Below are 72,089 nucleotides of genomic sequence, written 5' to 3'. Positions count from 1 at the left end.
ATCTCATCAATGACTTGAAGAATTTTAATAGACTTTTTCATGTAACTAATTAGTCGGTCTTAGGCGAGTATGGTATGGTATGGTTTTCTCTCCCAGATTTTCCCCTAGCAAACAGGCAAACAGACCACAGAACACACCACCACATTAACGAACATAACATATACAGTACAGTATGGTCTGAGTCGCACATGCGTCTACCCAGGGGTTCACATCTGGTGAGTATGGGCTTGGCACGCCCAGGGTCCTCAGCTGGATATCGTCATTCTTCTCTTTTTGGTAATTTCCTTCTACTTCTGACTCTGTAAATTGCGTGTATTCTGAGATCGATTTTCTGCTTTGCTGGAAACCCAAGTTTTCGGGAGAAAAAACCATACTGCCCTCGACTTATGGCAGTATGGTTTTTTCATCACCAGATGGCAGAAGAGATTTGTGCAACGTATACGTATATCATCCAGTTCAAGCAATAGTACATGAACGAATGCATTGCTTGGAGCCAACCAACCTAATGTATTATTAATACGTACGAAAACTGGAAATAACAATAATTTTGGTCTATCTTGTCTGTTGTGGAGACTGAAATTTTTATGACTTATTTTTAGTACTGTAAATCAAAGAACCGAGTTTTATTTACTTCCTCAATGTGACATCTGTGCTGCGTGTTCTTCAGGTAGCTTGTTCCGGTCTGGCTCACATTGTGATCATGCTACACGCATGTTAGGCACTCTACGACACGTTGATAATGTTAAGTGCGCTGTCTATCCTCTTCCTTCTTTTTTAAACGAGAGGGTTGGTTGGTTGGTGTAGGTTTTTAGACGCATCAGCAACTTGGGCCATGTTGCACTTATATAATATGTCTGTAAAGAAGTCAAAATTGTAGGAGATGGAAACAGTGGCCACGCAAAAATATCCTTGTACCTAGCCCAAAATACATTGAAAGATAAAGTCTGGAGAACAAAATGAAATTCGTATACTTGAGTTTCATATTTAAATTAAGTTAATTTAATTTAATGTAATCGGTAAAAGAATAAAGAAAGTCAACTTCAGATGAGCAGTTTCAAGGATCAGTTGATTAAGAAGCATTGGCTTCCAAAATGTTTAACTTCATAGAGAACAAAAAAAAAAAAACACCAGTTATGAAAAATATCTTTGAAAACATGCTCGAGAATTATGTGAACATAAAGGTTCATTTCTTAGAACATCTTGGACAGCGAAGATTACAATGAGCGCAATTGAGTGTAAGTTGTTGTTGTTGGGTTTTAGGGACATCAGCAACTTAGGCCATATTACGTATGTAATAATTTGCTGTTTGCTGGACATTGCTGTTTTCTGGGCGAAAGACCTGAGTTTCCGGGAATGAAAATCATGCTACCTTCGCCTCAGACCGACTAACTCGGCCATGTTGTGAAAAAAACCCATAAAAATTTCTGGCGTGACTGACAGGATTCGAACTCCAGTCTTTTCTACCAGATGTGGGGGAGGACGGTGATTCTACGAACTCTGCTATCCACGAGAGTACAAAAGGGAGATTCTGGATTAATGTATAAAAGAAACGTCACAAAATGTTCTTCTGAGAAGAAAATATCTAATATTCATTCTAAGAAATCTGAAGATTGCATTCGCTTTTGTAGTAATGAACTATGTATTCTTAACTTTAAAAGAGTTTTGTCAACTTCATTACAAAAAAGTACGCAAATTTTTATTTGGATAAATGAAATAAAATTTACAAGGAACTGCATGTTTTCCTCTCTTCCAATCTGGCGGAAAACCTTTACATGACACCTAAAAACAAAAATGGAATAACGAAAGGATGTTGATTTACAAATCAAGGAAGGTACGAGTAACACAGAACCAGGAAATTTAGAAATCCATTCTATCAGTTTGTGTAATGAAGTTGACAAATCTTGTGATCTATCAGATGACCAAGATTAAATATTCTATTTATTTGGTACATCGGTTAGCTGATTTTCTTCCTTAATCTAGACTGCTTTTTAAGAGCTTGTTGTCTTTACCAAGTCCGTCCGTCCACATGTAACAACTCGATTCCTAAGGGATGGATTTTCATAAAATTGTACGTTTGGATCCATCCCAAATTACATTAAAATCGGACGAACGGCCTGGGGACCACAGAGGTAGAAAAATGACCAAATGTGACTGATGGGAATAAAGGCGGGCTGGTACTGCCCCCCCCCCCCCATCATAGCAGATTTCTAACCATAATAGACTGAATTCCCTAACTTAACAACGCCCACGGCGAGGACTTTAAAGAGACTGGTAGGGACTGGTATAGGTATGCGAGGGTTACCTGTCAGCTGGAAAACACTAATTAGCTACAGGTTTCTGAAGTGTGCTAGTGAGTGTGAATGAATGAGAACTGGAGTGAAGGGGTGAGTGAATGTAAAGGTGTGAGTATGAAAGGAAATGCTAGGAAGGGTGAGTGAATAATAATGTATGACACTGGGGATGAATGTATGAGAGAGGTTGAGAGCTGAAAGAGTAAATATGGAGAGTGTTGTTGAGCGAATGACTGTGGAGTCTGAGCGAAGTGGGCTATGCGAATGAAAGGGTGTGTCTGGATGAGTGATTGCGAGAAATAGTGTATCAACTGTGAGTGCTTTTTTTTTATTGTTCAATTAGATATGTAGATGAATATTCTCCTAATTATAATTATTTTCATTTTATTTAAATCAGTGTGAGTTATTTTAAATTATTTATTTGTTTAATTGCTTAATTATTACTTTGGTTTAAACTGACTGCACACCCCCTGATGTCAATGAGAATGACGAATGAATGGAACAAAAAAAAGTATACAAAAATTTGTAAAATGTAAAAACTATAAAACATAGAATGCAAGAAAAAAGTATAAAACATATAAATTGTAAGAAAAAAATCAATTCGGTAGATAAGTAGCGGGCTCACGCCCGCTACTTATCTACCGAACCAACGTTAGTCAAATGGCAGCTGCAGGAATTATGATTGTGACGTCACAATCATACTTTCTGCAGTTACTACTGCAGGAATTGCAAAAATACAAGTTACAATAATTAGCCTCTGGAGGAAGCTGCTGATGACGTCACTTCTGTGTCACATTTTTCTTGACCGATCAGATTTACTCGGTTGAGATGCCCCCAAGGATGTTTCACATTAAAAAGTATAAAAATAAAATGCAAGAAAAAATATATAAAAAAAAAATAGTGTACGTGAATGAATGATGAGCGATTGATATTAATTGCATTATTTTTTGTTTCTTTCTTTAGCTGATATGCTATTTGCTTTTCCTAGTCGACATGGTGTGAGATGCTGACTCTGGCCACTTGGGCTAGTCCAGGCCAGTGTGGGACTACGGCGTCTGACGCGGACTCCATACCACAGGGATCCCTTCCCATATGTTCTTTCATTCCTACCACTTGGGTGGTTGTGTCTCCTCTCCCATCCTGGGCCAGGATGGTCTTCGTGTTTCAAGAAGCCCATCTTACTGTTACCCTTACTGTCACCCCTTTCCTAGCAGGCGGGCTCCTTTGCTCTAGCACCCTCTCTCTTCCTCTCCCTCCTTTATCCCACTTTTAACTACCCAACTCTTTGCCTGGTGGCTAAACCCCCCCCCCCCCCTTTCTACTCCCCCTGTAGCAGGATGGGCTTCCTGTTCCGGAGGGTCCCCTACTGTCACCCCCTTCTCAACCAGATGGGCTCCTTTGCCACAGCTCCCTCTTTTTATCTTCCCCTTTATCCAACTTCTATTTCACGCTATTTCCTTTCCTATTTATTTTATTTTATTTTATTAATTAATTAATTTTTTTGGCTCTCCCTGGACGTCTAGGCTACCCCAGGGTTCGCCCCGCCAGAGTTATTCTCTCCTATGGCCTGGCCCGCCTCCTCAAGGTGGTGACGGAAATTAGAGATTGGTGGCTCTCCACAGACCCCCCCACAAGCTAAGTGGTCAGAAAAACGACAGAACTAATACCTCACAAAACACACCCACACACCCTGGCCCAGACAAAAACACTATGTCACTTTTGTAGTAATGATCTATTTTTTCTTCACTTTAAAAGAGTTTTGTCAACTTTATTACAAAAAAGTATGCAATTTTATTTGGATAAATTAAATAAAATTTACAAGGAAAAGCATGTTTCTCTCTCTTCTAATCTGGCGGAAAAACTTTACATGACACCAAAAAAAAAAAAAAAGAAAAAAAAGAGGAGTAACAAAAGGATATTAATTTTAATATCGATGAAGGTAACACAGAACGAGGAAACTTAAAAATCCATTCTATCAGTTTGTGTAATGAATAAACCTTGTGATTTTTCCAAATGACTAGGATTAAATATTCCATTTATTTAGTACATCGCTTATTTGATTTTCTTCCTTAACGGCTTTTTATGCGCTTATTGTCTTTACCACGTCCGTCCATCCGTCCACATGTAACAACTCGACTTTTAAGGGATGGATTTTTATAAAATTGTACATTTGGATCTTTTAGCAAGAATTGCAGAGCCATCCAAAATTACATTAAAATCAGACCAATAGAAAAACGGCGATTATTATTTCTCTGTCTGTCCGTCCGCATGTAATAACTCGATTCCGAGTAGATGTATTTCGTCAAATTTTATACTTGGCTTTTCGTGAACGATTCGTTGAACCTTTTTTGCTTGTATTTTGAATCCAAACCAGAAACACAATATTGTGGTTTTTACCTTTTTTTTTTTTTTTCCCTAGAAAGGAATATTGCCACAATATTCCTTTCTAGTGTGTTCATATATATATATATTTATTTTTTATATTTATTTATTTCATTACCTTACTCCTACGTTATTATTTTTCTGTTTATTCGCTCCTCTGTTTCTCTTTCTCTCCATTACTTTTATCATTGATAAAACTCAACAGACTCTCCATTACTTTTATCATTGATAAAAGTAATGGAGAGTCTGTTGTTGTTGTGTGTATCTGTCAGTGGTCCCAGTGGTTCCCACAAAACCGCATAAAAGTGTCACTGTGAAGAAGCAAAATCTGCCAAGGCCAGATGAGGGTGAGAGCAGTGTAGGTATCGTGAGGCGACCTGACTTCACAATCTTTCCTCCTTTCCTGAGGATGAGTGGGCTCTCCTATCTCAGGAACCCAGTATCTATCCCCTATCTATCTTCCTTTATCTGTAGGATACCTTCTTTCCTCATACTCCCCCCCTCCACTTTTCACTCCATCTATCCCTCTCACCTCCCCACCTCTTTTGTCAGAGGATGCCTTCCTTCTGCATGCTTTTTTTCCCTTACCGTAACTCCAACTCTTCAGGCTGCCTTTTAATTTTCCAGCCTTTTATTTATTTTTTTAAATTGATTATTTATTTTTTATTTTATTTGGTTTATTTTTATTTTATGTGTGTTTTTAATTTATTTTTTATTTTATTATGTATTTATTTTAATTTTTATTTTACCGGAAGGCCCCACCAGGAAGTGGCATTACAGCATTCGTCCACGGCACGAGGAGCCCGGCCAGGTTACTAAAGGCACGCCTGTCCGGTTGAATACCTCCTTCCTAGAAAGGAGGAAAAGAACCCAGGAAAAGAAGTTGGGGAGAGTGGGAAGGGAGGAGAAAGCGTTGAAATTAAGCGGGACCACATGGAAGAGGTCCCTCAGGTGAGTAGAAAATCAGAGGCCAATAGTGAGAGAACACCCAAAGAGAGGTGAGTGAACCCAGAAAGAGTGCATGATAGAGACAAAGAGACAGGCATGAATGCAGGAAGATGACAGAGGATGGCACCCCTACCCAAAGGAGGAGAGTGCAGGCACAAGGAGAGGCCTGCGTGGAGAAATCCCTTGCCAACAGAGTGGCGTCAGCAAGAGATCCAACCCCAAAGGGTTAGCACGAAGTTAAGTAGGCCACCTTTGCTTGAGCAAAGGTGGTCTACTCTACAGCTGGTGGTGCTGCAGAAGTGGGAGCAGCGGCCAGAAGATTTCTTCTACGCTTGAAGAGATCGGTACAAAATTGTTTGAAGGTATTGAACGCTTCATTGCGAAGCATTCAATGCAATGCAAATGCAGTCAATTCAAAACGGGCTGGAAAGTTGGTCAAGAGGAGAAGCTGATGTTTGAGGTCAAAGTAAACTGTGCAGTCTTTCAGAAGGTGGATTCAATCTTACTTGTTGGAAGGTGGTTCACTTGTTGGAAGCATTCAATGCAATGCAAATGCATTCGATTTAAAACGGGCTGGAAGGTTGGTCAGGAGGAGGAGGTGCTGTTTGAGGTCATGGTGAACTGTGTAGTCTTTCAAGAGGCAGGTCCACTCTTACCTCTCACCACAGAGGCAGATGTCGTCTTCAGCACGGCCAATCTATTTCAGATGGACTTTAATAGAGCGGTGACCGGTTAACATAAAAGTGGTTTCCAGGTTTTTAATAACCGTGTCTGTTGTTGTGACAGATAAGTACAGTTTTTGATCTAAGTCGAAGTGGTGGTTCCCGTCATGAACACTGCTCCCAGATGTTTGGCACCGAGATGACACCAGCAAAACATTTTCATTGCGAAGATGATTCTTCTATGCTCTCACTGTGTCATTGTGAAGATGATTCTTCTTTGCTTATCACTCTGATACAAAAACCTTTACATTTGCAAGTTTGCTTTCGCAAAAGGATGGTGAAGACGATTTTTAAAAACGAACAATTCAAAATAAATAAAATTATTTTAAATTATTTAGAAATTTGCCTTAGGAAAAACTAAGGCAAATTTTAAGGCAAACTAAAGCAAAAACTACTACTCAACTTACAAAACCGGCCTCTCATCAGGTGCCAACGGCTGGAACTGCAAGCAGAATGGCAAAATCGTGTATTTGTTTCTAACATAAACCACAAGCCAATGAGTAAAAAGCACAAATGAAAATGAAAAATTTTGTTACCAAAATAATTGAAAATAAGAATAATATCTTTTAGTTACCAAATTAAAGGAAGATGTAAAATAACTAGAATTAAAATGGAGGGTATTTTAGAAAATGGCTTGTGAAAGTCACAGTTCACACAATGAAGATAATATCGTATATAGAAATAGCATAGAAAAACTATAAAGAATACATAAATAATCATAAACCAGAGTACATATTGCATACTGGTGAAATACACTACTCGACAAAATTAACAGAACATGTAGAAAGGGTGGTTCAACTCATGGTGTAGTTCTGTTCTCTGATGAGTCCCGTTTTAGTCTACAAACAGATTATAGATGTTATTTCAACTGAAGAAAACGAAGAATGCGATACCCTCTCCTCTCCAACGTCAGAAAAAGGGACACTTACAGTGGAGGCGGTGTTCTCGTGTGGGGAGGAATAATGATCAACGGCCGCATCCCCTTTTCATGTTTTTGATAGTGGTACCGAAAGTGCGCAGACGTACTGAGAACAGATCCTCCAACCCTATATGTGACTTTTTAGGGGTACAGTTAACCCCGATTTTCTTTTCATGCACAACGCCACTGCACATAGAGCTCAAGTGATGGAGGAATACCTTGAAACTGGAGATATCCAATGACTGCCATGGCCAGCACGATCACAGATTTCAATCCGATCGAACATGCGTGGGACATTCTTGGGAGTGTAATTGGTCGCCAACAGCCAACTCCTCGGTCACTTGGTGAGCTAAGGTCTGCACTGTTGGAAGAATGGGATTTGTTGCCATAGAGCATGGTTCACAGCTGTCAAGCATATTTAGCAGTTGGAGGGGATCATACGCCGTACTGATGTCAGGTGACCTTATTTTAAAGCATCTTATATCGACTTCCCTAATGTGACCTTTTTCGTAATTCATACTTTATATTTGGTTATTCCATGGTACACTACCATACCAAATTTTGTCCCGTTTCATCTCAAGTTGCACGAGTTACACCACGTTTTCTACGTGCTCTGTTAATTTTTTCGAGCAGTGTAGTATGTCTATATAAATTGATAAAGTGATTAATACGTATAGGGCGTACCATATTATTTGTACATGACTGATCGTTTGTAATAAGAATGATATTGATGTAACATGAAGGTCGGGAGGATTAAATTTCCTGTACATTAATACACATCTTTCGAAATCCCCAATTTGAATTTTTGTTTTATTATTCAATTATCTTTTCTAATATTCGTGTGTTTAGTGGATTTTCGTGGTAACCAAATGAATTCTGCTATGTGTCAAATGTTTGCTGACCGGAAATACTACACAAATTTTTACACGACTGCATATGATTCTTATGCTGTAATTTTCCAAAAAACGTATGCATTGCACGTCTGCTTCCACGATTAACTCGGCACGAACGAGCTACATTACTCCCGTGCATTCTTATCGGTGGGAAGATTGATTACCCCCCTACCCTACCCCACTGACCTGAATGTTAAAAACCAGATTACATACATAGCGTGACGAACTTTCTGCTTTGGAGCCAAGTTAAGGGACGGCTTATGATTCTTATGTAGCCTCGACTCCGGAGTATTGCAATCAGCGCGTGCATCTGACGCCTCTTCGGCAGGCGAGAAAGAAAAAAGAAAAAGAAAATAAATAATAATAAGCAAACAAAGCACGAAAATATCCTCTTCCGCGTGAGTTTTCTCTGCACTAGTAATGTACACTCCAGCCTAAAAGTTTGGAATCACTTTTCTTAATTTTCAAAGGTTTTATTAAAATATGACCAACTTGTCCGCTAATTTTTATTAAAATATTTTCTAAATGTTCAATTATGCATAAAAATAAAAATAGAAAAAGTAAAATAATATTTTAGAAATTTCTAGAATATTTGAGAATACTGTATTGCAAAAAGGTGTAGAAGAATGTGGCAGAATATTGCAGAAGATTCCTTGTAGATGATTCTAGAACATTCTAGAGTAGGAGAATTGTTTCAATATTATAGAAGACTGTAGATGATTCTAGAGTGTTTTTCAATGATATAAACTGAGTAAGAGCTGTAACTTATAAAATCGAACACCCATCAAATCATACAGAAAGAGTGGTGTAAGTTTTATGTTTCGTGATAAAGATGGCAAGAAATATGCAACTGAGTGTTGAAAAAAGAAGTGGTATTATAGCTCTGTGTAAACAAAGTTATTCCATGAGAAGCATTGGCAAAAAACTAGGTGTTTCATTTAAACAAAGTACAAACTACCATTCGACGATTCAAGGAGACTGGTAGGACGAAACCACAATTTTATATTACAACAAGACGAAACACAGATGTAAGCTGTGCAGGGACTTTCTAGCAGCTAAACAGCAGGGGGGGGGGGGTTGGAAATTATGATGTGGCCATCCCAGTCGCCTGATTAAACCCAATACAGCATTTATTGGATCATCTAGACCGTCAAGCCCAAGGTCACCCATCCTCACAAAATTTAGGCCCTCGTGGTAGCACAGTTGGAAGACAGCTGTCTCCCCACACCAGATTGAAAAGACCTGAGTTCGAGTCCCGTCGATGACGTGAAGAATTTTTATGGACCTTTATCACAACGTAGTTGAGTTAGTCGGTCTCAGGCGAAAAGAACATGGTTTTTTCTCCGGGAAATTCGAGTTTTTCGTCCAGCAAAACAGAAAATCGATCTCACAACAGGCGCAAATTACAGACAGTATAATATGGAGCAATATGGCCTTAGTCGCCAATGCTCCTAAAATCCTACTATAACTACAACTCAACAAATTTTAGGGGAACCTTGCAGATCGCTGGGAATTATGTTAGTCAAGACACTATTATAAAATTAATCGCTAGAGTGCCACATCTGTGTAAAGTAGTGAAAAATCTCAAGGAGGATATGTTGATGAAAAATCAATATAGTTGGTAATACGAATCATTTCAATATTTTTTGCTGCAAATTTTTCAATGCTTAATAAAAAAAATCTTAAAGTACATTGTAGAGCGTTGGTTTTTGATTTTTATTTTTTATATTAAACCTTAATATATTAAATCTTTTATATTAAACCTTACATTGCCATAAGTAATTTTAACCTTGACAAATGCAAGGCACTGCATATGGGTAGAAGTAACCCCAGAGAAACGTATCGACTGTGTGGTACTACACTTAAGGTGGTAGAAAATGAAAAAGACCTGGAAGTAATTGTGCAGTTAGATATGAAGTTTTCTGAGCAATGCAGACAGGCAGCCAGGGCAGGTCATGGGGTTTTGTCAATGATATACAGGAATTTTGCTAGCAGTGAAAAGGAGGTGATTGTCCCTCTGTATAAGGCAATGGTCAGGCCACGCCTTGAGTACTGCGTACAGGTCTGGAGGCCTCATTTTAGGAAGGATGTAGATTTGCTTGAGCGTTTACAGAGAAGGGCAACAAGATTGGTGAGGGGAATGAAGGGATCCTCTTACAAAGAGAGGCTTAAGTTCTGCAAATTGCAGTGGCTGGAGACTAGGCACCTGCGCGGTGATCTGATTGAGGTGTATAAGGCCTTGAATGGGTTCAGCACGCTGAATTCTGATGGGATCCTTCCACTTGTTCAGATTACGAACCTAAGGGGCATAAATTCAAATTAAGAAAGGACAGATGTAGAATAGATGTGCGGAAATTTGCCTTTAGCCAGCGGGTGGTTAATTGCTGGAACAAACTTCCATCTGTCGTTGTGGAAGTTGATAGGTTAAATAAATTTAAGGAAGAACTGGACAGGCATTTGGAGGGAATGGTGTGATTTTTTTTTTTTTTGCTGATGCTGCATAAGCTCATACACTTGCTTTCTTGCATCACATGCCACTACTACTACTATTTCAAAAAAAAAAATTAACGAAAACACTTATACGCTATGATTATAAACTTTTACATGGGAGTGTATTTACAGTTCTTTATATTTTACGTTAGGTATTGATATATTTCAAGACGATTTAATAATAATAATGAATATTTTATTTCACACAAAACTTTACGTATCAAAATTGTTTAAAAATTGCCTTTCTTTTCCGCACATCTTAAAAGGAGAGGGAGAAAAAGAAAAAAGGTCGCTGGTCCTTCAGCCTTTCGTCCTGGGTACTACTTTTTGCCCGAGAACGCCATTCGTCCTAGTCGATCCTGATAAAATATAAATATTTAGTATAAACAACAATATGCTTTTTTATATTTTTATGTGGTTGTTGTTTTTGTGCACAGTTAGGGTTATTTAAAGAATTTTAGATCTTCGCAAGTTGTTTGTGACTTCAGGTTTGTATGGAAACCTGCACATAATAAATAAATAAAAACCTAACTAACTGGAACGTCATGCCACAATGCTAACTTACTAGTTATTGTTTTCCGTGAACAAATCATATAGTTTTTCAATTGCTAAGGAAATTAAAGAGGGAATTACTGGATAGTCACTGGATCGAAACAAAACAGCCATATTACCAGCAATTTTCTTTCTTTTAAACTTTTTTGTAGACAGGACACTAAAAATGCAGTAGGGTAGGTAGTAGTAGTAGTAGAAGAACAGAAATTATAAAAGCAGAATTTCTGGTCTTGAGCCAAACATGCAAATCCTTCAGAAAATTTCCGACTTCAGTGTCACGTGAAAGGGCAATACCACCTTCTAGAACAACGTAAGGATAAAATTGCTATAATCTTGGAGTAAAACTGGTTAAAATATTCGAAACCATTTAAGGAACTTATAAATTTTTGATATCAAAGAATTCATGGGAATTTATTATGCAGGTCAAGGTGAACAAGGTTACTTATTAAGAGCTCTTAACCATGGAAAGCTAAAGATAAAAAAATAAATAAATAATAAAAAACATAGTAACGGGCAGCACGAAAATGTCAACTGAAAAGGGTACCCAACCAATTTTACCTTTTCTTATCAGGGAATAAGCATTAAAAATAATTTCATCTGTAAAGCTATTTTTTGAAAGTAATTCATTCTGATTAAGATTAAATCCAGCATGGATATTTTTTATGTAAAATGCAAGGCTTTTCTCTAAAAATAAATTCATCAGTTCTACAGTCTATTCTCTGAATTAAATCTAAAATCATGAGTAGTTACTTTTTATGAAAAGGTGTTTTGTGCATACAAGTACACTATTTACAATTGCTCTCTTCAGCCTGTTTTTAAAGGGAGATTTTTAAGTTTACATTTTTCACGTAATAAGTGCGAATTTAAAGTTAAAAGATTCCACCTCCTGCTGCAGTTTGAATTTACTGGTTCCTTGTATAAATAAAAATAAGACTTCTACTGGAACGCTTATGATATACTAGGAAACACAAACTGCTATTCCAGTCGGATTTTCCGATAGAGGTTTCCCACTGAACCTTTCTGTGACATTTGTGACAACCAGATCCTTTTTCTCGGCCAACCAGATCCTTTGCTAGCATCTGCATTGCACCTTCACTTAGTGGGACTATTACAGATCTGGGTATACTTTCCCATGTACAAGGTCAGAAACGCTGTATCTAGTATAGTGAAGGTGACCACCCAAAAGCAGGTGTGGAGGCATGACTTCCGTATCAAAGAGAGAAATGGCACCCCCCCTCTGTATCATCAGGCAATACTAGGTGGTAAATGACGCTCACCTGGTGAAATACCAACACTCTGCTTATAGAAAGCTTAAAGTGGTAATGCAGATGCTAGCAAAGGATCTGGTTGTCACAGAATGACCGGATTTTCCCGAAATTCGGTTCACTTTACTCGTAAAAGGATCCTGATTAATATTTCACATTCTACATATTCGTCAAGTTTATTTAGTACCCTCCTTATTGTCTGCGCGGTAGCACAGTGGTATCGTCACCGTTCACCCCATACCGGGTGTAAAAGGCTTGGGTTCGAATCCCGTCCATGACGCGAGGAACTTTAATGGGCTTTCTTCACTTCGTGGCTGAGTTATTCGGTCTCAGGCGTAGTAGGCAGGATTTTCCCCCAGAAACTGTAGTTCTTTCTTTCAGCAAAACAGGCAAATCGACCAGAGAACACACGCAATTTACAGACACACAAATGGTATATAGAAGAAACTCTGGGTGACATTGATAAAATAATTTGAGTATGCTCCTCATTCCAGCAAAACATGCCCAATATTAAGCAACCACTGCCACCTGCGTGCATAGTGGTGTGGAATGGTGAATCCGCTAAGGGCAGGATCTTCTGCAGACACTATTCCTAGTGCGGGATTGCTGGCATTGCCTGGAGTGCCAGGAATCCAATCTATAACTCCAACCTGGACCATTGGCGCTCGTATGGGAGCACATGCTCCTGTGACTATCAACCCCTCCCCCCTTTTTTTGCGTTTCAGCTGTCGCACAGTTCCTGTGCGACAGCTGAAACGCAAAATTTCTGTATATTTTTGATAAGACCACATGAGCTACTCTTTCAGCCTGTCTGCACTGCTTAGAAAACTTCATATCTGACTGCGCAATTACCTACAGATCTTTTTCATTCTCCACTACCTTGAGTGTAGTACCACACACTTGGTACATTACTCTAGGGTAACTGCTACCCCTATGCAGTACTTTGAATTTGATAATGTTAAATTTCAGTTGCCACCTCTCAGCCCATCTGCTCAACTTTTCCAGATCCTGTTGCCGTAGTGTACTGTCATTACTTCATTAACATCATCTGCAAACTTGGAAGTTTAGCCTGATATACATTCATCAATATCATTGATAAATATACAAAATAACAATGCAACCCCAAGACCAAACCCTGCGGAACTCCACTAATAACATTAGTACACGAAGAGCAGTATCCATTGATTACCACTCTCTGTCTTCTTCCATTCAACCATCCCTTTCTCTATAGCAGCAACTCGCCCTTACTGCCGTACTGTTCCAATTTGTACAGCAGTTTTCCATGTGCAACAGTATCAATAACTTTCCTTAAATCCAAGTATAATATCAAAATTATTTTTTGCATACAGTTCCTTTGTGACCACATGATAGCATCCAATCAAATTGATCAGACAAGACTTTCCCTTAACAAACCCATGCTGTGTCAGAACTATAACTACGGTCTTGACTACATGATCCTGTAGTGCCTCTTTAACCAGCGACTTCTTATTTTCCCTGGAACAGAAGTTAAACTAACAGGTCTGTAATTACTCGTGTCAACTTTTGACTCCCCTTTGTGAACTGGGGATACATTATCGCATATCCAGTGTGTGGAAACCTCCCCTGAGTCCAAGGATGCTTTCGTAATCAGAGCTAAGGGTTTGCTTACTTCCTTTGCTGCCTCCTTTAATATAACTGGATAGATCCCAACCACAGGTGCCTTTCTTATGTTTAACTTCCACAATTTCTCCTCCACTTTTGCGCTCAGTTATTACAAAATCCTTGTTAGAGCTTGATAAATGTCTGACATCCTCCTTTCTTAATAACTTCTCGTGTGTGGATGTAGATGCAAAATACTCATTCAGTTTGTCAGCTACTTCAGCAGCATCATCAACAGTCGAACCATCGATAATTAAACTCTTAACCTTACCAGTCATCCATTTTGGCAAGTTACTTTCATGGAAATCGGCACTAGTACGAATATGTTTGTGGCTGTGATGAAAAGTCCCTTGAATATTTCTATAATATATTTGTATCCGTCGTCATGCAGTGGTTTATTTAGTTAATTGAGCTCAAGAAATATTTCGTTCCAATTATGGTCCCCTCTCTTGAAATTGAAGATCTCACCTTTACCTTTCACCACATAGGTTTATTTCAATAAATCCCATTTATGGTACTGTGGTCGCTGCTTGCTATTGGTTCCCTCACTCACAATTAGGCTCCTTTAGTGAGAAACAAATCTAGTATACTCACTCTGTAATCTCTATAACAAGTAGGCATCCATACACTTTGTTAAAAACTTTACTATATAATGTATTTCCGGTCCTCGTAGGCCAGTCTAAAAGACGTCCGTTGATCAGATCATGGAGACTTGTCAATGACATATAGGAATTTTGCTAGCAGGGACAAAGAGATGATTATCCCGTTGTAAAAGGCAAAGGTCAGGCCACACCTTGAATACTGTGTACAGGTCTGGAGGCTTCATTTAAGGGCAACAAGATTGGTGAAAGGAACAAAGGGGTGCTGTTACCAAGAACGGCTTAGATTCTGCAAATTGCAGCGCCTGGAAACTAGGCACCTCCGAAAGGATCTTATTAAGGTGTATAAGGCATTGGACGGGTTGGGCAAGCTCAGTGCTGATGTGATTCTTCCTCTTGCTCAGATTACGAACCTGAAGGGGCATCGATTCATATTGAGGAAAGACAGTTGTAGAATAGATTTGTGGAAATTTGCCTTTAGTCAGTGGGCAGTTGATTGCTAGGATAGACTTCCATCTCTTATTGTGGAAGTTGATAGCTTAAATAAATTTAAGGATGAGCTGGATAGGCATTTGGAGTGAATGGATGGGTGAAATGGTACGGTTATTTATTTTATTTTTTTGTAAGCTTGCTGTCTTGCATCGTATGCGCTTACTAATGTTAATGCTAAAAATCAACCGCAATGAGACAATCGTACTTATTAGTCCAATCAATCTGCCTACAGAGATTTTTGTCATCATCTTCAAAGTAATTTGGCCTATAACATAGCCAAACTATCATCTTCTCTTTAGTGCAAGTCATTTCGCATCACAGCCAACCAATATTTATGCTACCTTGATCTGACTCAGGAAATATTCTGGCCACCATCAGGCAGTATTTGATCAGCAGCATCACTTTCATGCCTCTCTGTCTCACCAGAACATACAATATTTACTGAATAAATTTCTTCATCAGGTGTCTCTGAGCGACACCGTGTCTCAATAAATCCAGCTACATCAGCAATAATTCATTTGATCAAAAGCTCTTTAATTCATATTCCTGGCATTGCTATATAGAAAAATTCAGTGTAGTTTTGCACTTGACTGATTTTGATAGCCCTGACTCAGGGCTAGCGCAAGGATTTTTTGCAACCCTATGCAGAAATGTATTTGGCGCCCTTGGAGTGGTTGGAGCCCCTATGCTCTGTTTACTAGGCTTATCGTTTTCCGCTGACCCTGTGGAATTATTAAATATTACTATAATAAGAATTTTGAAATTGGTGGCCCCAGACGTTGGCGCCCTTATGCTCGGTTTACTAGGCTTACCGTGTTCTGCCGGGCCTGGCCCTGAGAGGCAAATCCTCAGCCAATCAGACATGTATATAGACACTCTGCTAAACAATATACTGTATTAGAAGTATATATTATAGTACAGTAGCACCTTCTGTGAACTTATGAGTAAAATGCATTTAATGCAATTTAATTTACTAAATTTAATTTTGGCCAAATCGTAATCCTTTATTAAAGGATTACGATTACTATTACGATTTTGACTGTCCAGTCAAAACATTATGACCTAAGGGTGGTAGATGATCATACTGAAACTCGGGTTGTTTTGTATATTTATCAATGATATTGATGAAGGTATATCAGGCTTAGTGTCGAAGTTTGCAGATGATACAAAGGTTGGCAGGGTTGTTAATGACAGTAATGTCAGTGTGCTACTGCAACAGGATCTAGATAATTTGGGCAGATGGGCTGAGAAACAGCAACTGAAGGTTAACCTTGACAAATGCAAAGTACTGCATATGGGTAGAAGTAACCCCAGAGAAACGTACCAAACTGTGTGGTACTTCACTTAAGGTGGTAGAAAATGAAAAAGACCTGGGAGTAATTGTGCAGTCAGATATAAAGTTTTCTGAGCAATGCAGCCAGGCTGCCAGGGCAGGTCATGGGGTTTTGTCAATATATATATGAATTTTGCTAGCAGGGAAAAGGAGGTAATTGTCCCTCTGTATAAGGCAATGGTCAGGCCAGGCCTTGAGTACTGCGTACAGGTCTAGAGGCCTCATTTTAGGAAAGATGTAGATTTGCTTGAGCGTGTACAGAGAAGGGCAACAAGATTGGTGAGGGGAATGAAGGGATCCTCTTACCAAGAGAGGCTTAAGTTCTGCAAATTGCAATGACTGGAGACTAGGCACCTGCGCGGTGATCTGATTGAGGTGTATAAGGCCTTGAATGGGTTGAGCACGCTGAAGTCTGATGGGATCCTTCCACTTGTTCAGATTACGAACCTAAGGGGGCATAAATTCAAATTAAGAAAGGGAAGATGTAGAATAGATGTGCGGAAATTTGCCTTTAGCCAGCGGGTGGTTAATTGCTGGAACAAACTTCCATCTGTCATTGTGGAAGTTGATAGGTTGAATAAATTTAAGGAGGAACTGGACAGGCATTTGGAGGGAATGGTGTGATTTTTTTTTTTTTTTTTGGCTGATGCTGCATAAGCTCATACACTTGCTTTCTTGCATCACATGCCACTACTACTACCACTATTTCTAGATGAAAAGCCTAAGTGTCACTGGAGAGACAGCTTGCTGTCCACTCCTGAAACTCACTAATTTAGCCAGGAAGTAAAAAAAAAAAAAAAAAAAAAATCACATAAATATTCCTCCCATCATTGGTGGTATTCAAACCTGGGCCTTTTTCCACTTTGTGTGTGGAGGATGCTGATTATAACCACTGTGATATCCGTGTAGACAACAACAATGGATTGGTAGTTTTTAGCATTGAGGCTGTGGTGTAGGGGAATGAGGCTCCAAGAGATTCCAAGGAAAACCATCCCTCAGATCAGAAAAATAAATAAATAAAAAAACAGTACTTTCCCGTGAGCAAAGTGATCCATTCCACTCCAAAGTTTGTCGTGGTACCCTCCATCCAGCGCCCATACAAAATACATATTCATCGGAGAAGACTTTTCACACGTCAATTTTCATACGATGCTGTTCAAATTTAAACTTAGGAATCACTGAATTTGGGTGGTAACAGTAAGCATGGGTATCTTGACAGGGCGCCTACTCTTGCAGACTATACTGAGGAGGGGTTCTTTGGATCGTCGTATTAGAAATGTTGCTAGTCGTCCCTTGGTTAAAGTCCATAATCATGTGTGTGTGTATATGCGTTACTATAAGGGCGACACCTAGAAGGGCAATTAAATTCCGCCTCATGTCTCTGTAATGAACAGAAACACTGTTAAAAGGCAGATATGTAGTCAACGTAGTTTGCGTAGTGCATCTTGTGTTCTTCTGATCACTTGGTTACCCAGAAGCAGCAATCACCCAGAAAACTGCATCTGAATACTCTTCTATACCATGGGGAGGTTGGCCAGTTCCAGTAGAGGACGCTTAGACACTTTCCACCCACAGAAAGCAGTATCATACCAGTGGGGTGATTGCTGCTTCATACCAATCATATCATACCAATATTCCCTTCACGCCCAGTACAAAGAAGAAAAAAAAATATATATATAAAATATCATCTTAAATCAACAAAATCATTATAAATATCTTTCCTTACTAAATAAACCCCTCGTGGATAGCACAGTTTGTAGACTCACCGTCCTCCTCGCACCTGGTGGGAAAAACTTGAGTTCAAGTCCTGTCAAAGACTTGAAGAAATTTTATGGATCTTTTTCACATTGCGGCTGAGTTAGTCGATCTCAGGCGAGGGTAGCATGGTTTTTCCTCCCGTACACCCAGGTTTTTCTTCCAGCAAACAAAAAATTGACCACAGAACACACCCAATTTACAGTAAGTATATAAATTTGCATAATGTGCGGCTCTGTAAGGTGGTAGAACGATTTTTATTGGATACTCGAAAACTGCATGCCAGAATGCCTATTATATCAAATATTCGCCTTCAGTCACGCTGTTCACAATAAAATATTCATGAAAAACTTTTGTTCTTTTAATTTTGTCAAAAAGTGCATAACTTAAATAGTGTATTTTTGCCGGTTTGCTGAAAAAAAAAACCCGAGTTTTTGACAGATAAAACAATGCAACTCCCTCCTGACAGCGACTATATCTGCCATATTGCGAAAAAAAAGTCTATGAAAGTCACTCAGGTAAACTGGATTCGAACCGGGCATTTTCTACGTTTAGGGGAGAGGAAAGGAGGGGAGAGGATGAAAGGGGAGATTGTAGCCACTCTAGTAACTGCGACGGCACACATATATTAGAAACACGTTGTTATGATGCTGTAGTGTTGTTTGTACATCTGAGAAAGATGCAGTTAATGCAGTTTAATTTAACTAATATAATGTCCGCCGATTTGGAATCCATGGATTCCGATTCGGCCTACATTGAATGGTTTGTTGATTTGTCTTTATCCAGCAAGATTAAATGTACGACTACTGAAATATGAAAATTATCAACCCCATAGACTCACATCTGGTGAGTATGGGCTTGGCACACCCACGGTCCTGAGCTGGATATCATCATTCTTCTCTTCCTTGTTGATTCCCTTCTACTTCTCTCTCCTCTCTCTTAGAGTAACTGAGAAATTATTATTATTTATTTATTTATTTATTTTTTTGGCTGGTGCAGCAAAAGCTTCAGACTTCCTTGCACCATATGTCTAATGATAATAATAACAATAAATAATAATTAGCCCATGCATGTCTCAAAATAAGTACTCTTCAGAGGAAGCTGTTGTCTTATCACTTTTCCTGACAACCAGACCTCACTGAAAACATTAACTTATTCTGGTAATATACTGATGAATCCTATGCTGTTAATATAATGATAAAACTGATGCTGTTGATATGGCATATTGATAAAAACTTGCTGTTAATACAGTATATTGATAAAACTTGCTGTTAATACAGTGTAATGATAAAACTTATGCTGATAGGTTATACTTTCATAAATTCTGTCCTCAAGGAGAACAGTTTGTAAGTTATATACAGTTCTAAGAGGTATAGATGTCCATGATGTAGCCTGATATACTTTCATAAATGATATTAATGAAGATATATCAGGCTTAACATTTTGCAGATGATACAAATGTTGCCAGGGTGGTTAATGACAGTAATGACGATATGCTATGCAACAAGATCTTGAAAAATTAGACAGACGGACTGAGAAATGGTAATTGAATGGAAATGGTAATTAATGGTAATTGTAACATTAACAAATGCAAAGTACTGCATATGGGTAGCAGTAATCCCAAAGTGACGTATTAGCTGTGTGGTACTACACTGAGGGTACTGGAAAATGAAAAAGACCTGGGGTAATTGTGAAGTCAGATCTAGAGTTTTCTGAGCAGTGTAGACAGGCTGCCAGGACAGCTCATGGGTTTTTGTCAATGATACACAGGAATTTTGCTAGCAGGGATAAGGAGATGATTATCACATTGTATAATGCAATGGTCAGATCACATCTTGAGTGCTTCATACAGGTCTAGAGGCCTCATTTTAGGAAGGATGTGGAGCTGCTGGAACGAGTACAGAGAAGAGCAGCGAGATTGGTGAGGTAAACAAAAAGGGTGCTTTTACCAAGAAAAACTTCATTTCTGCGAATTGCAGAAATGAAGTTTTTCTTGGTAAGAGCTCCCAATCTCGCTGCTCTTCTCTGTACTTGTTCCAGCAGTTCCACATCCATCTGGAGACTAAGCACCCGCGAAGTGATCTGATTGAGGTGTTTAAGGCTTTGAATGGATCGAGCAAGCTCAATGCAGATGGGACTTTTCCTCTTTCTCAGACTACGCACGTGAGAAGGCATAAATTCAAATTGAAGAATGACAGTTGCAGATTAGATGCCTTTAACAACAGGTTGTTGATTGCTATTGAAGCCTATCCACTTCCACAACAACACAAACTGTTGTTGTGGAAGTGGATAGGCTTCAATAAATTCAAGAAAGAAATGGAAGTTTTTTTTTTTTTGGCTGATACTGTATAAGTTTGCTTTCTGGCATCATTTGCCACTACCATTACTAATATTAAATATTAAAACAGTAATGCAGTATAGTTTAAAGCTAAAGCCTCAGGTTACATAAATAGTCTAACTAATGTACAAGTTAGTGCATTTGCATCATTTCTGTACATAGCCAACTACATAAGTAGTTATAAATTACTTAATGATACCAATTTATAACTACTTATGTAGTTGGCTATGTACAGAAATGATGCAAATGCACTAACTTGTACATTAGTTAAACTATTTATGTAACCTGAGGCTTTAGCCCTTAACTATACCGTAATCTAAATTACTCCACACTATCAGTCATCTCTCATATTGTGGATTTATACTTCGGAACTGGGTTGTCATCATTGCAATACCAGGGTACCACCCACTGATGAGGAGCCAATAAGCTCCGAAACGGTGCCGTATGGAGGAAGGGATGATGGCCACGAAGTTTCTGAGTATAGACAACAATCTTCTCTACTGGAGAAGCGCTGCCTATTCGAGGAATTTATGAGTTTTTGAATGGTGTGAATTGAAGGAGTAACTGTCTCTTTCTTTCTTCTACGGCATTTCTTCCTCTCCTACTATCACCTTCCTACATATTTTTTGCTTTTCTAAGTCCAATAGGGATATAGTATGAGGATAACAGAGATCTTTATCCCATACCATATTTCAAACGGTACCGTATGGGTGATGGTATCTGCTGAGAATAAGTAACAATAGCCTTCTCCTATGGTGAAGTGTTACTTATTCGAGGTAGTGCAATATCATGGCAACTCATTGTGGAGGTATTCATGATATGAGATATACTTAATGATGCCAATTTATAACTACTTATGTAGTTGGCATATAAAGAAATGATGCAAATGCACTAACTTGTACATTAGTAAAACATTAATAATAATAATAATAATAGCAACCAGAGACAACCGAGCACCCATACACATGCTATCAGTACCTTTCACGGGGTTGAAAAATCCCATAAGGAAGAAAAAGTAATAATAATAAATATTGGAACACTTTCTCCACTAATCAAGCTTATAGTGCATTAAAATATGTGCCTCCTCATGGCACGCGATATGCAGTAAGGAATTTTATTTAAATTAATTTAATTCAAATTTCTGTACTATATTCTTGTTTAATACGTTAAATTTGCTCCATGCCTGCCTCTCTCGTGTATAACGTATCCTCTAAAATCCTGGTGAGTAATCTTCACGCGCTGTAATTTCGACGCCCTCTAGTATCGAAAAAGGAAAACACTTTAAATCTGTGCATTCGCTACTTGCAGTTAAGTGCTCACTGTACTGTTTCTGTTCTGCTAAACTGAGGGGGGGTGGGGATTGTAGACGTCATCATCTTGTTGGAGCAGTAGTGGCTGTCTTATAGGATTTCTGATTGTGCAATAAAAGTAGTATTCGGACACTAGAAGTAGTGAGAACTTTTATCGTATATATTTTCTTTAAATATATCAATGGGAGAAAACGAAGTTCATCCAGATTACTGGACTAGTCCAAAAATTGTCGTAAGTACGGTATACTTTGTGCCAATTTATCATTCCTTCTATAAAATGATGCATTTTCTTGAAATAATGCTTTGTTTATTATTTTTGAGAGAGAGAGAGAGAGTGCAGGCTATTAGCATTGTAGAAATTAATATTTTAATTTGCATTGAGTATGTTTTTGAGCAGAACTTCCAAAATGCGTGTGCTCATCTATTTTAATCATCTATGCATTTTAATACATTGCCCGTAGCTAATGGTTTTGGAAAGGTCATAGAGTTTATTCTATTAACCTTGGCCGTAAACACCATTCTAATATTATGCGGTTGGTAGTTCAGTGTCTTGTTTACTAGAAACTTGATTGACATTGGTAACAGCTGTTATTTTTAAGCCTGGAAGTGGAAAACAAAGGCGTCATCGGACTGCGTTGGTACGTTTTCACTTTTTGCTCCATTGGCAGGTTCTCTTACAGCAAACTGACAGCGAGGAAACTGAAGTTCTGTTTTTCTTAATTCCAGAAGTGAATGAGTTTAGCTTAACAGTTAGAAAAAACTGCATATGTGATACAATATGCGTTGGAAGCATTTTAAATTCGTCTATCACTAAGGCTTATAGAAATTATAGTTTAATTTATACGTAATCTAAATTACGTATAAATTAAACTAGGTAAATCAGCAGTACAAAGTTATTTGGATATGAAATGTGTTTAAGTATTTAATAAAACACGGGCAGATTATAATCTGATTTTTGAAATGTGCGGCGTGTAATGGATTAACTTAATCTCTCTGTGTTGTTAGTTTTGTGTGTATGGTAAACTGAATTGAAGAAGTTTTTCTTAAAGTTGCTTTTAACATCGTGACAATGTGAGGCAGGGAAGCAAAGCTTATGTGGTATTATGTAGTATTAGCCATAAAAAGAAATAAAATAAAATACCTTCCCAACTTTCAACAAATACGTAGTACTGAATGGCTGTAGATTTTTATATCTTTTTTGTTTGTGGTGACCGTAAAAGTGTATGTGTGTGTATATATTAGCGTTAGCATAGGCATGTGATACAAGAAAGCATGCTTATACAGCATCAACCAAAAAAAAAAAAAAATCTTCCCATTTCACCCATCCATTTGCTCCAAAAGTTTGTCTAGTTCTTCCTTGGATTTATTTAAATTGCTAACTTCCACAACCATAGATGGAGGTTTATTCTGGCAACCAACAACCCCCTGGCTGAAGGCAAATTTCCACACATCTATTCTGCAACTGTCTTTTCTCAATTTGAATTTATGTCCCCCCCCCGCAGGTGCAGAATCTCAGTAAGAGGAAGAATCCCATCAGCATTTTTGGCGCTTCCATAGCCAGGTGGGCAGGAGCAGCAGTGCGTAGCACACGCTTCTTGATTATACCGAGATTCGAGCCCGTAACCACCAAATATGGAGGATGCGGAAAGGTCAGGGAATGACCACCGCATATCCCCGGAGCAATATGGCCTTAGTTGCTAATGCTCCTAAAAACCAAATAATAACAACAACAACCCATCAGCATTGAGCTTGCTCAAACTATTCAAGGCCTTATACACCTCAATCAGATCACCTTGCTGGTGCCCAATCTCCAGCTGCTGCAATTTCCAGAACTTAAGAGCAACCCTTAGTTCCTCTCACCAATCTCATTGTCCTTCTCTGTATTCGTTACAGCAACTCCCCATCCTTCCAAAGATGGGGCCACCATACCTGTATGCTGTACTCAAGGTGTGGCCTGACCATCACCTTATACAAGGGCATAATCACCTCCTTAACCCTGCTAGCAAAATTCCTGTATATCATTCACAAGACCCCATGAGCTGTTCTGGTAGCCTGACTGCACTGCTCAGAAAACTTCATATCTGGCTGCACAATAACTATATATATATATATATAAATTTTGCTAAGTGCAGTGTATCTCATGTCCCTTCTTTAATTACTTTTACTGAATCCTTCATCAGATTTACATAATTTTCCAATTCTACAAGATCCAGTCAGATTTTATTCTAGTAGCTACTGTGATTAGAGTTCCGCATGACTGCTAAATATGGTAATGATTGTATTTACTTAAAAAAATGAAGTGAATGAATAGTTGTAAAACCCTCCAATTTATGTGGTGTGCCAGAGTATAAACAGAACTTTTTTTTCTTTTTTTTTACCCCTTGATCTTAGATCAGAGGGAGATCCTGTAATTTGAATGAATAACCACTAGGTAGCAGAGATGACAACAGTGTGAATTTTGTGCTCCATATTTTTGGCTATTTTCAGTTTGATTTTGTGTCATATACTATTTATATTTAGTACTGATCGAAAACTCCAAAGTGGCTCTTAAATATACCAGCAGAAGAAGAAATACATGTCCAGGTAAATTATTAATTTTTATTTCCATGCATAAGTGCTGCTATATTCAGTATGGCTGTAGATGAGCTTTCTTAGAGAAATAAAGTTAATTACTTAGCTTTTCCCTTTAAGCCTCCTTCAAGGTTGCTTGCCCCCACTAAAGCTACATGTTAGCGGTAACTCTGCCTGTAGCACAAAGTTATTCTCTTCCTACTACACGTTTCCTTGAGAATTAAGCAAAATATCTGGCCAATGCCCCCGCAGTCTTTCACTTTAAGTATGTTATGAAAACAACAAGGATTACCTTTATTTTTGATAAAGGATGCTTCTTTTCCAGCCAACTCTCCTGGTCCAATGTGCTAACAATTCATTGTGAAGGCGGTATAAATTTTATAAAAAATTGAGACATCTTCCTCACTGTCAGAATGGTAGTGTTCAGACTCCTCATTCTCAATATTGAGTGCTCAACCCAACCTCTGTCTTCAAACACCATACCACTGCCAGCAAGGAAACCATTACGTAGATTGGCATTAAAATTAAATTTCGAAGGTCTAAAAAGCTTAATAAATATGGAGCAATTCTTCTCTTTGTTCCTGTAGATTGGCATTAAAATTAAAATTTAGGAGTATAAAAAGCTTAATGAATATGGGGCAATTATACTCTTCATTCCTTAAGTTTGACCAGAACTTTACAAAGCGTTATGTTCACAGGAATAAGAGTAACACACAATTAATCCAAAACTCGAGAGTTTCGGATTAATTATGTTTCGAAACTTGAGCGTTTCAACAGGAAAAACCATGAATTTGAAGGAATAAAATAAGAAACTAATAGGCAAACAGAAGCTATTTGATGATAAGTTAGACATAGTCCTAACATATCTACAAGCAGTTAAAAGACAAATCGGATTATATAACAAAATCCAAAAACGAAAACTTGCTTAGCTGACATTTCAGAAGAAATGTCAGCTGACATTTCTAGCTGACATTTCAGAAGAAATGTCAGCTAGTGTTTTACACAAAAAGTGTAAAACACTAACAATTAAGGAGAAAATGGATGTGAACGTCACATGGAGCCTCTTGAGCATCAATCGGATGTGTGTAAGGCATTGAGTTTAGCACCTTCTACTGTATCAACGATTATGAACAATGTTGATAAAATAAAGCACACATACATAGGGATAACAAGTGTGTCATCCTCCAGAACAACTTATTCATGCAGTGAGACAACGGAAAAAATGGAGAAATTGTTAGTGTTGTGGGTTGATGATATGAACCAAAATAGCATTCCTGTTACACAGGTGGTAAGTCGTTATTTGATGAAATATGTGAGGAGTCTGGCAGCACTGAAACATTTATGGCCATCAAAGGGTGGTTTCATCAGTTTAAAAACTTGTAAAATTCACAATGTGAAAGTGTCTGGTGAGGCTGCTAGTGCCGACATTGCAGTGGTGGAAGAGTATCCTTCCGAATTTAAACGCTTAATAGACGAAGGCAACTACCACCCGTTAATGTGGACGAAACAGGTAGTGGAGTCATCACTTGAGTAAATACGTACTCATGTGATGACTCCACAGGACCAAAGCAAAATTTTATTTTATTAATTATTTTATACATAAGTATAAATAAAACATGTGAATTAAATGTTTAAAATATTTAATTATTTATAAAGAACAGAAATATTAGTGCATACGTGGAAAAATTTTGGGAATTTTGGAACCTATCTCATTCAATTACATTATAATTTGGTCTTGTTTTACGACTTTTCATTTTACGACCCTGTTTTGCTGGAACCTAACCATGTCATAAAGCTGGTCCTGCCTGTGCTACCCTTTTCAAAAAAATCCACAAAGTTTATTTTAAATCCGTAATGGGATCGCAGATCCTCTACAAGGAAAAATTACACTAAATCGTTATCATGTCTGATTTTACGAAAATTAGCGGGCCTCGACTACTCAAGTTGTCTGTCCAACTGTGAATTAACCCCAGGATTAGACTGAACATCATCAGAGAAATGTGCATAGAAGGGATGGTATTGACGTTGAAGTATGACAAGTACAAACAAAACAGCCCCCTTCACTATTTGATGCCCTATTAATTGCAAAACATGACTATTAGACAGAAGCATATGGCCCAGTGTCACCTCTTAGATTGTTCTCTGTAAATGCTACAGAGAACAATCTAAGATCCCACAGCTAGCACAGTCAACACTTTATTAATGCAGTAGTGGTTAATGATGACTTCACTTGACTCAAAATAAAATATGCAAGACTCTCTTCATCTACAAAATGTTTGCAGCATATCTAATAAACTCGCACCATACAGAGCCTTCTGTTAAACTCAGAATATGAATTCATCTGTCTGCTAGAGACCAGGCTACAAAATAATGGACAGCTGAATGGTCTGGCAGACACTTTTGGCAGCTATAAATGTATTGCAAGAGGGAGGGCAAACAAAACAGTTGGAGGAGTAATGATACGCAATAAGAATAACTTCTCTATAGTTAAAAATTGAGAGTCACATTGAAAATTTTGAAGCCATTTCAGCTACCTTTTTAAGTTGGCAAAAAGGACAACTTAAATAAGTTGGCAAAAAGGACAACTTAAATGGAGTCTACACTAATGTAGATTCCATCGTGATAGGAGATATGAACATGCATCTTCCAAAGCACAGATGCAAAGGATGAATTGGATAATACCATGGAAACCTTCTCACTGAAACAACTTGAAATGCCTCTCACATGAAGCACCCAGTGCCTTGACATAGTATATTGTAATACTTTGGACAGGCAGGGTAAGAAAAATTCATAGCGCTATTTCCATATTTGGATAAAATTCTATTAGACAATACTCATGAACGAATTGGAGAAGTTGTAAAGGGGTTACAGATTTTATATCCTGCAGAATTGATAAAACATGATTTTTCAAATATCTATAGAAATAGCATAATTTCATTGAGTTAATTTCATAATTTCTTTGCTATATTTTACTGCAAGGTTGGAAACAGCCTTCTGCAAGTCAGATTTATTAATTAATGCAAGTGAAGTTCCAAATATAAAATCGAAATCTGAAGAAATGGTATTCAGTTTTTCAAAACTAGTTCTTAAGCCATTCGTAAGAGCATCCAAAACAAAATTATTCGGCAGATAAATTTAAATCGTCTGAGGATTTGTGGTGTCATTCTTTTTTCTTTCTTCTTCTTTCATCTGGAAATGTAACTGGTATATCCATTTTTTTCTGCTGTGGTAGCAGCATATCCGAAAATATCTTGAAATTAACTTTCCTGTATTTCTTGGAGATTTTTTATCAATTCGCTTATTAATTGGGAAGAGTTGTATGCAAAGCTTTGTAGCTTGTTTTTGCTTTATTTACAGTCAATATTATGATGAATTTTATTCTATATAGCCAATCTTCATAAAAATGGAGTCTATTTGTAAAAACAGACAGAGCAATACTGGTAGTTCTGCTGCAGATGTATATTCAGTATTAATTAAGACTTCATGAACTTTGTTATTTTTAAGAACAAAGATTTTATAGCTCATTCTTTGGACGACCACCTTGTGTCTGTATGTCCTTTAAGTGAAATCTCCAAAGTATTCATTAAAATTTCCCAGCGACTAGTGGAACCAGAAAAAAAAAATATATATATTCTTTGAACAACACCAAAAAACTTATCCTGGACTTTATTGACGCTGCATGTACACAGCAAAATTAAGACTGTGCTGAACATGGTACAAACGTGGCAAATTCTTTTTTTTTTTTTTTTTAAATTATTGCCTGTACACTTTATATTTTCCCACCATATTATCAGGGAGCAGGGATTTCCCACCATATAAGTAGGAAATCCCTGCTCCCTTAAATTTTTAATGTCAAACCCATCCTTTTCTAATTTGGTAAGAATTTCTGTTGCTAATCCAGTGGCAGCCTTTTCTTTACTTTGTATAAAATCAATGAAACTTCTTTTTTTTGATATTTTTCTGGCAATAATTTGCACATATCTAATTAATTGGGACATTTGTTCATGTGATAAATTGGGTGTGCAATCAATTAACAAGGAGAAGTACAGTACTTAGCTTTTTTTAATTTTTGAAATAATACTGGCCCGAATTTCTTTTCCAATTAATCATATAAATTAGTCTTGAATTTTATGTGATAAATAATTCACAGTTCATTTATGATGATTTGAAATTTGTTCTGCTAGTTCTTTGTTATAATGACTTATAAGTTCAATGATATTCCAGCTTTCGGATTCCCAACTATCTCATTTGAACCTCTTAATACAAGATTATATTTTTCACATAATATTGTGTCCAGAATAATTTTTAAAATTCTTCTCCATTTTTCTTTCTCTGTTTAAAATTGCTTTTTGTAAAGCATCATCAATAAGTTCAGAATTTTTTAGACTCTTTTCCATCGATTTCCATTTTAGAAAGTGTTCATAGTGTTTTAACAAATTTTCGTGATTTGGAATGCATCTATATAAGTGTTCCCAAGAGGAAAAGGCTTTCTGTGAATTGACTAGTGAAGGCACATTGCTAGTATTTTTATTAGTTCCAAATAAAATGCATGGAAAACAATACAAAGTTTTTGTTTCTTTGGAGTAAATCAGCCAGTTTCTGACTAAAATTCACCATTAGCAAGTTTTTTTTTTTTTTCAAACCATCCAATAAAAAATCGAAGTCCATCCTCGGATAAAGAATAACGAAATCCTCATCTTTGCCTTGATCCAGTCCATTTTCTATTAAAAAGCATCTTATTTTGCAAGAAATATTCGATGGCCAAGATTCATGGGATTAGCATGATATGATGATTATTTTAATTTTTTACAATCTGAAGGAACTCTGACTCAGTTTTCTAGTCATTTTCAGAATTATTATTATTATGTTATAACCTCTGTTTTGCTACAATTTTCTTCAGCTTCAAGAATGAATGAATTGTGGCTAACAGGGTTTGCTGCAATTTTGAAAATTATCTGATATCTTTGCTTCTTTGCCCTCAACTACTTCTTTTGAAATTTTGCACCACTTGGTCATTTGGACATCTTATTCTTACTTATAAATTTAAAATTTTTAAGATTTTTTATTTTAATTAAATTTGCAGCACAGCCAAATAAATAGTATCATTTATTGTAGACTAAAATTGAACAATTTTTTAAAATTCTGTTTTTTTAACAGCATTTTAAAAAATTGTTTCATTCTAGTCTACATTAACAGCATTTTTAAAAAAAAATTTATCAGGCTTATGCACAAATTGAAATTAAAAAAAAAAGACAAACACAATAATACATTATTTTAAATAGGGCTCACAATCTTCATTTTTGTAGTATATAAAAAGTATTTTAACAAGGAAAATGTTCTGCTCAAAAAATTATCAAGGGGAACTCTTTACTCAAAAAAATTAACAAGGAGAACTATGCCCTCCCAATTTGATACTTTGTCTAAACTCATTTTGAAAATGAGACAGAAATCAAATTCTAAAACATATAGTTTAAATAACTAATAATTAAATATAATGTTATAACCTATAAAAATAAAATATATGGTTACAGTTCAACTAAAGGAAATCGAAATACATAAAAGAAAGGTTTGTTGATAACAATTTATCAAAACTTACTTTTTTTTTAATATGTGGAGACGAAACAACTGAATAACAAAATTTGAATTACACTTTTATTTCTTTTAACCTGCAACTGCTCACACTTGAGCATTTGTGCAATTCAAACAAAATACAACTGCCAACTGGCTAGCACTGGAGGATAAGCCAACTGGTTAGCACTGGAGGACAAACCAAAAAGCTCAGAGGTGTGATGTCACAAAACGGGCCATACTTTTTAGAAGTTTGTAATTGGAGTTTCTCTATTTTCAAAATTTGAAAAACACTGTTCCTCCCTGATAAATTTTTTTCTGTAAGTGATTATAAATCCCGAATTTATAATTTTTTTTCACTCTCACATAATCACAAAATTTTCTGGAATCATAAGTAGCACGTACAAAGATAATCAGCATTTCTTTTAATAAAATTTTTATTTTAAACAAAGAACACAAGTTGACCGGAAGCTATTATCTGTATTGGGAATACGCCTTAATCTTTTGTCTGTCTATAGAAAGTAGTTGACTTGCATGACTTCTCAGTATGTTAGATACTGCATACATTTTAAGTTTCACCTAGATTGTGGAACAGTAATCCCCTTGATCCTTAATTTGTGCTTTCTAATTGCTTAAATTGCCTAAATGACAGAGGTGGAAACAAAGCATACAAAGTTAAGTCTCTTGTAATCCATTTGTTATATTGAAATTTTCTTCATTCTACAGAAACTTTTAAATGTAATTACCAAAAGGAATTCAAAAAATTTGTTATAAAGAAGTTTAAGCACAGGTCCAACTGTAGTAATTAAATCAAAAATGAAGAAATTTTAAAATATATAACTGGTCGAATGCACCCTTAAAATGCTGGGGCTGGTGCCCCACTGGCTGGCACCTCCGTAGCCAGGTGGGAAGGAGCAGCAGTGCGTAGCACACACTTCTCAATTAGACCGGGGTTCGAGCCGTCACCGCCAAATACGGAGGATGCGGAAAGGTCAGGGAATGACCACCGCATATCCCGGAGCAATATGGCCTTAGTTGCTAATGCTCCTAAAAACCAAAACAATAACAACAACAACAACAGCCCCGCTGGCTCCACCCTAGTTCTGAAAGAGAATGTGAGAAATGATTATGAAACCAAAAAAAAAAGACCCCAGGTCATATGACAGAGGTCCATGCAGAATTTTCTTGAATTAATATCACTAGAGATTATGATAAAGCTGCAGTTAATGGCCTCCAGAATAAAGTGACAATTTGACTGTTAAATTCCTGCTCTTCATTATTAAGATCAGCAGCATATACATCATTGACCTAATTCTTCATATTTTTCACAAAATCTTAAACCACTTTCCAAAGATATGTAAAATGTACTTCTTAAACTAATTCCTAAAAGTAGCAATCCCAAATCTGCCTAAGCTACAGGCCTGCCCCCTTTCAAAAAAGATTTCAGAAATCAATCTTAAATGCTATCAACTATCATTGCTTTGGGCATAGACCTGAGTACCTGAATTCAGTGATCACCCAAAGATCGACTACCACATATCTCATGGAACCTATTTAGAATTCAATTATTTTGAATTTCCTTAACTTCAGACAGCAATTAAGTATCATCTTCCGAGATATTGCATCCACTTTTGACAATATTTCCCTTGTGGCCATTAATATTGTCTTGAAAGAATAATTCCACATAACTGGACATGTCGTAGCAATAATAATGAGCACCCTGAGGGAGAGACAAATCGCTGCCATTAATGCAACTTCCAGAATGATATGACAAGTCAGTATGGGTCCACTACTTAGTAGCACATTCATGCAGCTGGAAAATCTGCACTGATTTTTTTTTTTTTTTTTTTTTTCCCCTATCCAATGCTCCCAAAATCTGCAATCTTCTGGTAGATCCAGAAATGCTATGCACAGAGAACAACTGTAGTAGGGAAGTTTTTCAGAATGTATACCTCAACTTTTAGATGCTGCCATAAAACAATTAAATGAAATCCACAGAAGGAAACTGAATTCAGAAAACAGTGTAAATGAGCTGAAAGGCAAAACAAGTTGAATTTACAGTATATATACACTTGCCATTACATTGTTTTATTGTACATGTTGTAAATATATGTTAATATAAATATAATTAAATGTTCCTTTAATTTCTTTAATAAAATTATAAAGTGGTTTTAAATGTAAAAATAACAATATAATTATATGTAGAATAATATGTTATTATATAATATGTGTAATTGTATACCAATTTGTGTAATTGTACAATACAAGTATAACTGTATACAGTACTATAATACAATATGTATGTATATACACCCCCCCCCCCCAGTCAATGGCTGTAACTGAATGTAAAGATAATAATTTAGCCCAATCATTAGTTTTACTTAGCCTCTCTTAATTTAAATCAAGACTCCAAGGAAGCAAAGATAATCCTTCGTATATCATTTAACTGTTTAACAACCTTAAATTAGGTTATCATGTAAATGCATATTTTCCAGTCACAGGTTAAGATGTGTCTTTTCCTCTAAGAATAATAATTTACACCCACAAGTAATAACTTTACTCTGCTCTGTCCTCTTTCTGGAAGGTCCACATTCTTTCTAAAATAGAGATTCTATATCTGTTTGAAATATTAAAGATGTGGCCTAACTTTCTTTGTATAATGTGATAATCACCTCTTTTTCCCCGTTGAGAGTTCTATATTATTGATAGAATCCATGGGCTGTCCTGGCAGCCTGTCTGCACTGCTCAGAGTACTTTGTACAAATGTTATTAGTGGAGGTCTTCAGGGTTTGATGCTAGACTCATTATTGTTTTCAATATTTATTAATGATATTGATGAAGACAGTTTAATCTACAGGGTGTCTGTCTCAAAAATATTGGTACAAACGTTTAGGGGAGGTAGGTAACATCTAAAGGAATGTGAATCGCATAGGAACCCATAACGGGAAAGTAGTAGCAGAGGCACAAGAAACAGAAATGACACAAGACAGTAATTAGTGGCAAACATTTATTTAACATAATATTAACAATGGAGTTCGAGATGGATGCATTTCATGATGTTACAACAGATGCTCGAAGGTTCCACCATGAGATGCGATGCATGCGTGACACCGATGCATAATGGATTGGTGGACACAGTCGAACACACCTGGAGTTTCTTTGACAGTAGCAGCAGTGCAGACGAGTCTTGCCACGAGATCCATTTCCATCTCCACAGGCGATTCATACACAATAGATTTGAGGGCCCCCACAGAAAGAAATCAAGGCTCGATAAATCAGGTGAGCATGAGGGCCAGGCAACGGGTCCACCACGGCCAATCCATTGACGCCCAAACGCCTGTTCAAATGGTCATGAACACACCTTCCATAATGGGCAGGCACCCCATCATGTTGAAACCAAATGTTGCGTCTCACATTTGCTGGAACGTCGTCAAGTAACCCTGGTAGAACTTGTTCAAGAAAGATCCAATATTTAGCAGAGTTCATGCGGGATGGTAACAGGTATGGGCCGACTAAGCTGTCACCGACCATACCTGCCCACACATTTATTGCAAAGCGATGTTGTGCCGCATGGGGTTGCATACCGCGTGGGCCCTCTGCTAATCCATACACTAGGTGCATGTCTGCCAGCTCACAGTTCATATATCTATCGATGCATGCTCTTTGTGCGGCGACTACTGCTTGAATGAGTAAACCAGAAATTTTCCCTCTCATGAAGTGATGAGCAGCGCAGTGTACTGACTTACGGTGACGTTTCCGGTTATGGGTTCCTATGCGATTCACATTCCTTTAGATGCTACCTACCTCCCCTAAACGTTTGTACCAATATTTTTGAGACACCCTGTATATGTTTGCAGATGATACTAGCATTGGCAGGGTGGCTAATACAAGAATCATGTATATTACTGCAACAAGACCCAGAGAAATTAGGCAGATGGGCTGAGAAGTGGCAGTTGAAATTTGACATCGATTGTTTAAAATGAAGCTTAATAAATATGTGGACACCACTTATTATTGAAAACAGTAACCATTAGAACAAGAATGCAGCTATTCAGGGCATAGTTTATTGATGCAGACTTGGAAATGCGTACATAAAAAAAGGCAGAAGTGGACAGAAAGAAGACGTTAAAATCAAATACTGTAAAATACTTTAATTTGACTGTCCTCTGTTTCTTCAAGAAAGTCTTCAATAAAAATGAAATTGTCATAATATTTCTGGAAATCCATATCTTTCTCTACATTAAAATAATTTTCCTCCTAGTGATATTTATTCAGCCAATGGAAGAAGAGAGATGCGTAATACGTAAGAAATAATAAAATACATAACAGAAGCTTGTTTTTTACTGTTGTAAAACAAACTTCTGTTTAAGCGTGATCACACACTGTTTATCTAAGATTACCATGCTTGATTTTCGTATGTAACATATTTATGTATTCAAAGCAGAGTCGCACAGTGTTGAAAGCTTCTGCAAGTATTTTATTTTACTTTATCAAAAGATGTGAGCGTACCCAGCAGGGTATGAAGCCTCCTAGTAAACCATTAAAATCAGATTTAAAAAATGGCTTATGTTCTGCTGCAAAACAGTGGTTAGTAGGAGTACAGATACACAGTAATTTCTTTTCACTGAGTGAAATAAATTACTGTGTATTCTCAACCGTTGTCATTCCACTGCTGTACAATGGTCCATTCATGCTCATCTTGCTGCTGCAGCTTCCAATCATTGCATTTCTGCAGTTTGCTGAGTTTCATCTTTCCGTTTCACTCTAGGCCTTTCTCTTTTAATTTACCATCAATTAGTCCAGTCCATTCCATTAATTTTCCACTTCATCTTTCATTGCTGCATATTGTAATATGTTCAACCCATTTCCACCTTTATGTTCTATTATGTCTGTCACCCACGTTTTTGCTCTGACCCACTCATTTGTCTTTCTGTCCCTTAGGTAATACCCAGCATGCTTCTTTCAGGCTTCCTTTGCGTTATTAGCATTAGTAGAGGCATTTGATGCAAGGAAGCAAGCTTATGCAGCATCAGCCAAAAAAAAAATATAAATAAATAAATAATAAATAAATAAAAAATAACCACTTCCACTTCACCCCTCTGTTCGTTGGAAATACCTGTCCAGCTGAGCCTTAAACTTATTTAGGCTATCAACTTCCACGACAAGGGATGGAAGTCTATTCCACCAACCAACCACCCGCTGGCTAAAGGCAAATTTCCTCACGTCTATCCTACATCTGTCTTTTCTCAATTTGAATTTATGCCCTCTCAGGTGATTATTCTGAGCAAGAGGAAGAATCCCATCAGTATTGAGCATGCTCAAACCATTCAAGGCCTTATACACCTCTATCAGATCACCTTGCCGGTGCCTAGTCTCCAGACACTGTAATTTGCAAAACTTAAGCCTTTCTTCGTAAGAGCACCCCTTTGTTCCATTCACTAATCTTGTTGCCCTTCTTTGTACTCGTTCCAGCAGCTCTACATCCTTCTTGAAATGAGGCCTCCAGACCTGTATACAGTACTCTAGGTGTGGCCTGACCATTGCCTTATACAATGGAATAATCACCTCCTTATCCCTGCTGGAAAAATTCCTGTATATCATTGACAATACTCCATGAGCTACTCTTGCAGCCAGTCTGCACTGCTCAGAGAACTTCATATCTGCCTGCACAACCACCCCCAAGTCCCTTTCATTCTCTACCACTGTCAGTGTAGTACCACAGAGTTGATACGTTGCTCTGGGGTTGCTGTTTCCCATGTGTAGTACTTTACATTTGTCAATATTAAACTTCATTTGCCACCTCTCAGCCCATCTGCTCAACCTTTCCAGATCCTGTTGCAGCAGCATAGTGTCAGTAGAGTCCTTGACAACCCTGCCAACCTTTGTATCATCTGCAAACTTGGACATTAAGCTTGATATACCATCATCAATATCATTTATAAATACAGAAAACAATAATGGACCCAACACTGAGCCCTGAGGGACTCCACTAATAACATTAGTCCACGATGAGCAGTGTCCATTGATTACCACTCTCTGTCATCTCCCCCTCAACCACCCCTTTATCCATAGCAGCAATTTGCCTCCAATGTCACACTGCTCCAATTTGTGTAGCAGTCTTCCATGTGCAACAGTATCAAAAGCCTTTCTAAGATCCAAGTATATAATATCAAAGCTATTCCCTGCATCCAGTTCTTTTGTGACTGCATCATAGTATCCAATCAAATTGGTCAGGCAAGACTTCCCCTTAACAAAACCATGCTGTGTCCGAGCTGTAACTGAAGTCTTGTCTAAATGATCCTGCAGTGCTTCTTTAACCAGTGCCTCCATTAATTTTCCTGGAACAGAAGTTAAGCTCACAGGTCTATAATTACTTGTGTCAGCCTTTGATCCTCCTTTGTGAATTGGGGTCACATTTGCACATTTCCAGTCTATGGGTACCTCCCCTGAGTCCAAGGAAGCTCTCATAATTATGGCTAAGGGTTTGCTTACTTCCTTTGCTGCCTCCTTTAATATAACTGGATAGATCCCATCCACCCCGGGTGCCTTTCTTGTGTTTATCTTCAACAGTTTCTCCTCCACTTTACTCCCAGTTATTTCAAGATTCTGTAGCTTACTGCTAGAGTTGAATACACCTCTGGCATTCCCCTTGCTGAATAACTCCTCATGTGTGAATGTCGATGCAAAATATTCATTTAGTTTGTTAGCTACCTGAGCAGGATCATCAACAGTTGACCCATCAATATCAAGTGGACCAATCTGATTGATCCCCTTCCTTCTAGAGTTTACATAAGTAAAGAACTCTTTGCTGTTTTTCTTTGCATCCCTTGCCAAGGATTTCTCGTAATCTGCCTTCGCCTGCCTAACCTCCTTTGTAACTTGGTTGCATATCAACTTGTATCTATCATAGGCTTCTGTGTCATGTGTTAATTTGTAAGTATCCCATGCATTTTTCTTCTCTGCCATATGCCTCATTAGTTCATCTGACATCCATTTTGGCCTAAACCTTGAACAATATTTCTTAGTTGGTATGTAAAGCCTAGTAGCTTCCAAGATAAGTTCTTTGAATGCTTCCCATTTTGAATTTGCTGTTGGTAACATCATCAGTTGGTCCCACTGTATAGAATTTAAATACTGTCTCAGTCCATCGTAGTCGCCTTTACGGAAGCAATAACCCTTCCCTTTACCCCTAATGGTAGTTACCTCTTTGAGTAAATCCCACTTCAGCACACTGTGATCACTGCCACCTTCAGTGATCACAGTGTGCTGAAGCAGATTCTTAATGCATGAAGAATCACTGCCGATAATCAAATCAAGAGTATTACTCCGTCTAGTTGCCTCCCGAACATGCTGAAGTAGAAAACAATCATCCAATAAATCCACAAAAGCCCTGCTAGTGTGTGAGTGACCAACCCACAAATTCCAGTCAATATCTGGGAAATTAACATCCCCCATTATAAGACTCTCTGATTTACTGGCCCACTCTATTTCCCTGTACAGTTTCTTATTATACTCATTAGAGTCATTAGGCCTATAGCACACTCCTACTCTCAATTTTGATCTCCCAATGCTTATGTCACACCAAACTGACTCAACACTGCACTGTCCAGTGATGTCGACTGGCTTCACTTCCTTGGTTTTTATGTGTTTCTTAACTAATAGCATAACCCCTCCCCCCTTCCTATCCTGTCTATCCTTTCTGTAGACGTTGTACTCCCCAAATTCCAGTTCTGCATCCCTTATATCTGTGTGACACCACGTCTCTGATATCCCAACAATATCTGCCTTTGATGTTTTGAGCAATACCTCAAATTCATCAAATTTATTTACTAAACTCCTAGCATTGGTGTACACGCAAGTATACATGCACCTGTTCTTTTTCTTAGCTACCCTAACACAACCTATGTGTTTATTTGTACCCCAATGATTCTCAGCAGTCTCTGAAATATCCTGCGTCTTATTTTCCAGGCTGCGGCTCATTCCAATAGAAGCAGTGCAAGAATCACTTTCACCTCTGCCAGTGGCTATTGTTAATCTATTAGTCCTTGTATCCCCCCAATCTAGCAGTTTTCCGACCCACCTAACACTGCCTCGATAGCATCAGCAAACATTCTTGCACCTTTCTATTTAAGTGTATCCCATCCCTGTAGAAGCAGTCTCTCGTGTTAACAAGTACAGACCAGGCTGAAAAAAATTCTATCCCTTGAGCCTTGCACAATCTTTCCAGGGCCGAATTGATCGACAGGGCTCATCATATACTCCCTCCTATCGTGTCTGGGCAGAATTGCAGACACTTATTTTCAATCTTTGGCTTAGTCTTTAATATTAAAATTTTCTCATCTCTAAATACAGTCATCCCTTGATTTGGTTGGTTTTGCTATTGTGCTCTCAGGTATTTACTACTAAAAGTTTGACATGCACGGTAAGGGTTTGTTATTTTCAAATAACATAAAATGTTTTTTTTTGTTGACACATTCCATTCAGTATGAAAATTATAGTTCTTTGCTATTCTTGTTACATAAAGGGTGTGTGTTTAACTATATATGCACACAGTATGTTTATTTTAAAGGGCCTAAAATGAAGAAAGCTATAATGAAAAAAAAAAAATTAATTTAGAGGAAAATTTAAAAATCATATAAGAATTTAGAAAATGGAATAAAGATCAGCATATGACAAATTAGACAAAATGCTGAAAAAATTAAAAATTCAGTTACCTTCTCAACATTTGACTTCAGCAACTTATTAGTCTTTAGGAAATAGTAGAAGATGAAGAAACTGCTGCTGTGAGTATTGAATTCTGCCATATTTTCATATTGGCTGCAAAAAGGCACTACAACAATGAGAAATCCTATAATAGAGAAAATTGAAAAATTACTTGCTTTTCGAATAGAGGATTATAATCAAAGTAGAATACCTTTTTAGTTGTGATGTTATTTGCACCAAAGCTCTGCAAATTTTTAATCACTTGCAAGAAGCTGGTCCATCCAATGTAAATATCTTTCATGCCAGTAAGGGTTGGTATGAAAATTTTAAAATATCAAAATCTTCACAATCTAAGATTAATGGGGGAAGCATCCAGTGCTGATTATGGACACTGCTTCCTTGTACCTAACCATCTAATAAGTCAAGTGTTTAATGCTGATGAGATTGGCTTATTTTGGAAGCATATGCCAATCTGAACATTCATTTCAAAAGAAGAGATAGAGACAAAATATATAAGAATTTGTCTATAGCTCTGTATAGGCAAACTTTGTCTAATAGACACATTCCAGTTTGTCTATATCTCTATATAGACAAACTTTGTCTATATAGAGATATAGACAAAGTTTCAAAAGACAGGTTAACACTTTTGTTATTTGGCAATGCAAAGTGCAAACTGCTTCTAATTTATACATCAGAAAATAAATCCTTACTTCTAAAGGAATATCAAAAAGCTCCTTAACAGTTCATTTGAAATCAAGCAGAAAAATCTGGATGACAGCTAAATATTTGAGGATTGGTTTTTAAGTTGCTTTTGCATTGAAGCAGAAAATTATTGTCTGAAGAGAAACAGGATTCAAAATCTTGCTTATTTTTGATATTGCACCCGGCCATCTTGCATAATTACCTGATTTGCACCCAAATGCGAAAATTACCTTTCTTCCATTGAATACAACTTTGTTAGTTCACCTGATGGATCAAGGTATTATAGCTGCCTTTAAATTCTATTACCTAATACCTTTTTCATGATTGGTGGAAGCTACTGTGGAACAAACAGTCCTTCAGTTTGTGCTTATTGGAGGAATTATAATATTCTTGATGCTGTAAAAAAAATATTAAGTTTGCCTGTGATGAACTTAAGAACTCAACAGTGAAAGCAGCCTGGAAAAAGTTGTGGCTAGAAAGCTGCATTGCAGAAGCCATGGTTGAAATGCCAAAGTAGTTGAGATTGTTAGAATTGAAAAAATGATTAATGGAGAGGGATTTGAGGACCTGGAACCAGCAGATATAGAAGTCCTTGAAGCTCATAGAGAACAATTATAAGTGGATGATATTTTATCACAATGAGAAGATAACAAAATTGATGAAACAAATAAATAGAAAAAGGAGATTTAAAGATAGCAGCACACAAAAAGTTGACCCTGTAAAGACTAGCTGATTTTTTTAAAACTTGCAAATCAGCTTAGCAGAGAAGCTCTGGATATGGATCCTAATTTGGAGAGGAGTTTAAAATTTTATAGAAGTTTATCATTAGCTTTACCTTCTCGTGAAGAATTATACAGAAAAAACAGTGTGCTGCTAAGCAAAGAATTTTTTAACAAATTTTTTCCAAAAAACACTGATTATTGTTGCAAGTTTATCACGGCAAGATAGCATTGAATAAGCAGTGGATTTAGATTAAATATATAGATGTATTACCATAGAATTTTTTTATTTTTTTTGGATTTGTTTGTATTATTTTTTAAATGAAAATAATTCTAAAATTTTGACTATGTATATAAAGTGCTTAGCATCATAATACACAGCCATTTCTGAATAAACAGAAAATTTTTAAGGTGGCATCGTTTTAGGTTATATCTCATATTGTGAATACCTTCACAACGAGTTGCCATGATATTGCACTACTTCGAATAAGTAACGCTTCACCTAAGGAGAAGACTAGTGTTACTTATTCTCAGATAGGTACCACCACCCAGACAGCACTGTTTCAGGGCTATTTGGCCCTTCGTCAGTGAGTGGGTAGGTACCCAAGTGATGCAATGATGGCAAAAACAGTTATGAAGTATAACTCCACAATATGAGAGATGCCTGATGGTGTATGATGTATTTAGACTAAGGCGCATTTAGGGCTAGAGCCTCAAGCTGCGAACAAATTTAGACTATGTATATAAAGTGCTTAGCATCATAATACACAGCCATTTCTGAATAAACAGAAAATTTTTAAGGTGGCATCGTTTTAGGTTATATCTCATATTGTGAATACCTTCACAACGAGTTGCCATGATATTGCACTACTTCGAATAAGTAACGCTTCACCTAAGGAGAAGACTAGTGTTACTTATTCTCAGATAGGTACCACCACCCAGACAGCACTGTTTCAGGGCTATTTGGCCCTTCGTCAGTGAATGGGTAGGTACCCAAGTGATGCAATGATGGCAAAAACATCTCTCATATAGCATCTCTCATATTGTGGAGTTATACTTCATAACTGTTTTTGTTTATTTATTTTTTAATGCTTAATTACATTGCTCCCATGTATATGAACTCTCTAGGCTTGGTTTAATTCTGTTACTTATTATGTTTGTAAAAACTTTATAAAAGATAACAAGCTTAATTAGTCTATAGTTCTTTGTTCCCTTTCTTAAAGATAAGCACCAGAATAGCATTATGCCAAGTTTTGGGAATTTTTCTGTATTTAAGATATTTTGTGTCAGGATTAGTTAGTTGAGCTGTATCAGGTGTCCTCCCAGTTTCAGAAGTTCAGATGCCTTTCCATTTTTCATTTCATTTAATGATATTGAAATTTTGCAAGATTATTTTATGAAAAAACTTTCGAGCCTACAGGCCAGTAAGGCTCCTGGAGTTGATGGAATATACCCTATAATCTAATTATGCGAGCATCACTAAACTCTGGAGAGATTCCCTTGAATTGGAAAAGTGCCAGTGTATCTCCCATACATAAGGGTAGTTCTAAGAGTGAAGTGGGAAATTGTTGACCTGTCAGTCTGACTTCAGTGGTAGGGAAAATCATGGAGGCAATGAACGAGGGTAGAATTCAGATCATTTGGATAGAATTGAAATTCTCAAGGATACTCAGCATGGTTTTGTATCCTTGGGAAAATTATTAAAGGGAAAATCATGTTTAACAAATCTGGTTCGCTATTTTGAAAGGGTCACTCACGAGCTGGATTTAGGGAATAATTCCGACATTGTTTATTTAGATTTCAGCAAAGCTTTTGACTCAGTCCCACACGAGCAGTTGTTTTATTAGCTGAAACAGGTTGGAATCACTGGGAAAATCCTTAGATGGATATCAAAATGACTTCAGGGCACGAGGCAGAGGGTTGTGATAAATGGCTATTCCTCAGATTGGGTTGATGTAAGAAGTGGGATTCCACAAGGATCAGTATTAGGACCACTGTTGTTTTTATTTTCATAAACAACATTTATGAAGGGATAGAGAGTGTGATGTCTAAATTTGCAGATGATGTTAAAATTGGTAGAGTAGTTAATGATCACTGTCAAGCTGAGCTTCTTCAGAGAGACCTAGATAGACTTCAGGAATGGTCAGAAAAATGGCAGCTATGCTTTAATCCAACAAAGTATAAGGTATTACACCTGGGAAACAGTAATCCCAAAATAACTTATTCACTTGGTGGAGTTCTACTAAACCCGGTACTGGAGGAAAGGGATTTGGGTGTTATGATACGGTCAGACGTGAAATTCTCTGAGCATTGTAAACAGGTTGCAAGGAAGGCCCATGGTGTCCTATCGATGATCTATCGAACTTTTGCAAGTAGAGATAGGGACGTGATAATCCCATTATATAAGGCTTTTGTTAGACCACACTTTGAATACTGTGTTCAAGTATGGAGGCTGCACTTAAAGAAAGACATCGAGCTTCTTGAAAGGGTGCAAAGATGGATAACTCCCCTGGTGAGATCGGCAAAAGGGCGTCCTTATGAAGAAAGACTTTGAATATGTGGGTTGCAGTTTTAAAACTAGACACCTTAGAGGAGATTTGATTGAGGTGTTTAAGGCTCTGAGAGGCATCGGTAAAATGAATGAGGTGAAATTTTCAAGATTATAAATGATGCTAGAACTAGGGGATATAAATTCAAGTTACGGGGGAGATGTTTAGATTGGACTGCAGGAAGTTTTATTTTAGCCAGAGAGTTATAAATTACTGGAATAAGTTGCCTACATGGGTGGTAGAGGCTGACAATTTGGAGAAATTCAAAGGTCATCTGGATAGTACCTTCGGGTGAGAGAAATACAAAGAATGATAGGTTTAATTTCCTTTTCTTTTATTAATTATGTTTTTTTTTTTTTTTTTTTTCTTTTCATTGTTTTATTCAGGTTTTTTTTTGGCTGGTGCAGCATAAGCCTTAGGCTTTCTTGCACTATGCGGCCATTACTAATACTATTTAATCTCTGCTCTTTATAAATGTGTCATTCTTTTTCTTTTATATCCATAATTTCTCATTTCTCTACCATTAATGATCTTTTCAGAATTTTAAAATTTCAGTTTGTTTCTTTGATTTCCTTACCATTATAGTGTCTGATTTCTAGCGGTATTTTTTTTTTTTTTTGGATTGTTTTACATATTTCTGAAAATTTTTTGGCAGTGTGTATAATTTACTATGTAACCTGCATTAATTTAGTTATCATCAGTTTGTAAGAAACGTTTGGAATGCTGTTCAGACAGTTCCAGAATGTTCCGACTAAAGCTGGGTGTCTTAAAGTTTTTTCTTATTTTCAATTTCTATAAGTTGGCAGTTATACATGAACAAATATTGAAACTAGAATAAGGGAGGTAACTGTATGAAAAAAGGTAAGGAACCTACCTTAGGATATAAAATATTTTTAGACCCTGTCAGAATTGGCAGCATGCTGTAAGGAAGCAAACCTTATCCAGAACTAGCTTTAAAGAAATTTCCCCCACTATAACTTTTTCATCTCTTTACTTTATTTTCTTCGCTTCCCATTTAACCTAAAGATTCCCCCTCCCCTTAACTGCTGTTGCTATTTCTTCTGCCACCATACAGCCTTATCTTGCATATTGATGTGGTTATGGCACTTCATCTTATCTTTGTTTCTGTCAAAATCAGTCAGCACCATTTAATAATACTTATTGTGCTCTGCATTACTTTGTTCCAACTTGAAGCCTACTTTTCCAATGTTTTTCTCCTCTGTCCCACTCACTGTTACAGTACTGCTAAATTATGTGTAACTGACAGCAGGGTTGCCATTGGTTGGCTGGGACCGCTTAAAGTAATAAATATCAATCAATATCACTGTTAGAATTGATAGAGGCTATTTGTTTCCTTCAATAAGAACATTTAGAGCAGAGTATGATTCCCGTATCCATAGGTTAGTTTATACATCGTCTATAGCAGTAGTTTTCAACCGGGGTGCTGCAACAACATTCCAGGGGTGCCACGTAATTTGGGTTTAAGTTACTTAAACTTATTATTTTTTTATTTATATGTTTATTTCATTATAAAAAGGTGTACAGTATCTTTTTAATTTTGTGGTGATCTATAATTGATGTTTACTTAGTGCCTCTATATAAAGAATAAAATTATATACTGTATATATATAATTTATATTATGAAATGTAATTTTTATAATTATATTATTGTAATAACTATCATATGACATATATTTTTTAATATTTTATATATAATATTAAAAAATCCGTTGGCACATACTTAGATCTTCATGTGGTGATGGGTTATAGCGTATCACAGGCTATAATGGTTCTACACTATACCGACCTACATGTACCTCACCTTCGAGGTACATTTAACTACTACCATATATATATATATATATATATATATATATATAGAAGAACTCTTTATTGCATACAAAATGCACATGCCGTACACAATACCCTTCACGGCTAAAAGCCAGGGGTTATATATACACAGAGAGAGAGAATCAGATCTAATAGGCAGAAAATTGAGTAGGGGTGCCATAAAATAAATTACTTAGGGGTGCCGTTATTAAAAAAAAGGTTGAAAACCACTGGTCTATAGTATTGGCAGGCAAGAACAGACTTAATATTAGCTGTGTTATCTGTTAAAATTAGAGTGAAGGATGTGCAGTTGTGTTATCTAGTAAAACCAATTAAATCCAAATAAAAATTGTTTTTATTTGGATTTAATTTTTCCTTTTGAATAATTTTACTTTTATTAAGTTATTGTGAAACCATTCTGTAAGAGAATTTTGGAACTGTATCATTAAATTCTCATTTAGGAAAAATATTTTCTCTGCAAAAAAAGGAAGCTGTCTGAATTAGAGAGGTCCCCATATTGGCGAGGTTTCACTATGTCACTATGAGATTTTACTTTGCCTGCTTTTATATAATGGATTCCCACATTCTGTATAAAATAAAGAAAATGAATTGATTACCTTATTTAATACAACTTGATTATTCCCTTGTGGCAATGAAAGAACATAGGTAACATTTAGTTTTTACATACTGTATATTTGATTCAAAAAATACTCTGATTAATGGAAAATTGTTAAAACATATGTTGATAAATAGTAATACAGATAATATTAATTGTTAATATGAATTTACATAATATCAGAAATATTTCTATTTGTCTATGATGGGATTGAATATCATATCAGTAAATTAATAGTTGAGCTATCACCAAATTTAGAGGATATGTGTATGAGCTTTTTTCATGTGGAAGGTGGGGAGGTTCTATTAATCATGTTCTATTAATAATTTTTCAAGCACTGACTTATTTTTATTTTACGTATTTCCTAGGATGTTCTTTGTTGTTATAATACTTAGTGGTATGTATATAGTTTTGAAGGTAATTCATCTGCTGAAATCATATGCCCTGTTTATATATCATATTAAAAAAAAAAATTGATGACAACATCCATACCAGAGGTGGGATTCAAACCCACAACCTTTATTTCTTAAGGCAAGCACACTACTCACTAGACCAGTCCTGCAGCATAAGTTCCCATTTTGTCATAACGCTGGTGGCTACGCTCTGTGATTACAGGGATCAGAGCTATGGTATTACATAATCAAAATATTCAAATTTTTATTACATAATACAGGGAAAATTATGATTAATTAGATATAAAAAAAAATACTTGTTTTATTATGCAATCAAAAACTTACCCTAAATTCACGTCAGTAAAATTTAAAATTTTGTCTCTGATCATGTGAACGAGATGTTTGGCCGGGACGGGGGGGGACAATTAGATTACTTTCTGTAAGTTAATTTTATCTCCTATTCTTGTTTTAAAAAAAATTAAAATTAAGTGTTACACACATTGACAAGTTTCACTTCTGTATAAAGATATATATGGTACTAAATTATATACCCCAGCTGAAGTTGCAGATGAATTCAACAATTACTTTGCATCGATATTTACAGAAGAAAAACCCCTTGTGTCAATGAGAACTTATGGGAGTGAAATTGAAAATAATGTGATTAATGATGTTGAAACGGCACGTGTTTATTTAATGAAAAAACTTTGGAGCCTACAGCCAGTAAGGCTCCTGGCATTGATGGCATATACCCTATAATCTTAAGGGAGGCAGCAAGTGAGGGCATTGAACCATTGAGGCTAATTATGAGAGCATCACTGGACTCGGAAGTGATTCTGTTGAATTGGAAAAGTACCAATGGATCTCCAATATATAAGGGTGGTTCTAAGAGTGAAGTGGGAAATTACCGGTAAGTCAGTCTAACTTCATGGAGACAATCAAGGGTGGAATTCAGGATCATTTATATAGAAATGGAATTCTGAAGGTTACTCGGCATGGTTTTGTAAAGGGAAAATCATGTTTAACTAATCTGGTTTAGCTATTTTGACAGGGTCACTCAAGAGCTGGACTTAAGAAATAATTTCGACATTTTTATTTGTATTTCAGCAAAGCATTTGACTCAGTCCCGCATGAACGGTTACATAAGATGGAACAGGTTGGAATCACAGGAAAATCCTTAGATGAATAGCTGAATGGCTTCAGGGGCAATAGGCAGGGGATTGTGATAAATGGTTATTCTTCAGATTGGGTTGATGTAAGAAGTGGGGTTCCCAAGGATCAGTATTAGGACCACTGTTGTTTTTGATTTTCATAAATGGCATTGATGAAGGGGTAGATGGTGTGATGTCTAAATTTGAAGTTGATGTAAAGATTGTTAGGGTAGTTGATGATCACTGCCAAGCAGAGCTTGGCAGTGATCATCAACTAACAATCTTTACTAGATTACTACTTAGGGTAGATTGTTAGGGTAACAATCTACCCTAACAATCTTTACATCAGCTTTACACTTTTACACTTTACTCCAGCAAAGTGTAAGGTATTACACCTGAGGAACAGTAACTCCAAAATAACTTATACACTTGGTGGAGTTGAACTAAAGCCAGTAGTAGTGGAAGAAAGGGACTTGGATGTTACGATATGGTCAGACATGAAGTTCTCTGAGCATTGTAGACAGGTTGCAAGCAAGGCCCATGGCATCATATCTAACAATTGCTAGTAGAGTTAAGGATGACATAATCCCATTATATGAGGCTAGTAGTAGTAGTGGCATGTGATGCAAGAAAGCAAGTGTATGAGCTTATGCAGCATCAGCCAAAAAAAAAAAAAAAAAATCACACCATTGCCTCCAAATGCCTGTCCAGTTCCTCCTTAAATTTATTCAACCTATCAACTTCCACAACAACAGATGGAAGTTTGTTCCAGCAATTAACCACCCGCTGGCTAAAGGCAAATTTCCGCACATCTATTCTACATCTGTCTTTTCTTAATTTGAATTTATGCCCCCTTAGGTTCGTAATCTGAACAAGTGGAAGGATCCCATCAGAATTCAGCGTGCTCAACCCATTCAAGGCCTTATATACCTCAATCAGATCACCGCGCAGGTGCCTAGTCTCCAGCCACTGCAATTTGCAGAACTTAAGCCTCTCTTGGTAAGAGGATCCCTTCATTCCCCTCACCAATCTTGTTGCCCTTCTCTGTACACGCTCAAGTAAATCTACATCCTTCCTAAAATGAGGCCTCCAGACCTGTACGCAGTACTCAAGGCGTGGCCTGACCATTGCCTTATACAGAGGGATAATCACCTCCTTTTCCCTGCTAGCAAAATTCCTATATATCATTGACAAAACCCCATGACCTGCCCTGGCAGCCTGTCTGCATTGCTCAGAAAACTTCATATCTGACTGCACAATTACTCCCAGGTCTATTATTGTTAAACCATACTTGAAATACTGTGTTCAAGTATGGATACTGCATCTAAAGAAAAACACCGTGCTTCTTGAATGGTCCAAAGACTGGTAACTTGCCTGGTGAGATCAGCACAACGATGTCCATATGAGGAAATACTTTGAATATGTGGGTTACAGAGCTTTGAAACTAGGCACCTTAGAGGAGACTTGAAGTGTTTAAGGCTCTGAGAGGCATAAGTAAAATGAATAAGGACAAAATTTTCACAGTTATAAATGATTCTAGGACTAGGGGCCATAATTTCAAGTTACGGGGGGGGGGGGAGCTGTTTAGACTGATTGCAAGAAGTTTTATTTTAGCCAGTGAGTTATAAATTACTGGAATAACTTACCTACATGGGTGGTAGAGGTAGAGGCTGACATTTGGGGAAATTCAAAGGTCAGCTGGATAATTACCTACGGGAGGAGGGAAATGCATAGATTGTCTATTTCCTTTTCTCTTATTAATTATTTATTTTTTAAATTTTTCTTATTATTTTATTTATTTATTTATTATTTTTTTGGCTGGTTCAGCATAAGCCATAGGCTTCCTTGCACCATGTGGCCATTGCTAAAACTAATACTAAAATTATATGGTACTATAATTATATATAAATTGTGCACTTCCTGCAAAGAAGTTGATTAATTTCTTTTGTAATTGATTTCATTGGTAACTTATGTTGCATATATCTCTTCAATTATAGACATTGTTATGCATTAGCTCAGCGCCTCCGTAGCCAGGTGGGAAAGAGCAGCAGTGCGTAGCACACTCTTCTTGATTAGACCGGGGTTCGAGCCCGTCACCACCAAATACGGAGGATGCTGAAAGGTCAGGGAATGACCACCGCATATTCCCGGAGCAATATGGTCTTAGTTGCTAATACTCCTAAAAACCAAATAACAGCAACAATAACAACAGCATTAGCTGAGTATGTTTTCAAGTTTATTTTAATCATTATCTAAAATATAAAGATCTATTATTGTTCACATCATATAGAAGATGCTAAATTGATGACATGCTAAATTCTTTTACTAACCATTCACAAATCAACTTTAGACCCTTTATTGTCTACATTACCATTTCTCAGTCCATCTGACTAATTCTTTTACACCTTATAACATACCTTGATTCCTGTCATTAACCATCCTGCCAGGCTTTATATCATCATCAGACTTAGACATAAGCCTAATATGCCTTTTGAAAATGCTGTTAATAAATATTGAAAACATTAAGTGGCCTAGCATTGGACCCTGAGGACTCCCATAACAAAAATGGTTCAAGAAAAGCAGTACACTTAATAATCACTCTTGTCTTTGGCACTCAACCAACCCTTTATCCATAGCTGTAACTTGCTGCTAATGTCACACCGTTCCAACTAATATAGCAGTCTTTTATGTATGACAGTATTAAAAGCATTTTCTAAAAAGCTTTTAATACTGTCATACATAATAATGTCATACTCTAAGAAGCCTAATTACAATGCAGTAACAAAGTTCCTTTGTTACTGCATCATAATAGTCAATCAGATTGTCAAACAAGATCTCCCCTTAACAAATCATTATGTGATGGCCATATAATTGCATTCCTGTAAAGATGGTCATACATTACTATGTTAACCACTAACTCCATTATTTTCCCTGGAACAGAAATCAAGCTTGTGGGTCTGTAATTTACTCACTACACCCATTGGTCTCCCTCCCCACCTCATTGTGAACACAGCCTTCACATATTGATGAATACTGAACACAATATTAACACAGCCAGGCACATTGTCAAAAACAAACAAGGTCCCTTTCTTGGTATTTTGTTCCATATATAATATTTCTTGATAAATGAAGAAGCAGCAAATGTTCTTATTTTACAGTATAAAATGTAAAATAAAAACTAGCACTATATCGAAACAATTTGGAACAATGATGCAAATATTACAGCATTTTTAGACTAAGGCGCATTTAGGGCTAGAGCCTCAAGCTGCGAACAAATTTAGACTATGTATATAAAGTGCTTAGCATCATAATACACAGCCATTTCTGAATAAACAGAAAATTTTTAAGGTGGCATCGTTTTAGGTTATATCTCATATTGTGAATACCTTCACAACGAGTTGCCATGATATTGCACTACTTCGAATAAGTAACGCTTCACCTAAGGAGAAGACTAGTGTTACTTATTCTCAGATAGGTACCACCACCCAGACAGCACTGTTTCAGGGCTATTTGGCCCTTCGTCAGTGAGTGGGTAGGTACCCAAGTGATGCAATGATGGCAAAAACAGTTATGAAGTATAACTCCACAATATGAGAGATGCCTGATGGTGTATGATGTATTTAGACTAAGGCGCATTTAGGGCTAGAGCCTCAAGCTGCGAACAAATTTAGACTATGTATATAAAGTGCTTAGCATCATAATACACAGCCATTTCTGAATAAACAGAAAATTTTTAAGGTGGCATCGTTTTAGGTTATATCTCATATTGTGAATACCTTCACAATGAGTTGCCATGATATTGCACTACTTCGAATAAGTAACGCTTCACCTAAGGAGAAGACTAGTGTTACTTATTCTCAGATAGGTACCACCACCCAGACAGCACTGTTTCAGGGCTATTTGGCCCTTCGTCAGTGAGTGGTTATATGAGATATAACCTAAAACGATGCCACCTTAAAAATTTTCTGTTTATTCAGAAATGGCCGTGTATTATGATGCTAAGCACTTTATATACATAGTCTAAATTTGTTCGCAGCTTGAGGCTCTAGCCCTAAATGCGCCTTAGTCTAAATACATCATACACCATCAGGCATCTCTCATATTGTGGAGTTATACTTCATAACTGTTTTTGCCATCATTGCATCACTTGGGTACCTACCCACTCACTGACGAAGGGCCAAATAGCCCTGAAACAGTGCTGTCTGGGTGGTGGTACCTATCTGAGAATAAGTAACACTAGTCTTCTCCTTAGGTGAAGCGTTACTTATTCGAAGTAGTGCAATATCATGGCAACTCGTTGTGAAGGTATTCACAATATGAGATATAACCTAAAACGATGCCACCTTAAAAATTTTCTGTTTATTCAGAAATGGCTGTGTATTATGATGCTAAGCACTTTATATACATAGTCTAAATTTGTTCGCAGCTTGAGGCTCTAGCCCTAAATGCGCCTTAGTCTAAATACATCATACACCATCAGGCATCGCTCATATTGTGGAGTTATACTTCATAACTGTTTTTGCCATCATTGCATCACTTGGGTACCTACCCACTCACTGACGAAGGGCCAAATAGCCCTGAAACAGTGCTGTCTGGGTGGTGGTACCTATCTGAGAATAAGTAACACTAGTCTTCTCCTTAGGTGAAGCGTTACTTATTCGAAGTAGTGCAATATCATGGCAACTCGTTGTGAAGGTATTCACAATATGAGATATAACCTAAAACGATGCCACCTTAAAAATTTTCTGTTTATTCAGAAATGGCTGTGTATTATGATGCTAAGCACTTTATATACATAGTCTAAATTTGTTCGCAGCTTGAGGCTCTAGCCCTAAATGCGCCTTAGTCTAAATACATCATACACCATCAGGCATCTCTCATATTGTGGAGTTATACTTCATAACTGTTTTTGCCATCATTGCATCACTTGGGTACCTACCCACTCACTGACGAAGGGCCAAATAGCCCTGAAACAGTGCTGTCTGGGTGGTGGTACCTATCTGAGAATAAGTAACACTAGTCTTCTCCTTAGGTGAAGCGTTACTTATTCGAAGTAGTGCAATATCATGGCAACTCGTTGTGAAGGTATTCACAATATGAGATATAACCTAAAACGATGCCACCTTAAAAATTTTCTGTTTATTCAGAAATGGCTGTGTATTATGATGCTAAGCACTTTATATACACAGCATTTTTAATAATTCTAAAATTTTTAAATTATTCCCATATTCCCCAAAAACTAACTATTAGTATATAAGAATCCATGTTATACTTCTTTTATATATATAAATAAACTTTAACTAAATAATAAAGAAAATAAAGTAAGAAAAATCAGGATAGCAAACATCAGGGACTACAAAACATTTATCTATCACAAGTTTCAGAAACAATTTGAATATAAAATAAAAATATGTCAGTTGTTATGGCAAGCTAAGTAAATTCAAGCAAGTAACAAATAGAAACCCATACTTAAAATGAATTGAGTAAAAGGTGTTTTGGAAGGAATGTTCTCCTAAAATAATTTAATAAAAATAATTGAACAGAAAATTAATAACAGTACCTCATAAACTTTGACATTCTCAGGTTTACATTTAGTTGTTTTATAACAAAAAAAAAAAAAAAAAAAATCTGTCCAGAGTAGATAGTCCAATACTTTACTACCATTTCAATAAAAATTATTATGCCAGGTGAGAAGAAAAGTTCACACATTGTTAACTGACAATGCAGTTATTTTATAAATATAAAAAATATTGTAACACTATTGTTTTCTCTTTATGGCAAGTAGACATTTCATTATTCACTAACTTCTAAATAAAAATAAAATAAATAGTGATGCTGCTGTCAAGGCAAAAAGTTTAGCATGTGAAAAAGGAAAAGATCATGTATGGATAATCAAAAGCTTGAGTGTGGGCTTTCTATTTATTGATCAATCCAATGATTACTCAATGAGGTTAGCCTGTGGATCAATCCACAGGCTAACCTCGCACCACTGGGTGCGAGGTTAGCCTGTGCAGACATTGCTCCTTAAAGCTCTTCAAACAGAGAAGTTTTTCCTGATTTATTTTCTGCTTTATTAGTTTAAATTGTCATATTAACTTATTTTCTAGAGTAGCTTTATATTCCTAGTTACGATACTTAGTTTAAAGTTTAACTTAGACAGAGATTTCGTAGATATTACTTAGTATCGGTAACGGTATCAAATCCACGTGTCACAAATTGAACGAGAGGTCTTTTAACCAAATTTAGTCGATTTATTAACCAATTGTTATATCAAATTATATTCTATAAGTAGATTATAGACCTAGGCAGGATCCTTAGTTTAGTCTAAATTGAGATAGCGAGATTTCGAAGCTAATCAATACTTAAGAGTCCTAGAAATACCGTTCGTGAATTCCCGCCATTTTTACACGATAGCATAAGCTTAGTGTAGTATACTGCATAATATAATATTGTCAATTAATCAGTAAATCTATTAATCTTGATAAAACTTTATTGTCAATTAAATTGTATTTTTAACTCTATAAATATATATAACGACTTAATCGTAACAAATAATTAATACATAACTATAGTGGTACACGTGATACGGAAGTTGTATAAAGGGAACACTAGATACCGAAAAAAAAAATATATATATATACAGTAATACCCCGACTTACGCTACCCCGACTTACGCGAACTCGGAGTTACGCGATTCTTGATTTTTTCGTTTGGCAACGCTGCCGCCCATTATCTTCAAGGTCGTTTTTCATATGTTATCGATATACGGTGCAACGGCGGAGAATGAGAGCGAAAGATGAACAAAATTCAACTTTGCTGCTTTTATGTTTTTTTTTTCAGTGAAGGGGAAACACATTTCACCATAATAACGTAAAAACCAACACAATTCCAGCTATCGGTATAATCGCAAATGCAATTAGATCGAGTTTACTACCAGTTTATAACAGATTTCACTAGCAGAAACGCAACTGGATTTTTATTGTTTTATGGTAGTAACCCCTAGAAATGTGAGGTGTTAATAGTGTATCTCTGCCTTTATGGTGTTGTTTATTCAGTTGCTACATGCACGCAGCTTTGTTTATGCGTATCAAGCGTGCCTCCTCGTTTTGAAATTGTGCTTTATTCCCTAAAAATGAGTAAAATACTTAATTAAAAGGTGTGAAAAGGAAGCGTCCTGGTGAAGACACTGCAGATTCAGAGAGAAAAAGAAAAGCAATTATCGATAAACAGAGGCGGACTGGGTCAAAAATTCTTACCCGGGAAAATTTATAGTGGCGTCATACTATGGTTTATGGCCAAAATCACACTGGCCCACCGAGGTTTCCCCGGTAAGGCTTATGGCCAGTCCGCCTCTGTCGATAGAGAAAAAATATGAAATTGTGAAACGCTTTGAGCGAAATGAAAGACCATGTGATATTGCACGTGCTACAGGCCTAAATGAAGCAACGGCGAAAAGCACATGACAATTGCAAACTTGAGAGGTTGAAAACTGAAAAGGGCTCAATTGTAAAGGGCTTAAAAATTTTAGAAAACATAGACTCCAACGAAGAACGCGTTATAGCTACAAAGCAAGGAATAAAAAAATTATTAGCTTGCTACGAAGAAATTCTGCGTGAAAAAAAGAACGCGCTGTGTCGTCAGACGAATTTGTTAGATTTTATGAAGCCATCGACATCGAAATAACTTTTTAACGTAAGTCATTTGTTTTTTTAATACATATTTTGTATTAATATGTATAAAGAACTGCAATTTTATTAAATATTTTTCTTCTAAACTAGTGTTTTTGTTAGTCCTTGGTCCCAATGAAGCAAAATTTATATGTATTTATATGCAAAGTTGTACCCCGACTTACGCGAATTCGACTTACGCGATTTTCGTCGGACCCACCTATCGCGTAACTTCGGGGTATTACTGTATATATATATATATATATAACATAACTGTTTTGGGATATAACTTAAGGATTTAATTTTTGTTTTAAATTTTATTGAATTAAATTGGAATCATGACTCTGACCAGAGCAGCAAAGCAAAAGGCTCAAGCTAATGGGAGTGCTGTGGTTCAGGGGAGAACTGAGGGGGGCAGTTGCCCTCTGAATCACAGTCTATTAAAATGCACTGTTTGCTTGATGTTTGCGGAGCAGTCGGGTACGGGACATGATACTGCCAAGGGGGATGTCTTTGTGTGTGCACGATGTAAGGAGTGCAAGGAAATCAGGCGACAACTCAGCGTTGTTATGGGCCTTTATGAGACCTTGAAGGACAGGGTGGATGCCCTCGAAGGAAATAAATTGAGGGGCCCATCAAGCTCTCAGCTGCCCACATCAACGCCAGAGCTTGCACTTGGTCATCAGGCAACACAGGGGCAGTCCCCTAGGCAGAATGCGCTAGTCCCACAGGAACTAGTAGTTATTGGTGACTCTATTGTCAGGGAAACGGGGAACATACTTTGTAAAAAGGATAGGTGGAATAGGACCAGGGTATGTCTGCCAGGGGCAAAGGTTGATGACGTTGTAGAGCGGATATCATCTTTTATGGGCACAAAAGGTGATATAGTTGTACACGTTGGCACTAATGATATTAAGAGTAGGAGACCGGCGGAATTACTTAGCAAGTACAGGTCACTGTTGAAAAAAAGCCGTGAATTAGGGTTGAACTTGAAAGTGTCTGCAATTCTGCCCAGACACGATAGGAGGGAGTATATGATGAGAGCCTTGTCGATCAATTCGGCCCTGGAGGGATTGTGCAAGGCTCAAGGGGTAGAATTTTTTTCAGCCTGGACTGTACTTGTTAACAGGAGAGATTGCTTCTACAGGGATGGGATACACTTAAATAGAAAGGGTGCAAGAATTTTTGCTGATGCTGTCGAGGCAGTGTTAGGTGGGTCGGAAAACTGCTAGTTGGGGGGGATACAAGGACTAATAGATTAACAGTAGCCACTGGCAGAGGTGGAAGTGATTCTTGCACTGCTTCTATTCAAATGAGCAGAAGTCTGAAAAACAAGATGCAGGATATTTCAGAGACTGCTGGTAGTCATTGCGTTACAAGTAAACACATGGGTTGTGTTAGGGTAGCTAAGAATAGAAACAGGTGCATGTATACCTGCGTGTACACCAATGCTAGGAGTTTGGTAAATAAATTTGATGAATTTGAGGTATTGCTCAAAACATCAAAGGCAGATATTGTTGGGATATCCGAGACGTGGTGTCACACAGATATAAGTAATGCGGAACTGGAATTTGGGGAATACAATGTATATAGAAAGGATAGACAGGACAGGAGGGGAGGAGGGGTTATGCTATTAATTAAGAAACACATAAAGTCAAAGGAAGTGAAGCCAGTTGACATCGATGGACAGGGCAGTGTCGAGTCAGTTTGGTGTGACATAAGCATAGGGAAATCAAAATTGAGAGTAGGAGTGTGCTATAGGCCTAATGACTCTGATGAGTATAATAATATATTGTACAAGGAAATAGAGTGGGCCAGTAAATCAGAGAGTCTTATAATGGGGGATTTTAATTTCCCAGATATTGACTGGAATTTGTGGGTTGGTCACTCGCACACTAGCAAGGCTTTTGTGGATTTATTGGATGATTGTTTTCTACATCAGCATGTTCGTGAGGCAACAAGAGGGAGCAATACTCTTGATCTGATTATCAGTAGTGATTCTTCATGCATTAAGAACCTGCAGATAAATGAACCACTAGGTGGCAGTGATCACAGTGTGTTGAAGTGGGATTTACTCAAGGAGGTAACTACCATCAGAGGTAAAGGGAAGGGCTTTTGTTTTCGTAAAGGCGACTATGATGGTCTGAGACAGTATTTAAATTCTATACAGTGGGACCAACTGATGATGTTACCAACAGCAAACTCAAAATGGGAAGCATTCAAGGAACTAATCTTGGTGGCTACCAGGCTTTACATACCAACTAAGAAATATTGTTCAAGGTTTAGGCCTAAATGGTTGTCAGATGGACTAATGAGGCATGTGGCAGAGAAGAAAAATGCATTGGATACATACAAATTAATGGGTGACATGGAAGCCTATGATAGATATAAGTTGGTCTGTAACCAAGTCACAAAGGAGATTAGGCAGGCAAAGGCAGACTACGAAAAATCCTTGGCAAAGGATGCAAAGAAAAACAGAAAGGAGTTCTTTACATACTTGAACTCGAGAAGGAAAGGGATGAATCAGATTGGTCCACTGGATATTGATGGTTCAACAGTTGAGGATCCTGCTCAGGTGGCTAACAATCTAAACGAGTATTTTGCATCTACATTCAGGAAGGAGAATGATGTAGGTAAAGTAAACATTGGCAGTGAGCTGGATGATTTTGTAATAACCGAGAGGAAAGTGGAGGAGAGATTGTTGAGGATAAACATAAAAAAGGCACCTGGGGTGGATGGGATCTATCCAGTTATATTAAAGGAGGCAGCAAAGGAAGTATGCAAACCCCTAGCCATAATTATGAGAACTTCTTTGGACTCAGGGGAGGTACCCATAGACTGGAGATGTGCAAATGTAACCCCAATTCACAAAGGAGGATCAAAGGCTGACACAAGTAATTATAGACCTGTTAGTTTAACTTCTGTTCCAGGTAAATTAATGGAGGCACTGGTTAAAGAAGCACTGCAGGATCATCTAGACAAGAATTCAGTTATAGCTCAGACGCAGCATGGTTTTGTTAAGGGCAGGTCTTGCCTGACCAATTTGATTGGATACTATGATGTAGTCACAAAAGAACTGGATGCAGGGAATAACTTTGATATTATATATTTGGATCTTAGGAAGGTTTTTGATACTGTTGCACATGGAAGACTGCTGCACAAATTGGAGCAGTGTGGCATTGGAGGCAAATTGCTGCTATGGATAAGGGGATGGTTGAGTGGCAGAAGACAGAGAGTGGTAATCAATGGACACTGCTCAACGTGGACTAATGTTATTAGTGGAGTTCCTCAAGGTTCAGTGTTGGGTCCATTGTTGTTTTCGGTGTTTATGAATGATATTGATGATGGGATATCAAGTTTAATGTCTAAGTTTGCAGATGATACAAAGGTTGGCAGGGTCGTTAAGGACACTACTGACGCTATGCTGCTGCAACAGGATCTGGAAAGGTTGAACAGATGGGCTGAGAGGTGGCAAATGAAGTTTAACATTGACAAATGTAAAGTACTACATATGGGTAACAGTAACCCCAGAGCAATGTATCAACTCTGCGGTACTACACTGACAGTGGTGGAGAATGAAAAGGACCTGGGGGTAATTGTGCAGGCAGATATGAAGTTCTCTGAGCAGTGCAGACGAGCTGCAAGAGTAGCTCATGGTGTCTTGTCAATGATATACAGGAATTTTTCTAGCAGGGATAAGGAGGTGATTATTCCCTTGTATAAGGCAATGGTTAGGCCACATCTTGAGTACTGTATACAGGTCTGGAGGCCTCATTTCAAGAAGGATGTAGAGCTGCTGGAACGGGTACAGAGAAGGGCAACAAGATTAGTAAATGGAACAAAGGGTTGCTCTTACGAAGAAAGGCTTAAGTTTTGCAAATTACAGAGTCTGGAGACTAGGCACCGGCGAGGTGATCTGATAGAGTTGTATAAGGCTTTGAATGGTTTGAGCATGCTCAATGCCAATGGGATTCTTCATCTTTCTCAGAATAATCACCTCAGAGGGCATAAATTCAAATTGAGGAAGGACGGATGTCGGATAGATGTGCGGAAATTTGCCTTTGGCCAGCGGGTGGTTGGTTGGTGGAACCGACTTCCATCACTTGTTGTTGAAGTTGATAGCCTAAACAAATTTAAAGCTCAACTGGACAGGTATTTCGAACGAACGGAGGGGTGAAATGGGAGAGGGTTTTTTTTTTTTTTTTTTGGCTGATGCTGAATAAGCTTGCTTTCTTGCATCATATGCCTCTACTAATGCTAATGCTAATTAGTGATGTTTACCGCAGTAATTATTATGGAAGCAGAACACATTTTATTGTACAGTGAAAACGTTGTTAGTGGAGTTCCCTAGGGTTCGGTGTTGGGCTCATTGTTGTTTTGTATATTTATCAATGATATTGATAAAGGTATATCAGGTTTAATGTCCAATTTTGCAGATGATACAAAGGTTGGTGGGGTTGTTAACGACAGTAAAGACAGTATGCTACTCCAGCTGGATCAAGATAAGTTGGGAAAATGGGCTGAGAAGTGGCAACTGAAGTTTAACATTGACAAATGCAAAGTACTGCATATGGGTAGCAATAACCGAAGAGAAACGTACCAACTCTGTGGTACTACACTCAGGGAAGTGGAAAGTGAAAAAAACCTGGGGGTAATTGTGAAGTCAAATATGAGGTTCGCTGAGCAGTGCAGACGGGCTGCCAGAGCAGGTCATGGAGTCTTGTCAATGATATATAGGAATTTTGTTAGCAGGGACAGGGAGATGATTATCCCGTTATACATGGCAATGGTCAGGCCTCCAGACACTGTACACAGAGTACTGTGTACAGGTCTGGAGGCCTCATTTTAGGAAGGATGTAGAGTTCTAGAATGAGTACAAAGAAGGGCAACAAGATTGGTGAGGGTAACAAATGGGTGCTCTTACCAAAAAGGCTTAAGTTTTGCAAATTGCAGTGCCTGGAGAGCAGGCACCTGCGAGGTGATCTGATTGAGCTGTATAAGGCCTTGAATGGATTGAGCAAGCTGAATGCTGACGGGATTCTTTCTCAGACTAAGAACCTGAGGGGGCACAGTTTCAAGTTGAGGAAAGATAGTTGTAGAATAGATGTGCAGAAATTTGCCTTTAGCCAGCGGATAGTTGATTGGTAGAACAGGCTTCCATCTTTTGTTGTGGAAGCTAATAGCCTAAATAAATTTAAGGCTGAGCTGGACAGGAACGAATGGAGGGGTGAAATGGGAGCGTTTTTTTTTTTTTTTGGCTGATGCTGCATAAGCTTGCTTTCTTGCATCGTATGCCTCTACTAATGCTAATGCTAAAACAAATCTGTGCTGTGACTGCTGTACGACTGAGTCCTGTAAAGATGATCCTGCATTAATTCTTTAATCACTGACTCCATTATTTTGACTGGAATATAAGTCAAACTTATATTCCAGTCAAAATTAGTTCAGTAATTACTCACTTTGCACTTAGAACCCTCTTTATGAATAGAAAAATCATTCGCACATCTCAAATCAAGAGGATCCTCCCTTGAATCCAAGATCTTTTTAAAATTATGACTAAAGATTTGCTTACCTCCTTTATTGCTTGCTTTCAGTATAATTAGATAGATTTTTCCCAGATCCTGGTGCTTTATTTACTTTAGCCTTAATAATTTATTTTCCATTTTCCTCTAAGTTATTTCATAATCATGTGTTTTCCAGTTAGAATTGGGTATACTTCTGCCATCCTCATCCATAAAAACTTCACATGTGAATGTAGGTGCAAAATATTTATTCAGCTTGTTAGAAATTTGAACAGGATTGCTAGTTATACCATCCATATTTAGCGATCCAATCTGGTTCATTCCTTTCCTTTCCTTCTGGTGTTAACATATTTAAAAGTGTTCTTTTCTACTTTCTTTTGCATTCCTGACCAAAGACTTTTCTTAATCTGCTGTGCTTGTCTAACCCCCTATTAACTTAATTTTAGACTAGTTTGTTTACTATAGACTTCTGTGTCCCCTGATAATTTATAATCATTCCATGTGACTTTTTTTTTCTCTACATCTAGTCTCAGCAGTTTAACTAAAACTTTTTTTTTTTAGCTCTAAAACCCGTGAACAGTACCTTTTGTTGTTATAAAATGAAGTTCTCTGAAATGGTCATAATGAGATCAAGTTCTCTGAAATTCTTTGTTATAATATGAAGCTCTCTGAGCAGTGCAGACAGACTGCCAGGATAGCTCATGGATTTTTGCTAATGATATACAGGAATTTTGACTAGCAGGGATAAGAAGGTGATTATTCCATTGTATAAGACAATGGTAAGGCCACATCTTGAATATTGCATACAGTTGTGGCAATGTTTTGGGCTTTGAATAGCTTGAGCCATTCAAAGGCATTCAAGAGGAAGAATCCTGATGGGATTCTTCCTCTTGCTCAGACTATCCACATCAGGAGACAAATTGAGGAAGGATGGTTGCAGAATAGATGTGTGACTAATAGTCACATTAAAAAGAGTGATTTCGGTTCACAGTTTCAAATTATGCATTACAAGTGGTATCAGGAAAAGAACCAATTGATTTGGCAATCAAGAAAAATAAGAGGATAGAAATATTGGGGATTAAATCTTGTATTGAGGAAAATAAGGTATATGGGAAGCAGGATCGAGAGAGAGAGAGAGAGAGAGAGCTGTTGCAACAAACAATAGATAGTATTTGGCAAGAAAGGTGGAACCGCTCTGACAAGGACTGTGTCACATATGCCTTCCTGCCTGGAGTCAAGGCAGTAAGAGAAATGGTTAGATGGCCAGGCTTGGATCTGATGGCTACAGTGATAGTAACTGGGCATGGAATGAGGAAAAGGTTGGTGGAGCTGGGAATAGAAAATGATCCGAGGTATGTATGTGGATACATTGAAGATACAGATCATGTGTTGAAAAATTGTGCAAGGTACACAGAACAGAGAGAAATATTTTTCTCTAAGATAGGCTCTGACTCATACATTCGCAGTGACTTATTTAAGAATAGGATTTGGTATGAAGTTTTTTTTTTTATTATGCTAAGAGAATTAATGAAATAAGGAATATAAGATTGAGAAATTAATGGATTATATATAGGGTAAATAGAGTTTTAAGAGTTTAATTTGCAGTGATGCTATTTTTATTTACATTTTTTTTTAGCTATTTTATCTTTATTTATATTTGAGTTATTTTATTTATATTTTGAGCTATTTATATCACAGTTATTTTTTCACTGAGTTTTTATATTAGCAATTGTTGAGCTTAAAGTTTTATGTGAGTTTACAGTTTGTAAAAAAAAAAAAGGAAAAGGAAAGAGAGAAAAAAAAGAACGGAGAAAAGAAAAAAAAAATTATGAAAGAATTAGAAAATGGGACAAAGGATCAATTAAGGATGAAATTATAGATTAAAGATTTGAGTGCAGATGAGCTGTTGCTCATGTAGCGCATTGTACAAGTAGTGTAGGTTAGTAATGATGCAGAATAGATGTGCAGAAGTTTGCCTTCAGTCAATGGGTGGCTGATTGCTGGAACAAACTTCCATCCATTGTTGTGGAAGTGGATCGTTTGAATAAATTCAAGGAAGAACTAGACAACTAGGAGTGGATGGATAGGTGAAATGGGATTTTTTTTTTTTTTTTTTTCTGATGCTGTATAAGCTTGCTTTCTTACATCATTTACCACTTTAATACTAATATTAAAGAGCCTAGTAGTTTCTACAATTACTTCCCCAACCACCCACCTTCCATTTAGAATTTGCAGTTAACATCATTAGTTTGTCCCACTGAAAAATATTTTAAATTGTCTAAGACCATTATTTTTTATGAAATCAAAATCTTTTCTCTTAACCCTCGACAGTGGTTACATCTTTAAGTAAATCTCACATTAATACACTATGATCACTGCTGCTTAATGGTTCTTTTATCTATAGATTGTTAATGCATGAAAAGTTTCTGCTGATAATTAAATCAAGAGTATTGCTTTCTCTTGTTGCTTCTCTGATGTGTTAGAAAATAGTACTAGTGTAGAAAAGTAATCCAATAAATTTATAATAGTTCTGCCACTATGTGTGAGTGAAGAATCCACAAGTTCCAGTCAATATCTCAAAATTCCCCATTATAAGGCATTCTGATAAATATCTATAAAAGTTTACACCAAATAAGACTGAACAAGAAACTAACTGCATTTGTATCATTAATAAATGCATTTTTCTAATGCTGCATAAAACACCAAAAAGAGGGAATGTATATCTCCATTTGCAATGTGAATATTTCAGTTCAGTTTTTAAGTACTACTATGGGATCTGTATTCATTTTTCTTAAAATCTTGCATTACAAACTAAATTGCATTTTAACTAGATAACTCTTTATAGTTTCATCGCATTTGCATGCTTTCATTTTTGCTTGTAATAAGGTACAGTTTTTATGATTATGCTCATTTATTTAATACTTTTAACTATAACTTGAAAAAATATTAAATATAATATGAAATCCAGAATGTGCTTTTTTTTTATTCTATTTTTTAGTTAAAATGTGTTGGTCCAAAATTAGTTCCATTCTTCAAGACCGTAGCCATCTACTTTGTACTTGCAATCCCAAGAGAAAACCCATCCTGGTTTGCATGTCTGATCAAGTGCCTGCCCATCTTATGTCTCTGCGGCTTTGTAATAGTTCATGGCATGAGCCTAGGAGAAAAACATGCCTATTCTAGGCGTATTCTAGCTGGACTTATCTTCTCCTGCCTTGGTGATGTCTTCTTGATCTGGCCATGTTGCTTCATGTGGGGTATGCTCTCATTTGCCACGGCACATATACTTTATATATGGGCATTTGGAATGCGTCCACTCAATTGTTATGCAGGCCTTGTATGTGTTTTGGTATCCGGAATGGGCAACTATGTAATGTATCCTGGCTTTTATGGTAAGTATATAACTATATCTTTAACAGTTTTTTAAAATTATTCTAATTTTTAAAAAAAAGTGTGTGTGGGATTAGTCTTTAATTTGTATACACAAAAATAAGTAACATGCTCTGCTCACAAAACACAAAATATAGCTATTACATTATCATTGTCTTTTATTTGGTAATTTTTTATTTGCCCACCCCCCAAAAAAAAAAATTTTTGCCATATTGATAACTACAAGGTATTTGTTTTTATGTTGTTTATTATGTCACTTTGTACACAGTTCAGTATTTGATGATGGTATGATAATGCTTGCATTTGTAAACTTTTAATAGCTAACAGTAGATAAGAAAAGGCTTTGAGTTACTTTAGTATGAGCATTAGTAGTGGCAAATGATGCAAGAAAGCAAGCTTAAAAAGCCTTAGGAAAAAAAAAAAAAAACTTCCCACATCACCTGTCCACCCTCTTTAATAATTTGTGTAATTTTTCCTTGAATTTATTTAAACTACCCACTTCCACAACAACGGGTGGAAAATTGTTCCAACAATCCATTGGCTGAAGGCAAACTTGCACACTATTCTGCAACCTTCCTCAATTTGAATTTATGCTCCCTCATGAGTGAAATCTAAGCAAGAGGAAGAATGCCATCAGCATTTAGCTTGCTCATTCAGATCACCTCACAGGTGCCTAGTCTACAAATGCAGAAATTTGCAGAACTGAGGCTTAGTAAGCTTACTTCTTGGTAAGACTACCCTTTTGTTCACCTCACTAATCTCATTGCCCTTCTCTGTACTGTGCCAGCAGATCAACATCCTTCCTGAAATGTTTCCTCTGGACCTGTATGCGGTATTCAAGATACGATCTAACCATTGCCTTGTGCAATAGGATAATTACCTTCTTATCTCTGCTGGAAAAGTTCCTGTATATCGTTAACAAAACCGCATGAGCTTGCCTACAGTGCTCAGACAACTTCATATCTGACTGCACAATTACCCCCAGGTCTTTTTCCTTCAACATAGCAATATATACGTATGTACCAACTGTGTAGTACCACACAGTTGGTACATTAATTCTGGGATGTCTGCTACCCATATGTTATTGCATTTGTCAGTGTTGAACTTCAACTGCCATTTTTCACTCTAATTTTTCTATATCTTGTTGCAGTAGCTTACCCTGATTTAAAGTCATTAACAATCTTGCCAACCTTTGTATTATCTGCAGATTTATACATTAAGCCTGATATACCTTCATCAAGAGGCCTCTATAGCTGAGTGGTGAAGAGTGGGAGTACAGTAGCACACACTCTTTGAGCAGTCAGGGGCTTGAACTCTTGTCTTGTCTATAGGGACCTCCCGTAAATCCAAAGATGCTCTCATAATTATGAGACTGAGGATTTCCTTACCTCCTTTGCTGCTTCCATTAATATAATTTGATAGATCGTATTCGCTCCTGGTGGCTTTTTTATGTTAACCTTCAACAATTTCTCTTTAATTTTTCTCTGTTATTGCAAAGTCATTAGTAGCATTAGTATCATTAGTAAGAGCACCCCTTTTTCTTCGTAAGAGCACCCCTTTGTTCCATTCACTAATCTTGTTGCCCTTCTCTGTACTTGTTCCAGCAGCTCTACATCCTTCTTGAAATGAGGCCTCCAGACCTGTATACAGTACTCTAGGTGTGGCCTGACCATTGCCTTATACAAGGGAATAATCACCTCCTTATCCCTGCTAGAAAAATTCCTATATATCATTGACAATACACCATGAGCTACTCTTGCAGCCCGTCTGCACTGCTCAGAGAACTTCATATCTGCCTGCACAACCACCCCCAGGTCCCTTTCATTCTCTACCACTGTCAGGTGCAGTACCACAGAGTTGATACATTTCTCTGGGGTTGCTGTTTCCCATGTGTAGTACTTTACATTTGTCAATGTTAAACTTCATTTGCCACCTCTCAGCCCATCTGCTCAACCTTTCCAGATCCTGTTCCAGCAGCATAGTGTCAGTAGTGTCCTTGACAACCCTGCCTACCTTTGTATCGTCTGCACACTTCGACATTAAGCTTGATATACTCTCATCAATATCATTTATGAATACAGAAAACAATAATGGACCCAACACTGAGCTCCGAGGGACTCCACTAATAACATTAGTCCATGACGAGCAGTGTCCATTGATTACCACTCTCTGTCTTCTCCCCCCCCCCTCAGCCACCCCTTTATCCACAGCAGCAATTTGCCTCCAATGCCACACTGCTCCAATTTGTGCAGCAGTCTTCCATGTGCAACAGTATCAAAAGCCTTTCTAAGATCCAAGTATATAATATCAAAGTTATTCCCTGCATCCAGTTCCTTTGTGACTGCATCATAGTATCCAATCAAATTGGTCAGGCATGACTTCCCCTTAACAAAACCATGCTGTGTCCGAGCTATAGCTGAAGTCTTGTCTAGATGATCCTGCAGTGCTTCTTTAACTAGTGCCTCCATTAATTTTCCTGGAACAGAAGTTAAACTCACAGGTCTATAATTACTTGTGTCAGCCTTTGATCCTCCTTTGTGAATTGGGGTGACATTTGCACATCTCCAGTCTGTGGGTACCTCCCCTGAGTCCAAGAGTCATTTAGATCTCTAATAGATTTTGACGAACTTCTGGCATTCCCTCCCTAAAAAAACTCCTGAATGGTTTATTGGTGAATATAGATGCACAATACCTATTCAGTTTATTGGCTATCTTGTAGGTGGTAAATGACTTTCATCAACCGGTGAAATACCACCACTTTGCTTATTGGAAGTTTGAAGTGGTGAAACCCATGTTTAGTCTCTAGACCAAAGTTTCCGGCATCCCCCTCCCCCCATACTTCTCCTTCAACCCATGCATGGTACTAAGTACTATAGGTTTTGATACCTTTCATGTTTGGGGTTTTCATAAAAAAAAAAAAAAAAAAAATCTCAACAGAACCAGCAACACTTAAATTATTAATATCAAGTGGACCAATGTGATTCAGCCTTTTTTTCTCTACTGTTAATATAAGTAGTCTTTGCTGCTTTTCTTTGCCAGAGACTTCTCATCTGCCTTAGCTTGCCTAACATCCTTTGTTACTTGATTTCAGGCTAGTTTATATCTACCATAAGCTTCTGTATCATTTAATACTTTATATGCATCCCGTCCATTTTTCTTCTCTGCCACAGGTCTCATTAGTTCATCTGACATCCGTTTAGTTCCAAGCCAGGAATGGTATTTCTTAGTTTGTACGAAAAGCTTATTAGCTTCTATGATTACTTCCCTGAATGAACTAACAACAAATTCTAAATTTCCATTTAGAACTTGATGTTAGTAAAACTATCTGTGACCATTGTAGTCACCCTAACAAAAGCCCTTCCCTTTACCCTTGATAGTACCTATGTCTTTAAGTAAATCCTACATCATTACATTTTGACCACTGCCACCCAGTGGTTGTTTTACTTGTAGATTCTTAATGCAAAGAATTGCTGCTGATAACCATATCAAGAGTATTGCTTCCTCTTGTTGCCTCTCTAACATGCTGCCGTGGAAAACAGTCATCTGATAAATCAAACAAAAGTTTTGCTAGCATGCGAGTGACCAATCCACAAGTCTCCAGTCAATATCTGGAAAGTTAAATTCTCCCATTATAAGACATTCTGATTTACTGGCTACTCTGTAGAGTTGTTATACTCATAATAATTAGGTAATAACATACTCCTACTCTCAATTTTTGTTTTTACAGTGTTTATGCCTCAACAAACTGACTCAACGTTGCACTAGCTACCTGTGTCAATTGGATGCAGTGCCTTAGATTCAATATTAGACTCCATCTTTTCCTGTTTGCTCTTTCTGCACTCCCCGTATTCAAATTCTATATCCCTTATGTCTGAGTGACACCATGTCTCTGATATCCCTACAATATCTGCATTTGATGATTCCATCAGTACTTCAAATTTATTTACTATGCACCTAGAATTAATGTACATACAAGTATAATGCACCTATTCTTATTCTTAATTACCCTAACACTTCTAATTTATTTACTACTTCCATGATGACCCACTGCAATACTTAAAATCCCTGACACCTTGCTCTCCAGGTTGCTGCATGTTCCAATAGAAGCAGTGCAAGAATCATTTTCACCTCTGTCTGCAGATACTGTTAATCTATTAATTTGCATATCTCCCCAGGATATCAGTTTTCTGACCCACCTAACACTGTCTCTACAGCATCAATGAATATTCTTACACCTGTCTATTTAAGTGTATCCCGTCCCTGTAAAAACAGTCTGTCTTGTTAACAAGCACAGACTACGCTGAGAAAAATTCTTTACCATGATCTTTGCAGTCTCTCCTAGGCTGAATTGATTGACAAGGCTCCCAACCTGCACTCTCTCCTGTTGTGTCTGGGAAGAATTGCATACACTTTCAAATTCAGTCTTAATTTGCGACTTTTCCCCAGCATTGCCCTGTACTTGTTTACTAAATCTTCAGATCCCCTACTCTTAATATTGATTAGTACCAACTGCTACAACAATATAACCTTTTGTGCCTTTCAAAAATGATATCTTCTCTACTTTTGCTCTCTGGCAGACATACACTATGCTGGTCCTATTCCAAATGGATTAGGTAAACTAAATGCTGATGGCATCCTTACTCTTTCTTTGATGACACACATAAGGGGACAAAATTTAGATTTAAATAGGATAGTCGCACGATAGATGTATGAAATCTTGTGTTACAGCTAGAGAGTAATTGATTGTTGGAACAAATTTCCATCTGCTGTTAAAATGGGTAGTTTTAATAAATGTAAGGAAAGATCAGAGAAATTATTAGAATGGATGAGCAAATGATGTAGTTAGTTATTTTTTTGGTTGATGATTGTATAAGTTTGCTTCTTGTGTCATTTGCCATTGCTGATATTAATTGGGAGTTGACTGTAATTCACATTAAGTAGTTCACTTCGCTTTACAAGAAAAAACTGATACATGCAAAATAAATCTTGTTAAAATCTTTTTTGTAATTAGTACGGATACAAAAATATTTAAAATAATGATATTGTTATTTTTTAATAGGGACATATACTGTTCTAGTACCTATATACATTTTCTTGTTGATGTTCATGGTTTGGAGAGCTGTTGCAAGGGTTCAGCTCTTTGAAGATCTCTGGACTTGGACAAAATTGTGTTCCTGTGGAGGTGGAATACTGTTTGCTCTTTCAGATACATTAATTGGTGTAACCATGTTTTGTATGCCTATTCCATATGGACAACACTTAATAATGGTGACCTACTATGCTGCACAATTGGGAATAGCTCTTTCAGTAGTAGATAGCACTGCCATAGCAGTAATCAGTGCTGCACATGCTACACAGAATAACACGTCTTGCTATACACTCCTACAGGAAAATAAAAAAGCATCTTCTGGTGGCAAGTCTTGCCAACTACCTCTAAAAGGAGCTTCCAATGCCGTAAATACATTGGCAAATTTCAAAACTGTACCATCTTATTCAAAACACAAATGAGAATTGCTATATTTATTATTTTAACTAAATCTTCCTCAAAGGACTAGTTGTTTTAAGGAATGTAATGTCTTGCATAGTTTAAAAGCATAATTTGTACCATTCTGCTCATTTAATGATTTGGTGGTTATAAATATTTTCTTAAAAATGACATGGTATCCACAAATTTTGCTTAAATTATTACAAAGACTTAATATTTAAGTTTGCATTATACACTCTTATACCATAATGAAGTTTATTTGTATTGTTGATTTATTATGTATTTCTTATTACATAAATTGAAATTTCTTTAGTGTTATTGCTATGGAAGTACTCATTTTTAATCTTTTTAGATAACAATAATGAAAATTTGAAGTAAAGAAATTTCGTGAGATATTTTATTATTTTCAAATAGTTGTAATTTCCATTGCCAATATTTTTCCTGGTCACTGCTAAATATTTTTTAATATTTAGCAGTTAATTATATATATATATATAATACACATTTAACATGTTACCATAAGTTTGTTCAAATAATTTTGTTTACTTCAAGCCTGGTTTGCCTTTGTATTTCTTTTATTAGTGTATAAAATCTGTTAAACTCTAGTGATGTGCTCTATTGAATCGTTAATATTGCATGTTATATAATGTTCTGTAAGAAAAATTTCTAGTGAACCTTTACTCTATATTCTTTCAAGTTGCATGCTAGTATATCTTTTCAGAAGGTGTAAAGAATTAAGAATTTATGCACTTTTAAATATAGTTTGTATGCTAAAGAATATCTTCTAATGTTACTTGTGATTTATGCTAATTATGTGAACATTTGGTTTCTTTACAGTGTAACTAAGAATTTAATTATTGTATACTGTAAAGTAATTAAATATAACAGCTCATCCAGAAAGCACATGCTGCAAAAATATTTTTTAGTTTACCCCAGAATTTGCATTTTTTGTGCTTCATGTGTCATTTTCTGGACAGGCCCCCAAATTCTTTAGTTTGTAGCTGATGTGATTTGTGTGTATTAATTATTTCTGTTAAATAAATATCCGTGTATTCAAGGTACAATGTTAAAGTACTACATTGAGCAACTTGTTTTCTATTGTGCTGGTTTTACTGATTATATGCTTGTGTAAGTGTATCTGTTGGTGTGGTGGTGGTGGGGAAGAATGGCATGAGGACTTTACTGCCTGTTTAGTGCTTTTAGCAGTGAGTTTGTCAAATGTGTGGCCTCAAGGAAGTGAGTTTTCTGTTAGCAGAAGACCTGAAGTAGATTTTTTGTGGAATTTAACTTTTTTTAAAAAATGAAAGCTTTACGTAAATACTTTCAAATGTTAATTTGTTCTTATTTTGACTTTATCACCCAACATTAGAATGAAGTTATCCTCAAAAACATCAGAATTAAAAAAAAAAAAAAAAAAGCATAAAGGAAAAAATATTCATTACCTTTTTTTTTTTTTTAATATCTACTACATCTTTATCATTTTGTCACTGTTGGAGACTCAGCTAAGAGGTGACAGCACGTTATTGGAAGATTTCAAGGCAGTTTGTACATAAATGGATATATTGTTATAAAGAATTAAAAATCAAGGGTTAAAAAGAAAAGGATCCATTTCAGAAGTTAGAAGGTGTATGGTTCAAAAACATGATCTGTTGTCATCGGATTATTAGTAAATAAAATATTTACTTGCAATGTGATGATATTTTTTAATCGCCACTAGTTATGTTATGAGCTATTCTGTTTTAATTTTCTTGATCTCAAGGTACAGAGGAATGTTGAATAACATTTAATATGCATATACACATGGGAAAAGTATAAAAATATGTTGTCTTATAAATTGATCTTCCAGCTTCAATATATCTTCAGGTCAGTTATTTAGTAGTTAGTTGCAATTGTTCAGTAAACTACATGTGAATGTTGAGATTATAGATAATGTAGAGCATTAAAGCTAAAGTAATGGATACCAGTTTCAATTTTTTTTTAATGAAACCCCCAAACACGAAAGGTATTAGAACCTGTAGTACTGTAGTATCATGCATCAGTTGAAGGTTGAGAAGATGAGAGAAGATACTTGTTGACATTAGACTTGAATTTTTGTAGATTTTAGGAAATTTGTAATTTCCTAAAATCTACAAAATTTTGTAATTTTAGGAAATACATAGTGAAGAGAGGTTGTTTCTAGAAAAATGGAAGTTGAAGGAATAAATGAGAAAGAAAAGTTGGACAGTAAAAGGATGCTGACTGATTGCAGCATGTGTTTGTACTGGTTTGGAATAACAGGAAGTGGGGGAATTATAAAAGCCAATTCAGAGGAACACTGCCCATGGAAATATCCATGGAAAAGACATGCAACATACACAGAATGTCTTTGAGACGAAGAATAGAGAGACTTTATAGAGATGGGTCATTTATTAACCTAACTGCTCTCTTTTAAATGGAGCCTTCTCAAGCATTGCAGATTTCTGAAGCTTGAGAGAGGCTTATAGACTCCATTCTGAATTCTGGGGCAGTGCCCCCCCCCCCTCCCCCCCAACATTCAGAGGTGGGGGAACTGCCCAAGATACTGGAATAATATTCAATGGTAGGTCAAGTGAATTTGAAATTTGTTCAGAGTGAGTAGCTGCTTAGAAGAAAAGTAATGCCGAGAGTGGAGGGAAAATAGTTTTTTAGATGCAGAAAAAGCAATATTTGTGATGTGCTTATGCCAATTAGAAGTCAGAGAACATGGCATTATGTCCCTAATAGAAACACATTGTCTAGAAATCTTGAGTGTTGTTGAAGATAAGTGTGGGGCAGACAAATCCTTTTTGCAAGATGTAAGACAGGACTGAGTTTTAGAAAGATTAAATTTAACTAAGTTATCTTTGCCCCATTGGAGAATTACCTGGAGATCAGCAGTTAAGGAATTGGTAGTGGATATTTGAGAAGTTGAAGATGTTTGTGCAAGGAAAGATTTCTCAAACTAGAAAGTGGAATACAATGTGCTGGCATCAGCAGAACTATGGATAGGATTTCCACTCAATAGAAGAAAGTCATTAATATACGAAAGAAATGGAAGAAAGAACCGAATCTTGGGGAAACACCAGCATTAGTAGAGAAGTTGAAAGACAGAAAGCCATTTACCATCACCTGCAGTGAGCAGTAAGAGAGAAAACTGGATACCCATTTTCAAAATATAGTCAGCAATTGATAAGATAGATGCTTATTTAGAAGACCTTTATGCAAAACATTCAAAATCATTAAAATTATCTTGGCTTTCTAAGTCACTCAGGCTTGGAATGAACTCATTGAAAGTCCAGAAGT

At 36.9% G+C, this 72,089-nt stretch overlaps 1 protein-coding gene across 1 annotated transcript; it reads left to right on the top strand.

The window, feature by feature from the left end:
* The first annotated feature begins 22,076 nt into the window (after positions 1–22,076).
* Positions 22,077–68,812, top strand: LOC150079967 (lysoplasmalogenase TMEM86A). The gene is made up of 3 exons (XM_090383295.1): positions 22,077–22,159; positions 62,913–63,306; positions 68,364–68,812. Exons 1-3 carry the CDS (start codon positions 22,109–22,111, stop codon positions 68,810–68,812), a joined length of 894 nt encoding a protein of 297 aa, XP_090239421.1. The 5' UTR covers positions 22,077–22,108.
* Positions 68,813–72,089: the final 3,277 nt, after the last annotated feature.

This window comes from Mastigoproctus giganteus, chromosome 10 (assembly GCF_048544385.1).
Source record: "Mastigoproctus giganteus isolate SK-2022 chromosome 10, ASM4854438v1, whole genome shotgun sequence".
Lineage (NCBI taxonomy): Eukaryota > Metazoa > Arthropoda > Arachnida > Uropygi > Thelyphonidae > Mastigoproctus > Mastigoproctus giganteus.
Note: the sequence above shows the minus strand (reverse complement) of the source record. Positions and strands in the feature narration are given on the sequence as shown.

Bases quoted from the DNA above. Each gene is read 5' to 3' on its own strand.
- LOC150079967 (XM_090383295.1), top strand. From the start codon at position 22,109: ATGGGAGAAAACGAAGTTCATCCAGATTACTGGACTAGTCCAAAAATT. The intron at 22,160-62,912 runs GTAAGTACGGTA...TCTATTTTTTAG, and splicing joins GGACTAGTCCAAAAATTGTC to TTAAAATGTGTTGGTCCAAA. The intron at 63,307-68,363 runs GTAAGTATATAA...ATTTTTTAATAG, and splicing joins AATGTATCCTGGCTTTTATG to GGACATATACTGTTCTAGTA.